The sequence below is a fragment of the Homo sapiens genome, chromosome 11 (assembly GCF_000001405.40).
Source record: "Homo sapiens chromosome 11, GRCh38.p14 Primary Assembly".
In the NCBI taxonomy this organism is placed as follows: domain Eukaryota; kingdom Metazoa; phylum Chordata; class Mammalia; order Primates; family Hominidae; genus Homo; species Homo sapiens.
In genome coordinates this window covers 103,615,653-103,687,741 of record NC_000011.10, presented here as the reverse complement: position 1 = coordinate 103,687,741, position 72,089 = coordinate 103,615,653, and the positions used below count along the sequence as shown (strand labels likewise).

At 38.7% G+C, this 72,089-nt stretch overlaps 1 long non-coding RNA gene and 1 pseudogene across 1 annotated transcript, besides 4 other annotated features; both read left to right on the top strand.

Moving 5' to 3' along the window:
* Positions 5,083-5,801: an enhancer, noted in NCBI's record as "OCT4-NANOG hESC enhancer chr11:103552669-103553387 (GRCh37/hg19 assembly coordinates)". NCBI's record gives its function as "activates a minimal SCP1, AML or CMV promoter by ChIP-STARR-seq in naive and primed H9 embryonic stem cells {active_cell/tissue: H9 hESC(naive and primed)}" and the evidence as "EXISTENCE:reporter gene assay evidence [ECO:0000049][PMID:30033119]".
* LOC105369463 (uncharacterized) lies at positions 36,462-61,780 on the top strand. Its single transcript, XR_001748343.2, has 4 exons — positions 36,462-36,791; positions 37,516-37,696; positions 48,657-48,788; positions 61,585-61,780. It is a non-coding gene; the product is annotated as an uncharacterized LOC105369463 (long non-coding RNA).
* On the top strand, positions 58,511-60,498 carry LOC100190922 (eukaryotic translation initiation factor 4E binding protein 2 pseudogene; annotated as a pseudogene).
* Positions 61,055-62,254: an enhancer, noted in NCBI's record as "P300/CBP strongly-dependent group 1 enhancer chr11:103496216-103497415 (GRCh37/hg19 assembly coordinates)". NCBI's record gives its function as "activates an origin of replication core promoter dependent on BRD2, BRD4, P300/CBP, MED14 and CDK7 cofactors, with strong dependence on P300/CBP, by STARR-seq in HCT116 cells {active_cell/tissue: HCT116}" and the evidence as "EXISTENCE:reporter gene assay evidence [ECO:0000049][PMID:35650434]".
* Positions 61,055-62,568: a biological region, named in NCBI's record as "P300/CBP strongly-dependent group 1 enhancer GRCh37_chr11:103496216-103497415".
* Positions 61,825-62,568: an enhancer, noted in NCBI's record as "OCT4-NANOG-H3K27ac hESC enhancer chr11:103495902-103496645 (GRCh37/hg19 assembly coordinates)". NCBI's record gives its function as "activates a minimal SCP1, AML or CMV promoter by ChIP-STARR-seq in naive H9 embryonic stem cells {active_cell/tissue: H9 hESC(naive)}" and the evidence as "EXISTENCE:reporter gene assay evidence [ECO:0000049][PMID:30033119]".

Sequence of the window (72,089 nt, the reverse complement as noted above, 5' to 3'; positions counted from 1 at the left end):
GTTGCTGCATATGCCATTATTTTGTTCCTTTTTATGACTGGGTAGTATTCCATATATATATATTTACACACATACACACACACATATTTTCTATTTCCACTCACTAATTAATGGGCATTTGAGATGGTTCCATATTTTTGCAATCGTGAATTGTGCTGCTATGAACACATGTGTGCAAGTGTCTTTTTCATATAATGACTTCTTTTCTTCTTGGTAGATACTCAGTAGTAGGATTGCTGGATTGAATGGTAGTTTTACTTTTAGTTCTGTAAGTATCTCCATACTGTTTTCCATAGTGATTGTATTCATTTAAATTTCCACCAGCAGTGTAAAAGTGTTCCCTTTTCACTGCATCCATGCCAACATCTATTATCTTTTGACTTTTTTATTATGGCCAATCTTGCAGGAGTAAGGTGGTATCGCATTGTGGTTTTGATTTGCATTTCCCTGATAATTAGTGACATTGTGCATTTTTTTGTATGTTTGTTGGCCATTTGTGTATCTTCTTTTGAGAATTGTCTATTCATGTCCTTAGCCCACTCTTTTGATGTGATTGTTTTTCTCTTGCTAATTTGTTTGAGCTCCTTGTAGATTCTAGATATTAGTCCTTTGTCAGATGTATAGATTTTCTCCCACTCCATGGGTTATCCATTCACTCTGCTAATTGTTTCTTTTGCTGTGCAGAAGCCTTTTAGTTTAATTGTCTCATTTTTTTATCTTCGTTTTTGTTGTGTTTGTTTTTGGGTTCTTCATCATGAATTCTTTGCCTAAGCCAATGTCTAGGAGGTTTTTTCTGATGTTATCTTCTATGTCTTTTATGGTTTCAGGTCTGGGATTTAAGTCCTTGAACCATCTTGAGTTGATTTTTGTATCAGGTGAGAGATGAAGATCCAGTTTCATTCTCCTACATGTTGCTTGCCAATTATCTCAGCACCATTTGTCCAATAGGGTGTCCTTTCCCGACTACATATTTTTTGTTTGCTTTGTTGAATATCAGTTGGCTGTAATTATTTGGCTTTATTTCTAGATTCTCTATGCCATTCCACTGGTCTATGTCCCTATTTTTTTGTCAGTACCATGCTGTTTTGGTGACTATGTCCTTATAGTATAGTTTGAAATCAGGTAATGTGATCCCTCCAGATTTGTTCTTTTTGCTTAGTCTTGCTTTTGCTATGCAGGTGTTTTTTTGGCTTCATATGAATTTTAGAATTGTTTTTTCTAGTTCTGTGACTAATTATGGTAGTATTTTGATGGGAATTGTATTGAATTTGTAGATTGACTTTGGCAGTGTGATCATTTTCACAATATTGATTCTACCCATCCATGAGCATGGGATGTGTTTCCATCTGTTTGTGTCATCTATAATTTCTACAGCAGTGTTCTGTAGTTTTCCTTCTAGGGGTCTTTCACCTCTTTGGTTAGGTATAATCCTAAGTATTTTATTATTTTTTTTGCAACTATTGTAAAATGGGTTGGCGTATGGCAGTGCTACTGATTTGTGTACATTGATTTTATATCCTGAAACTTATTGCTGTATTCATTTATCAGTTCTAGGAGCTTTTTGGATAAGTCTTTAGGGTTCTCTAGGTATAAGATAATGTGATCAGCAAAGAGTGACAGTTTGACTTCCTCTTTACCGATTTGGATGCCCTCTTTCTCTTGTGTGATTGCTCTGGCTAGGACTTCCAGTACTATGTTGAACAGAAGTGGTAAAAGTGGGCCTCCTTATATTGTTCCAGTTCTCAGGGGGAATGCTTTCAACTTTTCCCCATTCAGTATAATGTGAGTTTGTCATAGATGGCTTTTATTATCTTAAGGTGTGTCCCTTCTATGTTGATTTTACTGAGGGTTTTACTCATAAAGAGATTTGGATTTTGCCAATTCTTTTTCTGCATCTATTGAGATGATTGTGTGATTTTTGTTTTCAAATCTGTTTATGTGGTGTATCACATTTATTGACTTGCATATGTTAAACCATCCCTGCATGCCTGGCATGAAACCCACTTGATCATGGTGGATTATCTTTTTGAGATGCCGTTGGATTCAGTTAGCTAGTATTTTGTTGAGGATTTTTGCATCTATGCTCATCAGGGATTTTGGTCTGTAGTTTTCTCTTTTGGTTATGTCCTTTCCTAGTTTGGGTATTAGAATGATACTTGCTTCATAACTATCCTCTTTATTCTGCATTTCCTGGGTTTTTTCTCGTTATCATATATTTGTTTCATTATTTCTTAATGATCCAAATTCTCACCCCTGGAATATAAGCTCCTTGAAAGCAGGGACTTGATTTATGCACTGCTGTTTCTTACTACTTAAAACAGCACTTCCCCTATAATGGCATTCAGTAAGTATTTGTTGAACTAATTCCCTGAGAGCCCATGTAAGACAGTGAAAGACTTTCTCTGTCTCTGTGAAATTCCAGATTTTCCCAGAAGGGAAACAGGAATTTCAGAGCATGCAGAGCCCAGAGTACTATCAGAGAAAGTGGAGGAGCTGGCTCTCAGACGTTCTTTCATCCATGTAACCCTCTAATGCTTTAAGAATTGCACTGTTATAGGGTTAACTCCGTGGGGTCATCTCTTTTGGAAAATCTTAGTTAGGGAAGTCAGATGTGTATGATAGCTAAAATAGTTGTTAACTCCTAAATACCTATAACATTACAGGTACTGAATAGGATTTTATACAACAATCCTAAAACATAAGTAATATTATCCCTATCTTATAAATGAACAAATAGACAATGCCAGAAATGGAACTAAATTACTCAAGGTCACAAAGTGAGAAAGAGGCAAATTTAAGGGTTTGGGTTTAGATTCTCTCAAAAGCAGATCCTTAGTTTAGGTTCTCTCAAAAGCAGACCCTGCATCAAAGATTTGAGTACAAGCAGGTTTTTGAGGAGGAGAACCCAGGCAGTACTATGAAGAAGCAGAGAGGAGAGGCTGGGAAGGAAGGAAAGCCAAAGAAGGGGATTTAATGTGTAAGTAACTGGGGCTGCAACCCAGTAGGAACTGCTGAGAAAGTGTGTGGAGCACACCTCAGAACTGTCCCCCACATGGACGAGGAAGCGAGGCAGTTATCCACCAAAAACGACCCTCGTTGGTCAGGAATTCCTTCTGTAGTTTTAACTTTTCCACGCTTCTGACCTGTCCCACTTGTGGACTAAGACACTAGATGTCCATCAAATTCCCTGAAGCAGAAAGACACAGGAAACATTTCAGCCTGAAAGGGAACTGACCAGAGGTGACCTCCAGGATGGACTGAGGGAATGCAGACAGGGCAGCGAACGTGTCTGCCACACATGCAGGTGGTCCGAGAGGAAAATCCACTGCTGTCAGCATGTTATTACACCACTCGTCTAATTATCTCCACTTCAGACCTCAAATTTATGCAGGATTTGTAGACTCACCTATTTCCCACATCCTACAACCCAGCTAGTCTTCTTGATGGGTTATTTTTATGTACATAGTTTTATTCACTCATTGGTTCAGCAAATATTTGTGAAGCCTCTTATTTGTGTCCATTCAAGGGATAGGAACTCAATGATGAATAGAGCAGTTTTGTCCTCGAGAATTCTGCTCGCAGGTTATAGAAGAGACATAAGTAGGCCAACAATTTTGATAAAGTTTGGGGAGACTATGAGATGGAAATGGGTAGAAAGGGAAGCAATGGTAAACATTTGTCACAACCCATTGAATTTCACGTTAAAAATGGTCTTTTGTTGTATGTGAATCATACCTCAATACAGCTGATACGTATATTTTAAAGGTTAGGGATAAAGGAAATAAGCAATTAGGTCTTATCACCGCTATTCTAATGTAACATGTTACAACCCAGGAAACATAGAACACAGTTGCAATTTTGAGGCTAAACAGTGGACACTAAGAAAAAAGTTTCTAAAGCTCTAGTGTATATCTGAGTCACCAGAAAGCCTTGTGAAAACACCAATAGCTGAGCCCTGCCACCAGAATTTGTGATTCAGTAGGTTAGGGGTGAGATCCGAGAATTCACAGTTTTGATGGAGTCTCCAGTGATGCTGATACTCTTGTTCACAGTCCCACACCTCTAGAAATAACATATGACTGTACTAAGGAAATGTGTTCAAATCATAGTATGATATAGACTGAAGAATGCAACATTTTCCCATAAATAATAAGTGAATTGTAAATTTACACTGCAGCCCAAGACTGCTGGGGTGCTGGTCTGTTTCTTAATGTAGGTGGTGGTTATATGGGTGTGTTCACTTTATGAAATTTCAGAGATGTACACTCATGATTTGTACACATTTCAATATGTATCAAAATTGAACAAAAAGTTTAAATAAAAAAGAAAAAAAAAGGAATGTATGGTTCATTTCCATCCCAGTAGCCCCCTTAATGAAGTGCTTTTCGAGACATATGTATGCTTTATTTAGGGCTTCTTTAACCTAATATAAAAAGAAATCAACTTTCATGAACTTTCACTGAAAATATTGAGCCATATATCTTTGCCTCTAACACTATCATAGGATCCTAGAACATGTGACGTTCTCAATGGTTTGCAGATGAAGGAGAAACAGAAAACGAGCTAAAACACATTTGTTTTAGACTCTCAGAGGAGTAGGAGGAGGGAGATTAGTGTTTTCTAATGGAAAAATACAGCCCCAAAGGAGCAGCCACTTGCATCTTGAACATTAAAAAGCAATCACAAACAGTGCTTCATGCAGCCACTGAGCAGTTTCTGGAGAATTGAACTGAATTTCCTCCTCTCACATTTCTTTTAAGAGGTGCTTTGCCATGAGAGTATTTCCAAGAATTGGAGAGTCACAATAGTTACAAATACCACTGGCCTGAAGAATTCTTGGCACTTGAGGAGCTGTAGGGATTTATACATTAGTTGAGCACAGAGTTGGTGTGTGAGGCTGCATGCTACCAAGACAGGAACATCCATCGGGTTTCAATGGCACCTTTAAATCACCCAGCACTGTGGGGCAACAGGCAGGACAACTGTCTGCATTCTGCTTCCTATGCAATTGTTTAGTCATGAGATGGCATGTTCTCTCCTTTTGCATTAAACAGCAGCTCCACTGAGGTTATAATAATCGTAGTGAACGTTTGTACCATGTGGTGCCACTAAAAAGCCTCTTTGCATGTTGTGCCTTCTACTGACCAGAGTTTCTGTGAGCCCAGCTCCTTCCGTGCTTCTTGCTCTGGGTGCACTGCCTGAGATTAGCACTCAGCTTTGTCTGGCAGTGGTAATTAGTGTGATGTGCTGTGATCACCCCCTGGTGTTGAGTCTGTGCAATAACAATAACATCTGACCTTGGTGTCAACTTCAAAGCAAATCGGCAAAAGCTAAAAGGTGGCTTGATCGACCTGGACTGCTGCGCATTAGAGTTTCAAAAGATAACATTACCACATAAATAGCCTGCCAGGGATGGAGGAGGGGTGAAAAGAGGCTCCGAGGTAAGAGGGTTTTTCTATAGGAATGTTCTACAATCATTTCAGCATTACACAGCAACTCTGTTGGTGGAGATTATAATAATCACACTGAACATTTGTATGGTGCAATGCCATTAGAAAGGCTCTTTCCGTGTTACAGTCATTTCCCACGATTTGGTGGTCTAAATATAAAGAACCACCAAATGCTTAGTGCTCAGTACTGTGCTACTCGTGCTGAAAAGGACACATGTGAGCGCATGACGGGTGGTATCTTCCAGGCTGCCTGCTGGAGCATCTGGTGGGGTGGTCACAGTCCTAATGACTGTGTGTGCCTCTCAGGCCTCACTCACGCTGCTGAAAAGATTGATTGAGAGGAATTAATCCCATCTAAAAAATAAACTTGAGGCCATTTACTAAACGTCACTAGGTCATACATCTGTCTATATGTCAAGTTAAAGGTTTGGGTAGAAAATTAGCACCAGGGTCTAGGCCTAGTTTTAACCACCAGTTTCCCCTCACTTGAGTACTGGGAGTTGCCTTAGCTAGGAATGTCTTGGTAATGTCTTCATCCTGGTATTATTCCAGAATCTCTTTGCCATACTGGTTTTAGGTCTTGATTCAAGTTTTTTTTGTCTATTTCTTACATTAATGTGGCTGTTTGCTGAGATTCTTAATACTCAAATTGTAAAGAGTCTCTGGTTGCTTCTAGCCTGAAATAAACAGAGCTGAAAAGGTAATTTCTGTTTTCCACTGTTACTCTTATCATCTCTGTTTCTAATTCCAATTGCGCAAAGACTCACAGCACAGAAAGTACAAAATGTGGAACTCCTAACTAGAACTACCAGATTTTCCCTGAGGGATGGGACCCACCCAGCTGAGAGCATGGACATAGTTGATTGGCTACACCTTCAGAGTCGAGGACCAGACCTGGGGGTTTGGAGAGGTCATCTATCTATTCATTTATACACACACACATGTAAACGTATATACATACACATACCCATGCACACATGATGTACATATGTGTATCACCTCAAGATGCTGTGTGAGGATTACATGGCAATACCTATAAACCACTTAGAATGATATTGGACACATAGTAAACCTGAATAAATGTCAGCTATTATTATTTATTCTTTATATATCAGTTCACATGTCATTTCCTCCTGGAAGCCTCCTCTGATCCTTGGCTAAGTTTAGCTTCCTTTATTGTGTGTTCTTTGAAGACGTCTGCCTTTCTTTTAAAGCATTGATATAATCTGAAACTTAGATCTGTAGTTTCACAGATGTCTCCTCACTCTACATTGCCAGCTCTGTTTTTTCCTATGACTGTATCTCTGGAGCCCAAACTCTGTTAGGTGGCCAGTAAATACTTGTCAGTTATTTTAGCTGAATGAATCTCTGAATCCCACTGAAAGTCTCCTGCTTAGCAGGGAATGAGGAAAGGGAAGGAAAGACATCTCTAACTAGAGGCTGAGAAGAAAACACAGTCTAGACTCAAACACTCTTCCTCTCTGGTTATTTTCAGCTTTCTAATCTGCAGCAGCTAAGCTTAAGAGCTGCTACCTCAGGACTAAAAACTTATAGCAGGGCATGGTGGCATGCACTTGTAGTCCCAGCTGCTTGGGAGGCTGAGCAAAGAGTACTACTTGAGCCCAGGAGTTTGATCAGTGAGCTATGATCGCACCATTGCACTCCAGCCTGGACAGCAGAACAAAACCTTTTCTCTAAAAATAAGTAAATAATAATTTTTAAGTGCCTTGCTTGGGGGTTGTGAGATCATTATTATTCAATTGCTTGGGGTTCAGTACACATGAGCCACAAATGTCCTCCAAAAACCCAGGCTCTGGGGCAGCCTGACCTTGAAGATGTAGGATAAGACTAAAATTGTCCATCCAATGTGTGGGTGTGGTTTTTGGGGTCCCTTTTCACACTCATATCATCTCTTTTAACCATAAGCAATAATTGTCTTCTCTCCAAAGATCAGATCAAGTGCTCAGTTGGTTCTTCCTCCCTGTGTCCCCCAAACCATCCAGGAGCAGGGGCTTGAAAGATTTACAACACTTTACACTACTTCAACAGCTATTTTAGGTGAGTTTTGGCTCTGGACTTTTAATTGCATTCCTTCATTCATACAGAATGGCCCAGCTTAGGTGTGAAAATTGCCTCTAAATGTGATTGGTATTGATGAAATTCCTATTTGGAATAAATAATACATAGACTACACAGGGAAAGGGATGATAGATAAAACAAATTCAGGCTAAAGCATGAAGACTCTCAGTTTCCTCTGAGCTATCTATACACTGCCCAAAAAGTTCCCCATGGGAAACCACTTATGGTCTTATAGGGAACGAGGACAAATTCTGAGGCCTTTGTAGCACCAGAGCATAGCCCTGAGATGAAAGAATCTGAGTGCTTTTAGTCATCCATGACTAGAAAGGAACTGGGACATAGTAGGTACCAATAAATATTTGATTAATTAATGAAAGTCCTTTAGACTAAAATCTCGTATATATTTGCTGTATGCTGATATACATTTTACAGTGAGATAATCATCTTCATCTTCATAACATGTATGAAATGATTGCTCTGCGTCCTGAGCTAGGCCTGCACACATCAACCAATTTAATTTTTGCAACAGTTCTATGACATAGGTGCTGTTAGTATCCTCATCTTACAGGTGAACAGATCAAGGCTCACAAAAATTAAGTCACTGGCCCAGGCTTGCACTAGCACTAGTAAGACTCAGATCTATGCGATTCCAAAGCCCAGGTTTTTGACTACTCTAACATAAGTAGCCTATGAATTAAGGAAACTCCCATAAAACATTAGGGTTCATAACTTAATAAATATGATCTTATTGCTGAATTTGTATTTCCCTTCATAATGCTCAAATTGACATTTTTTTAAAGATAAGGCTGGGCACGGTAGCTCATGCCTGTAATCCCAGCACTTTGGGAGGCCAAGGTGGGTGGATCACGAGATCAGGAGTTCTAGACAAGCCTGGCCAATATGGTGAAACCCCTTCTCTACTAAAAAAGATACAAAAATTAGCCGGGCATGGTGGCACACGCCTGTAGTCCCAGCTACTCGGGAGGCTGAGGCAGAAGAATCGCTTGAACTCAGGAGGCAGAGGTTGCAGTGAGCCGAGATTGCGCCACTGCACTCCAGTGGCACTCCAGCCTGGGCGACAGAGCAAGACTCTGTCTCAAAAAAAATAAAAAAAAAAATAAGGCTTTTCCAGTTAGTGGTTATTATTCCCTCTTAAAATTAGCAGGGTGATTTTAGAAATTATAATCAACCATCATTCTTTGCTTCTAACATAAAGAAGCATCTTTACATCTAGAGAGTAAAACATGAGAGGATGTACTAAGGTCTCTGTCAATTCTATCTTCACATGCTCAGCATCATCCCGTTTTCTATTAAATGTCCTTTGAGAGAAGTCACCTGCATAATTACCATAGGACCCCTGTCAACACTGAAAAGGATAAAACTCATTGTCTGGAACTTCTATGGCAGAGAGAGACAAATTATTATGACATTATGAATAACAGTGTCATTATTTGATCTGTGGCAAATTAAAAAACACAGGACAAAGTAACATAATTTAGAAAATCAAAGGTGCTGGAACCAGCATACAATACAAACTTTCCAAATCTAAGAATATGAGGGAGGTGCTAAAAAGGAGATCCCTGCTATAAATGGGCATGGGAAACTTTGGGGATAACGGATGTGTAGTGATGGTGCAATGATTTAATGGATGTGTCTATGTCTCAAAAGTTAGCAAATTGTATACTTTACAGCAAATATGTATGGTTTACTGTATGTTAACTACACCTCAATAAAATTATATGTTTAAAAAATCATATGAAATCAATCTCAGTTGGCTGAAGTTTTTGAAGCCATATATTAGAGAGATATATTTAAACCAATTAAGATAGCCCATGTATAACTCCATACTGGCATAGAACTTCACAGAATATGTTCAAATACTTTTTAAATTTTATTTCGCACCAATCCTGTACACTGGAAAATGAAACTTGGAAAAAATAAGTTACTAATTGAAGGTCCCGAACAAAGATGTTAGGTCATCTGACTGCAAATCTAATGTTCTCTTCTTTATATAAAAGCAGACTCCTCTGCTACTATGGCCTTCTTTTCAACAGCAATGCTTTTAAAAGCATAATTTTTTGTCAACATAACCCTGGTCAGAGTAAGACCCATAGCTTAACTTCACTATATTTGTACCATTGTAATTTCCAAATGGAGTTATTTACCTTGAAGTAAACAATAAAATGAAGCATTGAAGTTCATTTCTCAATATTCCCTTTTCACGGAGAGAGCCCAATTGCCAATAAACGTCTGTAAAAGAAATTGTGGCTATTTTCAAATAATTTGGAGAGTTTGTTATTTCATACAAGTCTAAAAGTGGGAGGCCAATGTCAGGGAGCCATTTGATAAAGGTAGTATCTGCAACCACAATGCCCAGGACCAAATCTTTGGCTCTAAGTAGACTTCAATGTTCTGTTCCTTTTCGGGGGAAAATAAAAGGAAAAATGAAATGAAACAAAAGTATGTAATATGAGACCCTGTGGCCATTCAAACAATGTTAAAATGTTCTATTAAAGAAATTTATAAACTAAACATATGTTATGAATAGCAATTTTTGTTAAAAGGTCTACAATATGCTAAAGATTAGTCAGTAGAACAGAAAGGGCTGAGGACACAATCCCTTGGGTTGTCCTTGGGTTATGTTATGTGGCACCAGAACTGCTGCAGCAGATGCAGCTTTGCACAGTGAGTGGGCCATCCACAAAACCAGACCCTGAGAGAGTGGTACGGCGGGGAAGGCCTTAGAGTCTACTCCAGACCTATGCCATCGGTTCACAAATCTTACTTCATGAAATCAGTTCAAGAATTCCCCCAAAGAACTTACTATCTACATCATTGTGGTCACTCCAAACTTTGATAGCAAGAATTACCTTACTCATCCTCCTCCCCTTCCCCTAAAAGCTCTATTTCAGGTGTCTTCCACTCAATAGGAGTTCAAAAGATTATTTTTAATGGAATCATGCCTGTCTTATCAAAAGCATACAGCATTTGTCTCCTCATCTCGGACTCATTTAACAAAAAGCAGATGGATAAACCTGTGGTTGTCCCATTTTGAGAAGTGGAGAATTACTGAACTGTAGAGAACAAGCACTCTGCTTTAAGTCACAAAATCTACCCAGAATTGCAAATTGCCCCATTGAGTGACATGTATAAATAAATATCTGGATGGCTGAAAGCATTAACGGAATTCATAATTGCAAGTTTTAGAAATGGAATCCATTTCTTTTTCTGCAAAGAGCTTCCCAATTAATAAGACTAGCTATGATAGATAATAAACCCCACATCACTGGTAACAAAGACTTTTGGTCACAAATTTAACACTCTGCTATTTTATAGTCCCTCTAATGAATACATAGTTATGACTTTCTTTCAAACATTGTGTGCAGAGACCGATTCAGGGATTCAGGTCACTCATGCCACAAAGCTGTTTTCTATTCATGCTTCCTTAATGTTGCACAAGAGAATAATTGGTGTGTTCCTTTCCTCTTGTGGTTAAACATAACTCTGCTATAAGTTAATAAAAGTGCAGACACTTTATTCATATTCAGAAGGCAGGCAACAGCAGAAAAGCTCCTGCCACTATGACTACAAGTCAGAACAACTTAATCCAACATCAAATATGTATTACTGGGGCTGCTTAAAATGCACATCTGGCCAAAAGCATTACATTGTAATCCAGTAGCAGTCACGGAAAGACAAAAGGAACCAAGATCAGCAGCATCTCCAGACCAGCAAATGAATATGCCAAAGGAAGAGTGATAAAAGATTCCAAGGGACTTTTGGTGAAGAAACTCTTCTGGTCTTTTGAGTCAAAGACAGAAAGTAATTTCTTGGGAGAGCTGCACATTCATTAACTCAACCATATTTCTCAAATGCCTAGAGTGTGCTGAGCACAGTCCTTAGGGGGTGGAGTAACTTGAGAAGAACAAGTAAACCAAGGTCCCTGCATGACTGGAACTTATATTTAATTTGGAGAAATAAGAAAACAAAGCACATGAGAAACCTGGCTCTTTAAATTTTCTTCTTTATTTCCATAAGTCCTTAGATTTTATTGCCCCAACCATGGTCTCCTTGGGAACAGACTGAATCTGGATCCAGAAGTGGCTGCTGAGGGAGAAGGTAGACAAGGTAGACCAAGAGCAACTAAGTTACGAAAGCATTTCAAGGATGGAGTGATCAACTGGACCAAATGACACTGAGAGATTAAGAAAAGATGTAATTCACATTGGATTGGTGGTATGATGGTTATTCAGGGAAAGGTCAAGATGATTATTGTGAAAAGTTTGGGAATTTTTTTTTACTTTAAGTTCTGGGATACATATGCAGAATGTGCAGGTTTGTTACATAGGTATACAGGTGCCATGATGGTTTCTGCACCTATCAACCCGTCATCTAGGTTTTAAGCCCCACATTATTAGCTATTTATCCTGATGCTATCCCTCCCCTTGTCCCTCACCCTGCAACAGGCCCCGGTGTGTGATATTCCCCTCCCTGTGTCCATGTGTTCTCACTGTTCAACTCCCACTTATGAGTGAGAACATGCAGTGTTTGGTTTTCTGTTCCTGTGTTAGTTTGCTGAGAATGATGGTTTCCAGCTTCATCCATGTCCCTGCAAAGGACATGAACTCATTCCTATTTACGGCTGCATAGTATTCCATGGTGTATCTGTGCCACATTTTCTTTATCCGGTCTATCATTGATGGGCATTTGGGTTGGTTCCATAACTAAAGGAAAAAGTGGACTCATAAGAGAAGTTAATTTTAAAATAGAAAACTGGAATGTTTGCCTGCTGATGGGAGTGATCCAATAGAGAAAATTAGTGCAAAAAATGTGGATAAACAAAAGCACTTATACATCAGGTATATAAGATTGTTCTGTTCAATGATGTTTTGCTATAACCTCGATGAGAAAAAAAAATCAATTCCCCAGCCATGGCCATTTTCTGTGTGAAGTTTGCGTGTTCTCTTCATGTCTGCATTGGTTTCCTCCCACATCCCAAAGCCGTGCCACTGGCATCCCATTGGCATGTCTGAATTGTCCCAGTATGAGTGGTGTGGGTGTGTGTGAGGGTTCTCTGCGATGAGATGGCATCCTGTTCGGGACTGGTTCTTACCTGAACCTCCAGGACAGGCTCCACAGTAGGTCACCACCTACAATCTTGAACTGGAACAGTTGGGCAAGTAATTATCTGACTTGTTTGTATTAATCTTTCTTAAAAGTGTAGCTCACATTTATTTCATTGTTTAATATTGGAAGTGTTTTGGTCTTTATTTTGAAGGTTGGGTGATGATTTTGTGACCAGAAATATGCTGTAGGAAATTAACTCTAGTTTATTTCAATTAGCCTATGTTAAGTTGATTTCCTTTTACATCGTTTCACTTACAATCGTAGCTTCCAAGAACCTATCAATGACATTAAGTGAAGACTATTTGTATATGCCGAGTTGTCAGTCTCTGCCGATAGAATAGGGGAAGGAAGTTAAGGAATGAAGCCCACAAATTCCTTCTTCATCTCTCAAACTTGAGAAAGGGCTGCCCATTAGTCCTCCTTGATCAACTAAGTTTGAACTGTCTGCAATATCCTTGCCCTATTCGACCCCCAGTATGAACTAAGTGGATATGTAAGATCTTACCTATTTTTTCTGTGCCTGTTCATTTTGTCTCAAAACAAAAACAAAGTGAAGGCTCATTAATGAGAAATCAATGAAACAATAATTGATCACACACCTTTAACAGCTGCCTCCTCTTAACAAATCATCATATATCTAACCCCAAGCCCAAACCACCACCACCGCATATGGCTCTGTTATCCCTGTGTAGGTTCCTAGGCTATAGGTCTCGGGTCTCCTAAGTCCAGCCCATTCTATGACCTTTTCATTTCCACCTATGTGACAATATAGAGTAGATGCCTCTATTCCCAACTTGGAAGTAAAGAAAATCCTGAAATGCCAGAATTGATAAGAGAGATATGATAAAAGCAATTTAAAGCAAAATTTCAGAAGAAGAGAAAAGAACTTGGCTAAAACCTAATTAGTAATTTCAACATTATTTCAAAAAAAGAATGTGATACAATTCCCAGACAGTGTGTGCCATGGAACCCTGGGAAGGCACAGCAAACTCATATGGGTGCAGAGGGGTATTTTAAATTTTAGAGGAAACCAGCAATTTGTCAGAAACAATGTCAACTGCTAGTTCCTGGAGATCCACACTTTCAACAATAAACATTGCTACATTCTTTTTGATGATGTCATATCTTTGCAAACTTGGTTTTTATGCAGTAGCTCTGATAAAAAACAATTGCTTTGTGAAAATCACTGTGGGACAGAAAATGAGAGTGGCAGTGTCCAATCTGATTCTGAGGTTTGAGAAAGTGCACGGTATCCAACAGATACACACATTCTATTAGCGTGTAATTGAGGTCATTTAAAAATGAAATACATTTTTTTTTTCAAAAAAAAAAAGAAAAGTATGTGATCATCAAAAAGAGGGTTACTGTCTCTGGGGCATGGAACCATGGAAGTCAATGGGTAAATGTTAGTGTTTGTTCCATAATGGGACCAAGGAATCCAGCCATTCAGTCCTGACAGCTGGTATATCCCTAAGGTAGAGCTGAGCATTTAGCCATCTTAGCCTGACATCATTAAAGACTTGAGCCACACTCTGTACCCAATAAATACATCATAAATCCCGTCATAAATCAACTTCTCATGTTAATTTATCTGCAGAAGACAATACTGTTCTCAGAGTAAGATAGGATTTTCTACCACTGGCATTATGAATTAACTAATTGTCGTTCTTATTTATATGTCCATGCCCTATGAGCTGGATTAGAGTGAGATTTGCCCTGTGGGATGGTACACTGCACCCCAGAGCATTGACATAATCAGTTGGCTACATTTACGGAGTTCAGGGTCAAGGAACAGAACTTCTGGGCTTGGGAAAGTAATATACTGCATGTATATGTGTGTGTATATATATATGTGTGTATGCATGTATATATTTATGTTGTTACGTGTGTGTATATATATATATGTTGTTACGCATATATATGTATGTATGTGTGTGTGTATATATATATATGTTGTTACGTATAAGAGACCACCTGAGAAGGCTTAGTGTGAGCAACAAGGCTGTTTATTCACTTGGGTGCAAGTGGGCTGAGTCCGAGAAAGGAGTCATCGAAGGGTCGTGGGATTATCATTGGTTCTTACAGGTTTGGGATAGGCGGTGGAGTTAGAAGCAATTTTTTTTGTGGGCAGGGGATGGATGTTACAAAGTACATTCTCAAGGGCACGGAGGATGTTACAAACTACATTCACAAGGGCAGGGAGGGTGTATTGTCACAAGGGTGGGGAGGAATGTTACACAGTACATTCACAAGGGCGCAGGAACGTCACGATGGCTTGATTGTGGTGCGGCCAGCTCAGAGGACCTTACATATATGTGTGAGTGTATGTATATATATGTGTGTGTGTATGTGTGTTTTGTGTGTGTTTATATATGTGTGTGTGTATATACACACATAAAACACACACACTAAACACACACATACCTGTAACACATACAAAAATACATATATACACATACATACATATAAATATATACACACATATTAAAGTGCCTAATACTTCTGCACAGTCTGAGAGAGAGTTTTTTCCCAAGTATACCAGTGTCGGACTATTTTGATAATCTGTACTTTGCAGAGTGGTCCATTTAATCCTCATGTAATTCTGTAAAGTAGGCACCAGACACATTTTACAGATGTGATGAGAAGTAATGCAATTTGCACAAAATTATAAGATGTATATATGATATACCCAGTTTTCCTGGCTACCATTTCCTTTGTAAATGAAATAAATCATTTAGCCCAACAGGATTCAGTTTCAAGCCTGTGTTTCCTTAAAACACATGCATACACACTCTAGCAAATAAAGAAATTAAATAAAATTCCAGCCTCTGTTCACTTAAATAATATTAAAGGAAATCTAATTTATGACTCATGGAGACACTACTAAAATATAAAGCTCTTTCCCCTTCTAACCAATTCTCTCACACTCCAGTTTTCTCCCTAACTTTCCTCTTCCTCATTTCTCACACTCTGCACAGCAGGTATCGTTTTTCCACCTTCCCTAGTCTATAGCCACTTTCCTACTGGAAGTGGCCCCTTGCAATTCTGCTCTTACTCACCAGCCATGCTGGGTCCCTCTGGAAGCTCCAAGCCCGGTCCCCACTGACTCCTCACAGACAGAAGACCTCTGAACAGCCTCAGCAGTCTAGTTCTCTCAAGCTGACCACTTTTCTACCAGAAATCCTCGTGGAGAATTTTCAATAAGTAATAATATCTACCTTGTTACACATTTGATCATTCACGTATGCTTTCATTCATTCATCCGTAGCATGGAGAAAAATAAAAGTTGCTTTAAAAACCAAAAACAGATTTCCTTTTAAAGGAAAAGCAAATGAACTTTATTTAGAAAAATACAGTATGTTGGGCCATTTTGGTTGAAGGAAAATAGTCCTGATGTGGGCCTCGTGTTAGCCACAAGAACCACAATGCTTTGCACAATGAAGAAGGACAAATTTTGAGCTTCCATATGACATTTCCACGTGGAAGAAAGAAACACTATTTACTGGGTGGTTGCTGGAGTTGAGAAATACCATAGAGTATTGCCTGAGCTGTGTGCAAAGGGAGCATAAGATCAGGAATGGCCAAGACACTTTTAAGGACAGTTGTAGCTAATATTCGTTTCTGGCTATGCTGCAATACCTTTTGCCACCTCTACAAGTGCACAAATTCCTTTATGGTCCCAAACCATCTATATAAATATTTCTTTACACACAGACTGGAGTTGGTGATACTCAGGGGATTGTGGGGAGAGGGGGTTCATACAATGGGGCAAAGGCCAGACACTGGGAGGTGCATCAGCCTTCCCAGAGCAGGTGTTGACTGTGCCAGGTCTTCAAAAAGAAGTGTTTCAGAGAAAGAGAACATCAGTTTACATAAGTTAGAGAAACACAAAGCAGCTGCACCATTTTGGGAACAACACTTTCATAGCAATATAATATAGAGGACACAGCCTGGTGGTTATCCACTCCCACCCTGTTAATCTGAAGACCTAGGTTCGAATCCTGGCTATATCAGTTGTGCTAGCTGAATAAATGTAGGTAAGTTACCTAAGCGCACTCTGACTTTATTACCTTCTCTGGAAAATAGAACAATGCTAGGGTCTACCTTGTAGTATTGTTATGAAGAATAAATGTGGCAATATATGTTAAAAGTGCCTGGACCATGAAAACTCGTAGTGGTTAAGACAATCATAGGTCACTCATAGTGGTCATTCATAGTGATTAAGGTCACTCACAGTGGTTAAGACAATCACAGTCTGATTGTGACACCTCTAGGGGAGCTTTCATAACAGAGCACAGAAATATGGCTTTGGGTATTCTCTTTCCACTTTTATTAGAAAAAGCTGGACCTAGCAGCTCTGAAGTGTGGTGTGAGGTTACTTAGGGACACAGTGTGCCTCATATACTTTGTACCTCGTTATGGATGTTCCTTTCCATCTTGCTTTTCCCTAATGTCGTTGCAGCCAGATTATATTGAAGCCAAATGGAATGAATGAACAGAAAAATCAGAATGTCCTCTCTCTCCCCATAGCCACTGCAGGTTCCCACAAAACAGCCTAGGTTGTTACCCATCTCCACCCTTTTATGTGATCTAAGATCACAGTATACCGAAGCTCTGCCAAAAGCTTGTGAAGAAAATGAGGGCATGTTTGGAATGGCTCATAGTATAGAGGAGAAAACTCCAAGTGCCACCTTTACTGGGAGCAGAACATTATATTAGGTCTTAGCTCAGGTCCTCTAGAAGACAGAGCCTGAGGCATGGTTAAGGCAATAACTCTTTATGTGGGAGAACCAAGCCACAGGCAGTGAGGATGAGGGAAAACCAGAAGTGAGGGAAGCAAAGATGCAAAGCAATGCAATGTGCCACGTGACCACACTGGCTACTGCTTTACAACAAGCTGCTGACATAGCCAGCCACTCTGCAGGTATGTATTCTTGGCATGCAGGATATGCAGAGAAGAAATACACATTGTATTGGTCCATGAAAGAGAGGAGGGAAGGGAGTTTATCTGCCCGAGCTCCTCTCATCTCCTCTTTTCCTTTGATCAAGATTCCCCACAGGAGGGGTTAACTTGCCAGAGCTTCTGAGTTGCATCATCTGGCCCCCAGGATATCAGAGTCAGTGTACAGTGACCCCACTATGGCATTTTATTCAAGTCCAAAAGTTACTTGGCATTGATGAGAAGCAACCAAAAGTATGGAGGGGTCAAAGACTAACAGTGTATCACTTAAGATTATTTCCACTGGCTTGAAACCTATCAGAAGTACCCTTTCAAATTGCTTATATTGCTAATAGGATTATTATATACGAGAAACAATTATATAGGCTCATATAGACTAAACCTATCTATTAATATGACATCATACCTTCCATATGCCACATTTGTCACACACATACACACACTCTACCTCAAAATGCATTCCTTTGAATAAAGGACTAATGTACCTCTAGGCGGCTACCTATGATGTTACATTTATCATCCGGTAGGTACAGAATCAATCTCTCTCTCTCCCTCTCTCTCTCTCTCTCTCTCTCTCTCCTCCTTCTCTCTTTCTTCTTGTAGGCTATCTAGGCAGTCTCTGTGGACTAGATCTAGTATAAGGATCTTATTAAAGCAAGATCCAAGCAACCAAGCGAAAGATTCTACCTTCAAACATGAGGAGATCCAAGAAACAGCATGCACTACATCAGTGGAAGCCAATACCATTGAGCTATGAACATTCAGGTTCTTGTTCTCCGTAGGGGAAACTCCTTTTCTAGATTGGTATCCTTAGAGGTATTTGATGCACACACTTGCTAGGATAGTCTATATGCCAGTGAGTCTCCTCCCATAGGTTCAGCCCATATATGATTCACGCACATGAGAGCTTTGCTATTCCATCCATCTATCTGTAGGTTTTAGGAGAAATTCAGCAATCCTAAATTATTGGTGCTCACAGGATATGGTGGCTTTCTCTGAGACCTGGGCAGTCTACATAAGAAGGGTTGATAAGGGCTGTGGCTAGAATTGGGACTGAGAGTCATTTGCATACTCACACAATCTGCATACAGGGAAGAGACAGAAAGGAGAAAGTAGGTCAAGGACTCAGAAGTTGTACAGGTTTATGTCTCAATAGCAGAGCTAAGCAAGGAGCAGAGTCCGCCTGCTTTTCTGTTTTATATGCCTACTCTAAGACCATTCTGCCAATGATAGTGTTGAACCTGCAAGTCCTGCTGATAAATATACATCAGGGTAGCAAATGCTAAGGGCATGAGATTTGAGGAAAGAGATGGTATTTTTAAGGAGTCATCCTCTGGTTTTATTCATACATTTTGTGCAATAGTCACCTGGATCAGAACTTCTTCTGGGAGGCTCACTGGACTGTTCCTTTTGGTTAGCAAGATATACGCCTTCTTCTTTATCTTGACTAAGACTCCTTAACTAATAAGTAATAAAACCGAGACTTGAACCCAGCCCAGTCTGACTCTAGAACCTATACTTTTAACCATTAATATCAGCTGATATTAGTTCTGACAAATAAATGTCAAATGAACACTGAATGCAATTAAATGGTGCCTTCTCATTGTCTTCTTTGAGACAGCATAGCATAGTGGTTCAATATTGATTCAATAGCTATTTATTAACTGTTTATTTATTAGATAAGAGCAAGTGTTCTTTTTTTTGAGACAAGCTCTCACTCTGTTTCTCAGGCTAAGTGTAGTGGCACAATCCTAGGTCACTGCAGCCTCAATCTCCTTGGCTTAAGAGATCCTTCTCCCTCAGTTTCCTGAGTAAATAGGACAACAGGTGTGTTCCATCATGCCCAATTAATTTTTTCAATTGTTTGGAAGAGATGGAGTCTTGTTATGTTGCCCAGGCTGGAGAAGCAGGGGTTCTCGATGAAGACAACTTGTGTCTGTGCTGTCTAATATGGAAGCCACTACCAAATGGGACTGTTGAAGACTTAAATTATAGCTAGTGTAACTGGGGAGCTGAATTTTTAATTTTATTTAATTTAATTACACATAAATTTTTAAAGATACTCAATTCAATTATTAGAAACATTCAAGTATGTTTGAAAAAATTGGGGTATGTGAATCTACATCTTCAATAATAAATTTTACAAAATCAAAATATATCAAGTATTTCAAAGGATAATTGAGTGCCCACATTGAGATATCCAATAAGTGCAAAATATGTACCAGATTTCAAAGACTCATTACAAAAAAAGGAAAGTAAGGCTGGGCACAGTGGCTCATGCTTGTAATCCCAGCACTTTGGGAGGCCAAGGCAGGTGGATCACCTGAGGTCAAGAGTTTGAGACCAGCCTGGCCAATATGGTGAAATCCCATCTCTACTAAAAATACAAAAATTAGCCAGGCGTGGTGGCGTGCACTTGTAATCCCAGCTACTTGGGAGGCTGAAGCAGGAGAATCACTTGAACCCATGAGACGGAAGTTGCAGTGAGCCAAGATCACACCACTGCACTCCATCCTGGGTGACAGAGGGAGACTCTGTCTCAAAAAAAAAAAAGGAAAGTAAAATATCTTATTAATAATTTTTATTGTTTATATGTTAAATTAATAATATTTTGGTTATATTGACTTAAATAAAATATCACAATTAATATCACCTCCCATTTCTTTTTCATTTAATGTGGATACTGCAAAATTTAAAACAACATGATTGTCTAATACTGGCCTAGATTCAACTCCTAACTTTACCACATATAAGTCATGTGCCTTAGCAAGTTATGGCAAGCTTTACCTTTTTTTTTGCATCTATCTCTTAAGTCTATGAAATGGGGCATAACATCAGTACATATGTAATGAGTTGTAATGGTTAAGTCAGTTAGGGCCTGACACATGGTAATTTCTCAATAAGGGTTAATTATTATTACTACTAATGCTAATTGTATAAACATGCTATATATAATCTTAAAACTGATTTTATTATTTTAATGGAAATTCCATTGAGAATAGACCTACAGGATTCAGAACATATATAAATATGAAGAGTGCTTTGCTTAATGTTTTAAGCATTAAAACAATCCTTATTTGGGTAAGGATTTTCAAGGGAGATTGTAGTTGTCATTTAGATTAATAGCTTGAGAAACTGCTTTTTTTTTCCTGGCGGTGCCAGTGTCTCTCTGACATTGGGGGGATTTTTGTGCTGCTGCTGCTGCTGCTGCTTGTTTGCAATTTGTATTATATTTCAACAAAGAGCTTTGCTTGCTCGGAGCTATTGAAATTGTAAAGCAGCAAACATGATGGGGTGACTTATTTCATCCAATTCTCAATAACCATTGCAAGTTTTTTGTCTCTTTATGAAAAATGTCTGTTCAATTATAAGGTATTATTCACATTATCATTACCTGAATAGTTCCTTGAGGGAGAAAATCTGCAAGTTGAGAAAAAACAGCACAAGGACAGAGGATAGAGGGTAACGGATGTCTTCTTCTGGAGTCACCTGCCTCATAAAGGGTTACATGCAATTCTCTTCCTAGAAACTGCCTATGCCACTTTTCCAAGCAATTCTCTAAATTAAGATAGCATTATTTTAGGCTTTCCAAAGACTTCCTAAATAACCATAAAATAAACTTTCTTGGCTATAGAAATATGGGGATTCATGTGCTATGGCAAACACAGGTTTTCAGATGTGGTTTCTGTGAGCAGACAGTCTATAGTTAGGTGGGTAACACAAATACCTAAGTGTCACGTTAAGCCACAGAGGGATCCCAGGTCCAGCATTTGGCGTAAAAGGTGCTGCAGGAGCACAAAGGAGAGAAGCATAATTCTGCAAGAGAGGCAGAGTGTGCAGGGGATCTCCCCTGAGAAAAAGAACTTTGGGCAGGTCATTTTACTACAATGAGACTCGGATTTAGCACCTGTAAAAGGAAAGGTATAGACCAAGGTATCTCCAAGTTGTGACACTCCAGGAATCTTTTAAAGGGAGTCAGAACTGCCATAGATCATAGCCACTAGTTTCCCTTTTGTCCTTAAATTCCTTACTGATAAAAAAAAAAAAAGACATTACATAATGATAAAGGGTGCAATTCAACAAGAAGATCTAGCTATCCTAAATATATACGCACCTAGTGTTAGAGCATCCAAATTCATAAAACAAGTTCTCAGAGACTTACGAAGTAAATTGATAACCACAATAATAGTGGGAGACTTAACACCGCACTGATAGTATTAGACAGATCATCAAGGCAGAAAACTGACAAATATATTCTGTACCTAAACTTAACACTTGACCAAAAGGACCTAAGAGACATCTACAGGACACTCCACCCAACAAAAACAATATACATTCTTCTCATGTGCACATGACACATACTCTAACATTGACTGCACATTAGACCATAAAGAACTTCCCGGCAAATTCAAATTTAAAAAAATAAAAAATAAAAAAAATAAAAACTGAAGTCATACCAACCACGGTCTTGGACTACAGCACAATAAAAATGGAAACCAATGATAAGAAGATTGCTCAAAACCATACAATTACAAGGAAATTAAACAACCTACTCCTGGCCGGGCATAGTGGCTCACACCTGTAATCCCAGCACTTTGGGAGGCTGAGGAGGGTGGATCACCTGAGGTCAGGAGTTCAAGACCAGCCTGGCCAACATGGTGAAACCTCGCCTCTACTAAAAATACAAAAATTAACCTGGTGTGGTAGAGCCTGTAATCCCAGCTACTCAGGAGGCTGAGGCAGGAGAATCGCTTGAACCCAGGAGGTGGAGGTTGCAGTGAGCTGAGATCGTGCCACTGCATTCCAGGCTGGGTGACAGAGCGGAACTTTGTCTCAAAAAAAAAAAAAAAAAAAATCTACTTCTGAACGACTTTTTGGTAAACAATGAGATTAAGGCAGAAATCAAAAAATTACTTGAAACTAATGAAAACAAAGATACAACATATCAGAATCTCTGGAACAAGGCTGAAGCAGTGGTAAGAGAAAAGCTTACAATACTAAATGCTTGCATCAAAATGTCAGAAAGATTTCAACTTACTGAACTATTATAACATCACACTTACAGGAACTACAAAAAAAAAAAAAAAGGGCAAGCCAGCCCCAAAGCTAGCAGAAGAAATTTGCTTTTAAATTACCAGAACTCATAAGAACTCACTCACCATCCTGAGGACAGCATCAAGGAGATGTTGCTAACCCATTCATGAGAAACCACTCCCACAATCCAATCTCCTCCCACCAGGCTGCACCTCCAACATTGAGGATTACAATTGAACATGAGATCTGAGTGGAGACACAGATCCAAACCATATCAGACGGTAATGAAGAGACCTTCAGAGATAGGTCGTTTTTCAGATAGCAGGCCCAAATGGGGTGCCTGTAGGTGGGGAAAGGGAATCAAAGTATGACAAGCTCCTTAAAGCCCACTTTCAAATTGATCCAGCTTGAAATGGCAGGCAGATACATGAAGATGCACAAATTTTGACTCCCCACAATTTGGAAAAAGAATAATTAATGGGATCAGACTTTCCTGAGAATGAAGTTCTTGACTACATTTATCTTAGTTTCTATATACCTGGCACCTGATATAATACTTGGCTCATGATTGATGAGTGTGAAGGAGGTCTTGAATTATTCTTGGATAAAAACATAAACTTTCCTCTGGGCCAGAATTAATCAGATGTAATCGGCATTGTCCCTCCTAAATCTCCCAAAACCTGTTTAATGTAGTATGCAGTAATTGCTGCTTCCAGTGGTGCCCTTTATTTAAATGCATAGAACTTTATATTCAGTAACGAACTTAAAAGGGCAATCAGGTTCTCAGAACTAAAATCAAGACTTAATGTTGACCCATGATTTGACAACAGAATGAAATTTTTATAATATAATATTAATAGTTATTATTTTGAATATAAAGAAATAGAGTATATGGGTAGAAAGTGTGGTACGTTTTCTTGCCCATCATAAGGGTCACAGCTGGCACTCCTATCATAAAAGACAGGTTAACAAGAGAGAAACATAACAAATTTATTTAATCAAAGTTTTGTGCGATACAGGAGCCTTCAGAAATGAAGATCCAAAGACCTAGAGAAAACCGTCTGCTTTTATGCTTAGTTTCAACGAAGAATGGACAACCATGTAGCAATGTGATTGACAAAAGGGTCTGATCTAATGATAATAGACTGAGAAACCCAGCAAGGCTTGTATGTCCAGATTCTTCTCGGTCTCTCTGCATAGCATTCCTCCCTCCTAGGTATAGGGCAGAACCCCTGTGGAATGAGGGTCTTCAAGGGAGAAGGGAGAGAATGACCTTGCTAGGTTTTATGTCTTGCTTTAGGGGAGAGGGGTTCTAGTATCTGTGACCCAACTTGGAGGAGAGGAATTCTGGTTTCTATGACTCACTTTAGGGGAGATGGAGGGACGGGAAAATGGAGGGCCAGAGAAGGTCAGAGAGAGACTTTGTTTCTGAGGCTACTTCTGGACCTTCCAATCTCCTTTTGTTCAAAGTACTCAGCATGCCAAAGTGTCATACTTTGCAGTATCATTTTCTGAGCCCCAGAAAGAGAAAAGCTAAAATGGCTCATAATCCCACCAACCAGACATTAAAGGTTTATACATTCAAGTTGAGGAGATATGAACAGTGGAAATGGTTCAAACATAAAAGCAAAAGCCTCCCTTCATGTCTCTTTTACTTAGACCGAATATGATTTTGTGTAATTGTTAATAGGATAAAACGGTTAAAATTGAGACTGCTCAGGGTAATCTGTGAGCCGTCGTCAGTCAAAATTCACAAGTTCAGCCATGCACAGTCACTATTCAAGAGTGGTCAAAGCACAGTCCCTGCACCCAAGGAATTTACAGCTTCAGGATAATTCTCATTCTAAAAGTAAACTGAATAATGTAACATTCCTATAAACTGAATTGAGCTTTAACTATGTTATCATCTACTCTAAATATCATGAAGTCTCAGCTGGTAAGTCTTCAAACTGGTACCACTGTCTCCCTCCCTGCACCCAACCACACACACATACACTCACATCTCTGCAGTTGGCCGAGGGGGAAGCTCTACTTCCTCCTGTTCTTTATATAATGACTTTACTGTAGCCACTTTCACTTTCCCTGGTGATATTAGAGAAGCTGGGACAATAAAAGCATCTCCTCTTGATCATAGGGTCGTATAAGTATCCCAGATTTCATCTGGACACTTCATATTATAAATAAAACACTTGAGGCCCTGAGAGGTTGTGTAACTATCTCTTTACAGTCACCCAGCTAGTTAGAACCTTGCCTTGACCTAACCCTGACTACCAGCCCAGTGCTCTTTCTATCAGATCACACTAGAAAAAAATCCAGCTGTTTTTGTCAACGCAATGTACCCATGCTTGCTGGAAGTGGTGCAGACCAACAGCTACATTACTTTTCTAATAGCTAATGCAGTTTCTCGTGAAAGCATATTCCTCTCTCTAAAAGTAAATTAAATGGCATAATCTTTCCATAAACTGGATTTAGTAACATATTCTCTATGATAAATAACATTCAAATTGGAATCACCTCCTCTGTAATGTGAAATTGAAGTTTATTTTTGATGTGTTATCTGTTGGTGACGATTGACTATAAATGTAGGACCATTTAGTAAGCAAATAAACCACTCAGTTAGGAAGTAACATAATACACAGCAATTTTATGAATCTCTTTTCATCTTGCCTTTCCACTGGTTTGGGAGAATTAAAGAGGACATTGAAAATGCATTAGGTAAATTGTGATATTAACAATGCCATTTAAATTGTTGCCAAGATTTGTGAAAACACAAAGAATAAAAACATACCTTGGGATGGCAGATAAAAGTCTAAGAAGATGGTTTTCCAACAGGGCTTCCAGGAGCATAAATGTCTAAGCAGTTAGTTGGGGGAGTGTTGTTGTAGTCAAGGCAAACAAGTAGGTAGGCAGGAAGAAGAGAAAAAAGAAAGGAAAAGATCGAAAAGCTGTCTCTTTGTCTTTGCCTTTCAGGTTGAAAAGCATACTATTTGTCTAACTTCAGCCCAGTCCCCATCTTTATTTCATTGTAGTAGCATAAACATATTCAAATTGATTTGGACAAGCACTACTAGATATTAAACATCTATCAAATGACCATAATTAAATAATGTATTACTGATAAAGTTATAGATAGTCACATATTAATAGAAGAGAATATGAATCTGTGAATCAAGTCAAAACACATGTGAGTATTTAGTCAATATTGAAAGAGGATTTTAGGCTGGGTATGGTGGCTCACACCTGCAATCCCAGCACTTTGGGAGGCTAAGGCAGGCAGATCACCTGAGGTCAGGAGTTGGAGATTAACCATGGCCAACATGGTGAAACCCTATCTCTACTAAAATTACAAAAATTAGCTGGGAGTGGTGGCATGCACCTGTAATCCCAACCACTCAGGAGGCTGAAGCACGAGAATTGTTTGAACCTGCGAGGCAGAGGTTGCAGTGAGCCAAGATCGTGCTACTGCACTCTAGCCTGGGTGGCAGAGTGAGACACTGTCTCAAAAAAATAGATTTTCATAATGTTGAAACAATTGACTAAATCATGGGGTAGGGTGCACAATTAGATATCTATTAATTATTATACACACACACACAGCATGAGAGAGAGAGATGATAAGGAATTGGCTCACACAATTGTGGAGGCTAACAAGTCCCAAGATCTGCAGTTGGCAAGCTGAAGACCTATGAGAGCCAATGGTGCAGTTTCAGTCCCAAGGTCAGTGGACCCAGGAAAAGCTGATGTTTCAGCTGGAGTCCAAAGGCAGGATAAACCAATGTCCCAGCCATAAGGCAATCAAGTAAGAGGAAATTCCCTCTCATGTAAGGGAGGTTCAGACTTTTTGTTCTATTCAGGCCCTCCACTGATGGGATGAGACCTACTCACATTAGGAAGGACAGCCTGTTTTACTCAGTCTACAGATTCAAATGTTAATCTCATCCAAAACACCCTCACATACATACCTAAGATAATCTTTGACCAAGTATTTGGGCACTTTATGGTCAGTCAGGTTGACACATAAAATTAACCTTCATAATTTTCAACATGAATCCCAGGTTAATTAAAGATTTGAAAGTAAAAAGGAAAGTAGAACACAAAAGAATTAATATAGATGAATATTCCTCTATTTCTTGGTATTCTCAGGCCTTTTAAGTTTAGATATATACAAAATACTATAAAGAATAATATTAAGAAATTTAGTTACATAAACATTGAACTATAGGAATAATTTACACCTTTTAATTTGCTTTATTGGTATTCAAACTTTTTAGAGTCAAGGGGCTCTGGAGAAGAAAGTATTACATTTAGCTTCTAGCAATTATTTTTCTCAACTTTTCTGTCAAGCATGAGCCAACCAATTCCAATCCCTTATTCCTGATATTCTTAAATGACTGGATTGGAAAGGAGGTATGTAGGGTATCAAAAGAGTCATTCCTGCTTTTAAGGTGAAGGATCAACTCCTTAGCTATGTTGATGTGAACAAAAAGAACAGTATCAAATATTCTAGAACTTGTCCTAACCTAAGCTTATGTGTGATTTCTTTCATTTTCATGTTCCCTGCAACATATGGTATGTAATTATTTCCTAATCAGTATATAAATTTTAAGGTCATCCTGAAGTCTACAAATTCTTGCCAGGAAACTAATTTATAAACAAGGTGTTATGCAGCATGTAAACTGAGTTATAAAGTTATGGATGGGCTTAATGACACGGCTGCTATAACCACTTGCTCCTAATGCCTGAACATAATTTGTATGGTATCTTAAATGGAGTGACCATTTTTGCAAGCAAATGACTGAAATTTTGGACTTAATCCATAGAAATTTATTTTATGGAGCATTATATACAGTGATATAATTTGCAATGTGCTTTAATGGCCATTCTAGTGGCCATATAAACTGCCATCAAAACTTGCAAAAATGGCACCTAATTTGAGTGGCATTCCTCTTCATTTTAGATGTTATTACTTCATGAGGAAAGAAAACATTTTTTCTCTTTCTTTTTTCCTCTTTTTGCTCTTTTTGTATTTGATCAAGCAGCATTATTCCATAGTAGGTCTGCCACAGACTGCTATGCAGATTGGGACATGAGTCACACAGATATGATATAAACAGCACCTTAGTCTAAACTTATGCAAAGTACTGTCTTCAGAACTGATTATGGCAACCATCCCATACAACAACAATACATGTGTAATGTGAGAAGCTTTAATCCAAATTTCTCCTCAGTGTCTATTTGCAGAAGGGAGGGACTATTTGGTGGTGGATTGGAGCCAACTCAAAGTGGCTTGTGCTGAACATGCACCTCTTTTCCCAGTTTCATGTTCCCTGATATTTTGTGAATAGCTTCTGATAGACCATGGGAGATATATACGCACCATGGAAATTTGCAATTGCTACAAATCAAGGCTTTAAAAATTTTTCCTCCGTGACTGCTGATTATTAAACACTTACCAGCATACCCCTGGACTCTGCAATGGAGGCCTGGACAAACACTCCTGGTCTCTCCCATGTGTCTATTTTTGCCAGTGTAATAGTGGGCAGAACCACTAGGTGGGAGAAGCCTCACTCTTGATGATACATGGAGCAAACCTTCTGCCCCCAATGACCTGCACTGGCTGTGACCTGAATGAGATATAAATCATTATTATATTTAGCCATAAAAGCTTGGAGATTACATTATAGCAATTAGCATCCTTAGACTAATGCAGTCAGTTAGCAACAACACTGATAATGGAACTTTGGAAAAAACTGTCTGAAGTAATTCATGTCTAATAGAGTAATAAGGATTTTTCTATTATGAGAAGTGTCTAGACTCAATGCCTCAGAAGAGCAAGATAATTTTACATTGAATGTAACTAAATCAAATATATAAATCTTGGTTATCTCTATCAAGCCTTCTTGATGACTCTCAGGATGTCATTAAGCAGAGTCTTTAAGTATGTAAGACAGTGTTGATCTCCTATCCCAAAGCTAACTCTTCCTTTTCCCTCTCCTAGAAAAAAATGCAACAGGAATTCAGCACAAGTTTACAATAGAAGAGTAATATTCAAATGAAATTTAAAATATGATGAAAATTAGCACCTGATATTTTGAAACAAAAATCACAGGTACTTTTTTTGGAATAACACATCATCATTGCTTTTTGAATTTTCCTTTTATCTCCAAAAAGATTTTGAAAAATATCATCCATAAAATGATTTAATTTTAATAGAATAAGCAATTTTACTCAATAAAATGTTTCTGTGGCATAAAATCTGATATGCAATAGTCTTTAAATATACAATTCATAAGTGTTTAAAGGCAATTAAACCTCAAAGAATTGCTCCCCTAGGAGCACAAGGAGAACAAGAGAAATTCAAATATATTCAACCACTACTTTCTGACACTTTCAAATTACATTCTTTTATTTGCATTTAGTACATTTCCCTGTGACTCATGTAACTGTATTTATTTTATTTTAAGAACACTTTTTTATTTTAGAAGTGTTTTAAATTTACAGAAAAGTGGCAACGTTTGTACAAAGTATTTATATATAGCCCTACACAGTTTCCCCTACTGTTATTGTTCTATGCCACCAGGACCCCTTTGTCACAAGTAAGAAATCAACATTGGTACGTTACTATTAACTTAACAGTTTATTCAGATGTCATCATAATATCAACCTAACAGTTTATTCAGGTGTCATCAATTTTTTTCCTCAATGATATTTTTTTATGGTCCAGGTTACATTGAGTCAGTATCTCCCTAGCCTCCTCTGATCTGTGACAGTTTCTCAGAAACAACAAGTTTCCTTGTTATTGATGACCTAACAGTTTTAAGGAGCACTGATCAAAGTTTTTGCAGAATGTCACTCAATTTGGGTTTGATCAATATCTTTCTCATGGCTATCCTGGAGTCATGAGTTTTGGGAGAAAAAACACAGAAATGCAGTGTCATTCTAAGTACAGCAGGTCAAGAATGCACACTATCAATATGACTAATTGCTGATGATAACTTCCATCGCCTTGATGAGACAGTATTTGCCAGGTCTCCCTACTGTGATTTTACCCTATGCCCTAGCTCTTCCCATATTCTACTCTTTGAAAGCAAGTTAGTAGGTGCAGCCCACACTCAATGGGGGCTGAAGTGAGGGATAAGAAGAGGTGTAGAGGAACTAAGCTCTAGTTCCTGATAAATTATTATATATAAATTATTTAGAATTCATTTGTAAAGAAGATTAATCTCTTCTCTCTCATTTATGTATTTATCCAATCATTTTTATAGCATCATGGACTTGTGGCTATCTATTTTGTGCTTTAAATTATAGTCCAATATACTTACTTTGTTGCTAAAATCATTCCAGCTTTGGCCACTGGGAGTACACGCATCCCTCAATACCCACAAGGAATTGGTTCTAGGACCACCGCAGATACCAAAATCCATGAATGCTCAAATCCTTATATAAAATGGTGTGGTATTTCTATATAACTTACACACATTATCCCGTATAATCTAAACCACCTTTAGATTACTTATAATACCTACTACAATGTAAATGGTATGTAAGTAGTTGTTATATTGCATTGTTTAGGAAATAATGACCAAAAAAAGTTCTATATACATGTTCAGTACAGATGAAACTGTCCCTTTTTTTTTCTGAAAATTTTTGATCCATGGTTTATTGAATCCATGGATGTGGAACCCATACATACAGAAAGCTAACTGTACTCACTTTACTTTTCAAATGTACATTTCTGTTAACAAATACTACATTTGTTAACAACATTGGGCTAGAAAAGTCCCAATGTTTCATTTTTAGGAGTAACAAAAAAATGGAACATTTTTGCTTTATTGGAAATGCAACTTATGGAGTCATCATGACCAACAGATAAAACCAGGGTAATTTATTTTTTAGCTTTATGTTTCCATAATTAATAAGCAGGGTCAAATGAGCCCTTGGATATTTTATCTGTGGTAATTATTCAAATTTGGACAAAGTTATAATAAAACTTCTGAGGATAAGTTGCACATTTTTCTAGAATAATTTATTCAAAAGTAGTAGATTAAAACTGTTTTTTATGGCACTAAGAATAAAATGCAACAAAATTGGGGTGGGAAGTAGGTGCAATATTTAAATGGAAAGGCATCATTTTTCAAAGTGTTTTGCCACACTGCAAGTCACTACCTATTAGTGGATCATAAAACCCAAATTTAGTGGATCTCAATCAACAATTATTTTTCAAGAAAAGATTTAATGTAATAAATTAGAATAGAAAATATAAAAGTACATGTATAAGTCACACACACATAGATATGGATATATGGAAATACGTATCTATCTCTGGATAAATGGATAGATAGAGATTCATTTTAAGGAACTGGCTCATGTGACTATAGAGGCTGGCAAGTCCAAGATTTGCAGGATAGGCCACAGACTTGGGGAAGAGTTGATGTTGCAGTCTTCCGGCAAAATTTCTTCTTGCCCAAGGACAGTCAGTCTTCTGTCTATTAAGACCTTCAACTGATTAGATAAGGCCCACCCACATTATGGTGAATAATCTGCTTTACACACAGCCTACTGATTTAAATGTTAATTTCATCTAAAAATACCCTCACAGAAACATGTAGAAGAATGTTTGACCAAATATCTTAGTACCGTGGCATAGCCAAGTTGACACATAATATTAACCACCATGGCACATATCATAAGGTAGGAGGAGATGTGCCTTATGAAACTTTTCCTTTCCTAGGCCATGGATGGTGATTATGTTCTATTCGAATGTTACTAGCTTCAGTGCCTGCCCCAGTGCCTTGTACAGAGTAGGCACACAATGAATATTTGTTAGACAAAATCACTTTCATAGATAGAAATAAGAACGGCTGTCATTTTTTTGAGTGACTCCAATCATTGACATTTTATGTACACTGTTTCATATTCTTAAAATAACTCTGCAGATCAGGAATTATTGTTTCCTAAATCAGAAACCGATACTCAAAGAAGTTGGGCACCTTGCCTGGAGTAAACAGCCAGTAAACTGTAGGAATTTGAACCTAAGACTCTGTCTTGGTTCAAAGCACATTTTCTTTACTGTATATCATGAATAGAAAATAAGGCCTGACGCCTGTGCCAACTCCAGTCCATTTTGTTGATAAGCAATGTTTCCATTTCTCTCTCTGAGAAGAGAGCCATGCGATGGAGGAGAATGAGGTGTGCACCTTTGAAATCTTGGCTTCACATTATATTGTGTTTCAAAAATGAACCGTGAGATGCAGTGAGCAATTTATCCAAGGTCATTGTTCAATATGATAAGGAGAGAATTTAAAATTCACCAATTTTTGGCACTGAATATGAAATTGCACTGTTTATTTCTTTCAGGATCTCATTAGCATTTCATGTAAGTTGTCTAGTTGGATGTGGACAGACAAGATTGAGAAATAGAACCTTGTCTGGTGAAAGACAAGGGAGATAACATGATATTTTGTGTATTTTCAAAGTCATCACAATGTCTTTGGCACAACTCCTTCTTTATACACAGGGGTTAAATCTAATGCTTTCTTTGGACTCTGTGCTTCAAGACCAACTTATAAAAAATTATTTTAGTAGTTCAGAAAAAATAATAATAATACCTGTGCATGGGATCTGAGACATACTCACCTTATCTGAAATCCAATTCCACAGTAAGTTACTAGGATATTTCTTTCAAGCCCTATGAGACATTTTTCCTCTCTTTGTTAGACCATAAGAATTAATAACTATTTCATCCTGCATATCTCCTCCTAAGAGATGGCTTATAAATATGAGAGAACCACAGTAGTTTCCCAGGAAAACGGGGTTACCTGCAGCCACACTTTTGTATCATTTTCTTCATTTTTATTCTGTGCTGTGAAAGAGTTTGTCGTTTTCTCTTTTACAAAATGTGGGATTCACACTGCATGTTCTCTGTGATAAACACAGAACGTTTTAGGCAAATTCATTCACCTCCTGAAATCTATGAAGGCAAAGGTTTTAAACACAAACTTATAATCCATGCAATGCATTATTTTTATTGATATAGTAATAGCCAAGCAGAGAATGTTGGTTGAATTGTTCAAAGATCCCCAAATTTTCAAATATAGGTCATTGTAGTGGCTATTTGCACACTTTGAGAGTTTAACAATTTTGGCATCTCAGGTGATGATTATAGAAAGCACTTTCATATAAAAGACTGACTATTTTATTTCTTCATCTGCACTGATTTATGATATGAAAATATTATTAAAGTTAAAGTCATTTTCACTTGGGAATCTTACCTTATTATTTTCCATTTCATTTTCTTTAGAAAATCTTACAGAAAAAAAATGGTTCAATGAACAACGAAGAAAAAACTTGGATGCCAGTTAAGTCAGTAACAATGCTATTAACTGGCAGAGAAAAGGCAGTGTTTCCTCAAGTGTATCTGTTTACACAGGTTCCTGATGCAGCAGTGTTCACAGAGGGCTAAGAGGTGATTATTCATTTTGGAACCTCACTCTGTGCCTCCAAAATTGTCACATCTCCTGTGCACTGTCCTTCACAAATATGTAAAAGGAAAAGGGGATGATTTTGTCAACTTCACTGGATTTGTTCACAAAACAAAAATATAAAAGTGATGTCCTCCTCCATGCAGTTAATATACCTCTGAGATGACCCTCACACACAAGTGATGGGGGAATTATTATCTGAGATATTTGAAACAAGATTGCACAGAGCACTTCTGAAATAATTTATAATAAAGGAAGACATGATAGGTAGAGTGGAATGTGCAGAGTATTCTATTTGTTCTTTTGTTCATCTGCAGCTGCCTACTTTATAATTTAGATTCATCCCTTCAAAGTCAAGATCTGAAAATAATAGTCATGATAATTGGGAATGGCTCCCAATTATCTTAAAATTTTCTTAAAGTTATACTAACAAGCCATGTATATATTACCTCGTTTGAAAAATTACAGCTGTATTTTAAAATAGCTAAAGAAAAGGTTACCATTTTTGTTCCCATTTTATAATGTCCAAAGAAGTTAAACGAAATTAGTTGAAGGTTACAAAGTTGGTTCTAGTGGTAAAACTGGGCTTAGTGTTTAACCCTCACTTCTTCCAATAGGGCACTCTATCATACCTCAAGGCCACTCAAAGCCTATGTACAAGATGGTCTAACCCTGAAAGGTCTTGGTACTTGTGTCACCCTGGGTGAACGCCCAGCACTTTTACTTTGTAGGGTTTCCAAAACCATTATAAGAATGCAGAAAGGAGCAACCAATCCAGATTGAAGAGTGCCTCCCTGAAAGACATAACCTCCGAGCTGAGTCTCAAAGCACATGTAGGGGTTACTAAAGGAAAAAAGCAGGGGGAAGGGAGAAGAGGACTAGTGGAAGACACAGTCTAAGTAGAGGCAATGACATATTTAAAGGTACATGCACATGAAAGATGATGTTTTATTTGGAGACTTAAAACTTATAGAAAAAGAATAACAAAGAATAAGCTTTCTTTCCATGGCATCCATCTGTCACATAGGGCGTATACTTTGTGTGCCTCACTTCCTGTCATTAGATTACAAGCTCTAAGGGGACAAAAAGTGCCTCACTTCTTGCCATTAGATTACAAGCTCCAAGGGGACCTCTCCTATCTTCATATTCCACAGAGCCCTTCACAGATTAGGTGCTCAATAAATTTGATGAATAGGACAATCAGCAGTATGATTTAAACAAGTCATTAACTCCACTAAGTCAGTTTCTTATCCATTAAATAGGGATAATAATAGTATTTTCCTGGTGTCTCTATATGAGGATTAAATAAGGAAATCCCTGTAGAGACATTGGAATAGTGCACAGAACACAATAAGAACTCAATTTATCTAAGCTAGTGTTTATTGTTAATATTGGTGCACGTGCTTGTGTTTAAGGCAGGATTCAATATGAACTGAAAAAAATCACTACTCAAAATTGAAACCAATATGGAAGCCCCTGTATGAATCAGTGAGAGTCTCCTTTAATCTCTCTTCCCATCTCTACAACTTTGGAAGATGCTGCTTTTTGTACATCTTTTCAGCATGAGTAGACAATCAAATAAGGGGCCAGACACACACTGTCATCTGACCTCTTGACACACTATACCTAGGTCAATAACAAAGAGAAGCTTTTAGTTCTTCTAGAAGGATATTCAATAGTGAAGGTGGTTGAGAAGTATATATTCTCTCTTCTGTAGAACAAAATGGATCATTCAGTATTCTTTTAGGCAGAAGTGGAAAATATTTCATTTGTGGTGAAAAAGTAAATTTTATTTAGGGGTGGTGTATTATACATATGTGTGTATATATGTGTGTGTGTGTGTGTGTGTGTGTGTGTGTGTTTATGTTTACTTTTAAGCTTCAAAGCCCTAATCTTGTCAGAATCCCAAACAAGTAAGAAATAAACCTTGATAGAAATAAAACATATTTATTTTATTTTTGAAATTCTATATTATTCACTGAGCTTTTTTCTCTGCATTAGATAAAGGTATTATTTTATTAATATGAATTGATTACACTTATTGAGTTTTTACTATATCATTATCTGATTTGATCCTCATAATGGATCTAGGAGATAAGTAATCACCCAATGGGTTCTCCCTGCCTGTTGCATAGAAAAAAAAAAATTCACTGAAACTATGATACTGCAGTAAAGAAAGAATTTAATTAACACAAGGCAGCCAAGCAGAAGGATGGAAGTTATCACTCAAATCAGTCTCCCTAAGAATTCAGAGGCTAGGGTTTTTATGGATAATTGGTGAGTAGGGGCTAGGGAATGAGTACTGCTGATTGGTTGAGGATAAAATCATAGGGGTGTGAAAAATGATCCTCATACACTACGTCTACCTCTGAGTATGGGCCACAGGACTGGGTAAGTTATGAGTCATGAGTCACAGGTCCAGGCCTGTTGCCAGAATGCAAAAATCTAAAAAACATCTCAAAAGACCAACCTTAGGTTCTACAATAGTGATGTTATCTATAGAAGCAACTGGGGAAGTCATAAATCTTGTAAACTCTGACCACATGACTCCTGAGCAGTAAGGGATTATAGAAACTATGCCTACATTTTAGCAGAGTTCAGGCTCCTCCCCTAATCCTAATCTCATGGCTTTTCATTAGTTTTTGGTCCCTGAGCAAGGAGGGGGTGAGTTTTAGAAAGGGACTATTATCACCCTTCTTCCAAGTTAAACTATAAACTAAATTCCTCCCATGGATAGCTTGGTCTATGCCCAGGAATGAGTGAAGACAGCTAGCCTGTGACGCTAGAGGTAAGATGGAGTCAGCCACGTTAGATTTCTCCTGCCGTTATGTCTTTGCAAAGGGGGGTTCGGATAGGTACTACTATTAATCCCATTTACAATTAAGAAAATCTGAACTCAAGAGATTAAATCATTTTCCCAAGAACACACAGCTAGAAAGTTGAAGGCTGGGATTTAAGTCCAGCTGTTAAATTCCAAACTTAATACCTTTAATCACTGCACTCTACTGGTAGAACTATCAACAAAAGAATAAATAAACACATGAGCTCAGACTCTCCTTAGATGGGGCTTGCTGCAGCTACTGTGGGGTATGGGTGTGGTTCTCACACCAATGGAGTTATGTTCTCAGGAAGATTATGGCTGCCTCTGCTGCATCATCCAGGTCACCAGGGAAGAGGGGAAAGCCAGCAGTTACAGGATTCACGCAGCTCCCTTGCAGCCCAAAAGGCTGATCTCACTCCCATTGTGCCCCCACCCCAACAGCACCAAGTTTATTTCCAGGCAGAAGGTGAACAGGGCTGAGAACTTGCCCCGGGCTACCAGTCTCACGGCTGAGAAAGCACGCAGGGTTTTCAAGTTTAGCATCTCCCCACCTGCTACAGGTTCTGTGCTATGTCTGCATTCCAAATTCACACCCCTCCACACACCCTCAGATTCTCTCCAGGAAACTTTGTGTTCGGTGAAAACTGTTACAAATTCAGCTAGAAGTTTCCTTCTCCCTGTGGTCTTTTCTCAGTTCCTCTGGCAGCCCTCCCCAAGGACCTCTGTGAGACAAACTCAGAAACGGCTTCCCTTGGGACATAAAGACCCCACAGGGCTCATCCCTCTGCTTCTTCTACCCCTGTACTTTGCTCAGCTCACTAAATTTGTCTCAGCTCCAGGTAAGATCAAATCCTCCCATGATCTGGACCTTCAAGTTCCCCAGTGAGGGGGTGTGTTTGAGGGCAGACAATTCCCCTTTCACACTTTCACACTTTGGACAGTTTTTTAGCTGTCTCCGGAGGCCTGCAACAGCAACCTGCTTCTTTCAAAGGGTTTGTGGATTCTCTCGGCTTTCCTAGTATGTTCCTGCAGTAGTTCTTGGAGCAAAAATTCACTATGTGAGTCTCCACACACTGCTCTGTCCATCCAAGTGGGAGCTACAAGTTAGTCCTGCCTCCTATCCACCATTTTGTAAAAGAACGAATGAAAAATTCTGACATGATTGATTCTCTTTTTTTAATGACATGATTCTTATGAAAGTCTAATTTTGTAAATTACATTTATTTTTTCCTGTTACAAAGTTAACTGCATAAGGCTGTTCCTTCAACAGGATCATGATGTAACAGGCATGATAATATAATCAAATCAACATAACCACAAGAATATTGACTCCAATTAAACCAGCATAGCTTGTCAAAGCCCATTGGTTTCTCAAGGGCCTCAAAGATTCTAGTAATAGGTCCCTCCTGTTTTTGAGCAGAAGCAAGAAATAAATACTCTTCTTGACAAGAGAACAATCATCTCAGAACTCCAGGATCCCATTATTAATCACCTCTCCTTAAACTGAAATCCCCTTTATATACTAATTTAGAATTTCTATGTCCATTTCTATCATCTACTCAGACAGCAAACTGCCTAAACTACAAAGGGAAAGGTCTATGGTCCTATAAGAGTTTACCTTGCAAGCAAGATCAACATTTTCTTGGGGAAAGAAGCCAAATAAAGCCAAGAGTTTGTATACATCTTCCAAATATCCTGAGCTACAGAAAAGAAGAAAGGGTCAGAAAGAAGATTCTCTCTGCTAGTAGGTCTGAAACAATCAGATTCATATGTGTCTTTGTGTATTAATATGAATATCTTTTCTTGAATAAATGAGCTTTAAATTTAGAAAACTTTCTGGTTTATATTAAGCATATTAAAATTTTATCTTTTTGAAGGCTGATTTCCACCTCCCACCTCCTACATCTACCTCACATAAATTTAGAGTAGGTTGAGTCTCACCCCAGCAGTGAGAAGAAAGGACGGAAGCGATTTTGAGAGGGTGAAGTAGATGCTGCCCCTCTTATTGTACTTTACCTGGCCCAGGGCTGCATGTTGGACAACTCCAGAGTGTGCCATTCACACTGCACTCTTTGGAGTCCAAAGTAACTCCATCTTGGATGCTGATCTACCACACTGACTTCAATTAAGCCTGTTCTGGGAAGGCCTCTAAGACTTCCAGTTTATCTATTGTTCCTTGTGTAAGAGCAGGTACTTACCATAAATTCTGCCCTCAGGTCAAACAGTCTTAATGCTTTTATACTTCAGTCATCCTAGACATCCATTCTGAGTCACCTTTCTCTATGGTATATAAGCCCTGGGTCTGGAGAGTAACGGCATGGGATCCACCATCTTGTCTCACCTACACCTGAGACACAAACATGGCTTCTGTTTGTAAGTCCCTATTAAATGTTTCTTTTTGAGAAATATGCCACACTAAATATGCCAGCCTCTTTCTTCAGCCTCTCAGCTTCCTGGGACTTTGGGGGTAGGTTTGCACATACCTGCCCACTGAAGAACACACTCTGTGTGGATGTGGCTAATGCCCTTGGAGATGTGCAATGTGGCTGGCTTGTCATGGCCTGTCTTAAACCAAATTGGGAAACAGATGAAGTGTGTCATAGCCCCAACCTATCTTTTACTCCATTTCCTTCTTTCACTTGGTGGTGGTCTCTCTCATGTCCCCCCTTCCTCCCTCCCCAAGCACCTTCTCAGATGGCAAGGTAGTGTGTATGTGGTTGCTATGTGCAGTCAGCCTGTGTGATTGGTTCACCCCTGACTCCATGCTTTATGAGCACATGACCTTGGGCAAGTTACTTTACTTCCTTTTGTTTCAGGTTCCTGACTGTAAGATGAGGCCAAGAGTATTTTTTACCTCATAGGGTTATTGTGAGTACTAAATGAAGTCAGGCATGTGAAATGTGTAGCCCTCAGAATGTGGTTAGCTATTTTTAGTGCTATTATCATTATCACCACTGCCATTCGATTGCCCAAAACCCAATACCCAAAGCACAGGAGGTCTTGTTCACCCTCTAGTGAAGATAAGTAGAGATGTTAGTCAGCTCAACAGTGTCTCATAGATTATGAAACCCCACCCCTTCATTTCAAATTAGTAGACTGGCAATACAGAGATAACAGGAAATTCTCCAAATCGCATAGCTGGTTGTAGATGAACTAGAAACAAGAACTGGAGTCCCCTGCCTCCCAGTCCAGTACATTTTTCACTGCATCAAACATTTGATTAAACTTCCATGAGACCAGCCCGCTTCAACTATCCAATCTTCAATCATGAACAATTTCAATCAGGCATATGTATCTGGATGATTATAATCAGCTACTAGGAAACAAAGTCCTGATTGATCAACTCATTTTCATCCTCTTCTCCCTAACATGAGGTTAATGAGACAAACATCTTTGGCTCATGAATTCTGAGCAGTTAAGAGGCAGAAAAGACCTTGTTCCTGAGAAAGAGAGGTTAGTGCTGGTCAGCTTTTCCATGTCCCTGCCAGGCAAGGTTCTCTCTGAGCTCTGTGTCAGACTTTATTGAATCCAGAAAAGAGGAACCAAACTTCTCAGCAGAAAGATTGTCTTCTTCAGAGTTGTACAGTAAGGGTTCTTTGCTAGATGAATCCTGCTTGCCCTTGAGAGTTCAGTTTAAATCCTTTTTCTTCAGAGAGCTCTTTTCCCCAGCCTCTAGCCTAGCTTAGTCCTGCCCACCCTTACATTCCCACAGCCTTCTGAAAGAATAAGCAGTATTATTGAAACCACCATAGCTCACTGGGGGACTTTTTTTGGAGTGGGTCATATTATCACATCATATTTTCAGGGTCTTTCGTCTTGTGACATTTCAACAAAGAATTACAGTGATTCTCTAATCACTGACACTAAGGGAAAGAAAGATGCCTAAGTTTATTCTACTCTTCTTTTTCTAGCCCCTTGAAATGGATGTTAGCATGGTAACATTCATCCTTTGCTTCTAATATAAAAGTTTCTAACTATACATTTCTCTCAAAGCTGGCTATAAATATTCTATACTGACCTTCTTTTCAAGCTTACGCAGGACATGAAAATTGACTTTGAAAATCACCAAGTTTGAAATTCACCATAGTTTAGTAGAAAGACTTCATTTTTAACCATTATACAATTAAGGTAGAAATCAATAATAGGTCATTAGAACAACCTCTAATATTTCAAAATTTCTAAAATACTCATGTGTATTCTCCAGTTGCTAAACATAACGTCCTATATAGAGCAGATCATTAGATCAAGGTTGCTATTGAATTGACCAAATAATCAATATTTGTTCTGACTGTTGTCTGCTTTATCCATCAAGTACTGAGAGGGAAATATTAAAATTTCCAACTGTGAGGATGGGTATGTTCTTTTTTCCCCTAATAGTTTTGTCAATCTTTTATTGATATATTTTGAGGCTATGTTACTACAGATGATATGGTTTGGCTCTGTGTTCCCACCCAAATCTCATGTCAAATTGTAATTCCCAATGTTGGGGGAGGGACCTGGCAGGAAGTGACTGGATCATGAAGGTGGATTTCCCCTTGCTGTTCTTGTGATAGTGAGTGAGTTATCACGAGATCTGGTTATTTAAAAGTGTATAGCACTTCCCGCTTCACTCTCTCTCTATTGCTCCACCATGGTAAGATGTGCTTGCTTCTCCTTCACCTTTCCACCATGATTGTAAGTTTCCTGAGGTTCCCTTGCCATGCTTCCTGTACAGCCTGCAGAACTGTGAATCAATTAAACCTATTTTCTTTATAAATTGCCCAGTCTCAGGTAGTTCTTTACAGCAATGTAAGAACAGACTAATACGACATACCTATATTTTTAATTGTTTTATCAACATTGAGAGTTGATTGTCTTATAAATATGAAGTAACCCTCTTTATTTCTAGTAATGCTCCCTGAGTTTATTTTCTAAACTCAATTGATTATAAACCTTTTTCATTTTGATAAACGTGTCTAAGACCAAATGTTTTCCAAATATATACTCTGAAAAAAATGTTGTCTTATGCCAAGTAAACTTTGGTTTAGGAGTTCCCTGTCTCTTTATTCAGTACCTTCATAGCCCCCTCAGGTAGCCAGCGATGTTATACAGAAATTGCTCTCTCTTCACCTATCAAATATTGCTTTTAATAAAGAAAACTCATTCGTCTAAGATGAGCAAGTACTTTTTTTCTACATCAAACATGGTATTTTAAGTTGATGGGAGTATATAATGTGATCCTTTGGATTGTGAGGTAGGGATGGGGTAAGAAGCCTTCCCAGAAGCTAAACATTAGGTCACACAAGCCATGACATGCTTACCACTACTCTTCCCCCCCCCCCCCCCACAGAAAGCTGCTGAAGTATCATTTTTTTAAATTTTAGACTCAAGGGGTACCTGTGCTTATTTATTACATGGATATATCACTTACTGGTGGGGATTGAGTTTTTAGTGTACTCATCACCCAAACAGTGAACATTGTACCTGATAGGCAATTTTTCAACTCCTGTTCCCTTCCCACCTTCCCCTCTTTTGCAGTCCCCATTGTCTATCATTTTCTTTTCTTTTCTTTTTTTTTTTTTTTTTGAGATGGAGACTTGCTTTGTCACCCAGGCTGGAGTGCAGTGGCATGATTTCGACTCACTGCAACCTCCACCTCCCCAGTTCCAGCAATTCCCTTGCCTCAGCCTCCCGAATAGCTGAGATTACAGATGTGTGCCACCACACCTGGCTAATTTTTGTATTTTTGATAGAGACAGGGTTTTGCCATGTTGTCCAGGGTGGTCTCAAACTCCTGGCCTCAATTGATCCACCTGTCTCAGCCTCCCAAAGTGTGGGATTACAGGCATGAGCCACTAGACCCAGACTTTTTTCCATCTCTATGTTTATGTGTATCCACCTTTCCTCTTTAAACATATTTTGTCTGATGTGTTATAACAGCAATACCATATGTATGTTTTGTTCCATTTTCCTGAGACAGGGTCTTGCTCTGTCATCCAGGCTGGAGTGCAGTGGCATGATTATAGCTCACTGCAGCCTCGAACTCCTGGGCTCAAGCAATCCTCCCGTCTCAGCCTCCCAAGTAGCTTGGACTATAGGTGTTCGCCACCATCACAACTGGCTAATTTTTTTCATTATTTTTGGTAGAGGCAGGGTCTCACTGTGTTGCCTAGACTAGTCTTGCTCTCCTGGCCTCAAGTGGTCTTCACACCTTGGCCTTCCAAAGTGCTGGGATTACAGATGTGAGCCACCATGCCCAGCACCCATATTTCTGTTTATTGGGATTTGATGACATATAATTTTTATTCTCTCACTTTCAACTAGTCTGATTCTTCATTTTAATTATATCTCTCATAAATGAGTTATATTTTTTAAAAAGTCCATTAGAACTACCTTTGACTTTTTAAATAAACTTTTTTGAAATAATTTTATATTTACAGAAAAGTTGCAAGTATAATAGTTTCTATATGCCCTTTACCTAGCTTCCTCTCATATTAACATATTATATAACCTTGATACTGAGAGACAGGACTAGCTGGACTTCCTAGGCCGACTAAGAATTCCTAAGGCTAGCTGGGGAAGGTGACCTCACTCACCTTTAAATACAGGGCTTGTAACTCAGCTCACACCCGACCGATCAGGTAATAAGAGGGCTCACTAAAATACAAATTAGGCTAAAAGCAGGAGGTAAAGAAATAATCAAATGATCTATTGCCTGAGAGCACAGGAGGAGGGACAATTATAGGGATATAAACCCAGGGCATTTGAGCCAGCAGTGGCAACCCCCTTTGGGTCCCCTCCCATCGTATGGAAGCTCTGTTTTCACTCTATTAAATCTTGCAACTGCACACTCTTCTGGGCCGCGTTTGTTCCGGCTCAGGCTGAGCTTTTGTTCACCGTCCACCACTGCTGAACGCCGCCGTCGCAGACCCGCCATTGACTTCCACCCCTCCAGATCCGGCAGGGTGTCTGTTTAGCTTCTGATCCAGCGAGGCACCCATTGCCGCTCCGATAGGGTTAGAGGCTCACCATTGTTCCTAGCGCGACTAAGTGCTCAGGTTGGTCCTAATCGAGCTGAATGCTAGTCGCTGGGTTCCACGGTTCTCTTCCATGACCCACGGCTTCTAATAGTGCTATAACACTCACCTCAGGGCCCAAGGCTCCATTCCTTGGAATCCGTGAGGCCAAGAACCCCAGGTCAGAGAACAAAGGCTTGCTGCCATCTTGGGAGCAGCCTGCCACTACCTTGGGAGTTCTAAGAACAAAGACCCTCCGGTAACAATACATTTGTCAAAACTGAAAAATCAACATTAATAGAGTGCAACTAAGTAAACTACAGACTTTTTGTATTTCATTAGCCTTTTCACTAATGTTCCTTTTCTGTTCCGGCATCTAATTCAGGATACCACATTGCATTCACTATCTTTGTCTCAAAGAGTTTAGCCCTTTGCATTTATTGTGATTTGTAATATATTTAAAGCTGTTGTCACCACTGTATCTTATGCTATGTGTGCTGTTTTTTGCTAACTTCTTTTCTTTACTTTGACTTCTATTAATTGAATTTTTTTATTTGAATCATTCTCTTTTGCCCTCAAATAACATGCAGCTTATATAAGTGATTTTCTAGTCTTTTAGTGGTTATGCCAGCAATTTTAATAGACATAATTAAAAAAATTAATCAAAGTTGACTCTAGTCACCGCCTCCCAAAATATACATTCATATTTCTATGTATTTTAATTCTATCTTCTTTTAAGCCTACAAGACACTGTGATTTTTTTATATAGTGTTTGTCCAGATGTAGCATCATATTAAACTCTTCCTCTGCTCATCAACACATCTTTCACTTAAGACCTTTCATCTGGGATTTTTTTTCTTTCTACTTGAAATAGTTCCGTTGGTAAAGATCTGTTTTTGGCAAAGTGCTTCTGCTTTTACCTGAAAAATAGTTTTACATTTATCCTTGAAATATAGGTTTATTTGGATTTAAAATTCTAGGTTAGCAGCTATTTTCTCTCAGTTACTTTAAAACATATTTCACTGGCTTCTCCCTTCTTTCTCTGCTGTTGAGAAGTTTGCTGTTAGTCTACTTGTTATTCTTTTTCAGATAATCTGTCTTTTCTCTCTGACTGCATTTATGATCATCTCTTTTTCTTTGGTTTTCTGCAATTCCACTAACAAATGTCTAGAGGTATATTTATTTTTATTTAAGCTGCTTGGAAACGTTTTTGGGTTTCTGAAATTAAGAATTCATTAAGTCTTTAAGATTTTTTATATTTTTAAATTATTTATCTCAAATTATTATTTTTTTAACACTCAGGCATAATTACTTCTAATTTTGCCTCTCACACATTCCATTATTTTATTTTGGAATTCTAAATAATTCCTAATAATTCCAATTAGATGCATGTTAGACCTTCTCATTCTAACATGTTAAAACTCTCCTCTTTGAAATTGTCTACCTCTGTATCTGCTTGTGTAGCTTTTGGGTAATTTTTTCATATCTATTTTTCAGTTCATTAACTTTTTTCATCTGTATACTATTTGCTCTTTAGCCATTTATTATGGTTTTAAATTCAATTTACTTATTTATATCTCAAAGATCTGTTTGATTTATTTTCAGGCATTTTTATCATATTTTATTGTCATCTAAACTTATGTTAATCTTATATTTTATTTATTGTAACAAGTTAAACATACAAAGTTTATATTCTTCACTTGGTCATTCCAGTATCTGCAGATACTTCACATCTGCTCCTACTCTCTGGCATCATGTGTATTTGTCCAGCTTTGTTATGCTGATGAACTTTATCAGTCCAAATTTTTCAAAGCCTGCTTGAAGGTGATTTAGAGGGGACTTGCCTTTGTCTCAACCTGGAGTCACTTTAAAACTAAACCTTGACTTGAAGTTTTTTGAACCTGCACAAGTAATATAAACTTAGGCTACAAAGTGGCCAGAAAATAGGCTCATAGCTAAGACATTTCACTAGAGATATTTTTTTCCCACTTCTACTCAAAACCAAGATGGTAACAGAGAAGTTTTCTTAATATTTCCTTCTGGGAGTAATTTATTTTTCACCCTTGCACTGTAATTGTGCCCTTCAGTCCCAGTGTCAAGAAGGGGTCATATTTAGACTCATTACCTTGGTTGGGCTCTATATGTTTTCTCCTGCTCACCTGTTCCCCGGATAGCCTTCAAACTAGGAAGTGAAGGTCATGAAGGCCCAGTAGATGGGCAAAAGCTGACATCAGAACTGGCTCATCTTTCTGGAGCTCCATGTTCACATCATTGGACTCTCAGGATGCCTTACCATGTTGTTAGCTCACTAATGCATAGTTTTAATATGTTACCCATTTTTAGTTGTTATCAGTGACTATGTTGTTTAGCATATCAGACTGTGATACACTAGAAACAGACAGCAAGGAAACCTAAATATGACTGGTTCAAACTTTAAATATTTTTCTAAGCCCTTTTGTTTCCCAAAACCATTATCTGGAATTTGAATTATAATCTAGATTTCATGACAAAATCTCAGGCAGAATTCATGAAATGCCAAATCTGCTGGAGTCCCTGATGACTAATTATTAACTTCTCAACTTAGCAAAATATTTTGCTATCTTATTAGTTTCCTAGGGTTTTAATAATACGTCATCATGAACTTAGCTTAAAACAACAGAAATTTATACCCTGATAGTTCAGGAGGCTAGAAGTTCAAAATCAAGCCATGAGCAGGGTTGGTTCCTTCTAGAAACGCCAAGGGAAAAATTAGTCCCATCTCTCCTCTAGCTTATGGTGACCCCTGACAATCTTTCGTGTTGCTTGGTGTTACTTCACTCCAATCTTTGCCTTTGTCTTTATATAGTTCTGTCTGTCTCTGTGTGTCCTTTCCTCTTCTTATAAAGAAACCAATTATTAGATTTAAAGTCTACCCTAATCCAGTGTGATCTCATCTTGTTTTCTCTATTTATCTAGCAAAAAATGACTTCATTTTAACTTAACTAAATATATCAGCAAAAACTATTTCCAGATGTCACATTCTGAGCTTCCAGGTGGACATGAATTTTGGGGGAACACCGTTCAATCCTTTACAACCACCTTGAGCTTTCTCCTGAAGATAAAGCTCCCATGTAACCCAGAGAAACAAATATACATTGTGTCATACCAAAACATACTTACTGGCCTAACATCACTTCCCTATATTTCATAATGTCAAGCACGGTTCCCACTGTCAATTTTTTTGACTTCAAATAAGTTCATTATGTGTGAAGGTCTCCTTCAAGAGCTCTGTAGCCCAGAGCTCATCACTCCTTTATTTCCACCATCGGAATTGTTTTCTAGACAACCTGATAGCTCCACATTCTTAAAATGACCCATCAAAACACAGCCAGCCATATAAATTGTATTGAGACTTTCTCAGTGCAGCAAAGCAAGTTAGTTTGTTAAAGTTTAGCAACAAACTTTGTCTAGCAAGGAAATTCAGTGATCTAGCTCCTACCTAACTTTCCAGCCATATCTCTTGTCAAAATTACTCCCCTACCCACTCTCCTGCCCTTGCATCCTTCTCTTCGGCAATATAGAATTTCTTGTAATTCTCCGAATATAAGATACTACATCATGCCACTGTGGCTTTACAAAGCCTGCTCTTCCTGCCTGGCTGGCCCTGACACTACTCATTCACCTAGTGATCTCCTACTGTTTCTTTAAGAAACTAATCCACCATTTTCTTTTCTGTGAAGGCTTCTCTGATCCACCTGTTCAGATCATTCTTTTACTAATATTCTTCTAGTTGCACCAGTCATAGTACCTCGATATTGCACTTTTTCACTGCATCTAATGTATTAGTTCATCTTAAATGTCTTCCTTTACCAGAATATAAACTCTCTTGTATCCTCAGCCCAGCACAGAGTCTAGAACATGGTTGGCACTCAATATGGTTTTAGCAAAATGGCTATTGCCTACTTATACAGGCCCAGCTTAGTGAAAATAAAAGGATAGTTAAGGTCTGATTCTGACTTTCTGGGTATTTGTATTCTGTATCTATGTATTGACATCTACTTGGTTGCATGGAACTTTCAAACTCAAGATTTGCTATTTGATTGCTCAATATAATTCTGATTTGGGGAGATGTGATTTATTAAACTGCTATCACTTCAAATTAGCAAGCGAAGCCTTTTAAGCCATCATTCACAACTACTTCTGGACAAAAAAGAAAAAAAATGCTTCTTCCTCTCCACTAAAATCAGATACTTCATTAGTATATGAACCCTCTGGCTTCTCTACTGTCAGACTCACACATTCATCTTTCACCTAATTCTCGTCAGGCCAGTCACTTCCATTCCATTTGTAAAACTTCTGAAAAGAGCATTCTTTTCTAGATCTATGTATATCATTCAAATGATTTAATACAGAAACTTTTGGGCCATCTTAAGAAACTCTAACTCTTGTCTTCTTGCTGCATAAATGAAGAAAAACTTTTGCTTCTTCTTCAACCTGCTAATCATGTTTTTAAAACATGATTAAACCATTTCTCTAGCCCCATTTTTCTTCCTGCATTTGTCTGGTCAATGCTCCATCACATTTTTTAAGCAAAATGCCAGTTATTCAAGTCAATGGCAATCTATATCAAGAGCATCTCACACTACCGTCAATACATATCTTCACAATCTGGCAATGCAATTATTTCTCCTTTTTCAAAGCTGGAAAGAGCTTTCCTATAAATGCAGTGTAACCTTAACCCATGCACTTCCAAATGCTACAGTTTTAATTAAAATTTTTACTGCATTCTCTTTCTCTCCCTTTTAAATTAACAGCAAAATAAAATTCCAGAAGGGTTTGTTTTCTCTTTTAGAGATTTAATGATGGGAAATTCCCTGAAAAATAGAGAGATAAACAGTACATTTCCTGAAAAACTGAAGATATAAACCAGGATCTTCTTCAACATAAAGGCAATCTTGAGGTTGTCCCCAAAACAGTAATCTGTGGACTTTTGTAAGCAACCTAGGCTATTATTCTAAATCCAATTGCATTGTGTCATACACTGGTCTTGTAATATTTGAAATGGTTCAATTGTACTAATTTCCTCTTTCCCTGGAAAACATTGGAGAAAACTTTAGCTAAATGTGGTGCTTTATTTTTTCTAATTCAAATTTTTACTTGTTTGAGTAGAGGAGTATGACTCTCTGTGTGGGCGTGTCTCTCTGTGTGTGTGTGTGTGTGTGTGTGTGTGTGTGTGTGTGTGTGATATGGAAAAGGCTTTATGTAAAAGATGATAGGATAGAACTGGATGATTTTTCTATTTGACCTTGGAATATTCCATTAGCTTTTATATTTTTTTCACTAAATGAATTAGATAATCTCTAAGTCATTCCTGGTTCTGACACTCTAAAACATCCTTGATTAAAGTTGAAACCTGAATTTTTATGTCTGTGCACAAAGATTATTGACACAAGTTTCCCAGGACAATTTCAGAAGTATCTAAGAGAGTACGGAAACTCCATTCCTCACCTAGAAAGGCTTCATTTTGTTCTTCCATTTATCCAGTAAGCCATTGTTAAGTATGTGTTTCATGCAAAGACTAAACACCCTGCTAAAATGGTGTTTATGCATCCTTCCAGTAGAGCCCTTACCACATTGAATTAACATAGCTGATTAAAGCCTGTCTGCTCCATTAGAATATGAACACCTGCAGGGCACCTAATATGTTACTTTTATCTCTATATTTTCTAGGTCTCGCATGGTTCTGAACACATAGTAAATGCTGAATTACTATTTCCTAAATTATCATAAAGCTGAGAAGAATCATGATTCTCAAACTTCACCTTGGAATTAAAATGGATTTCCTTGAGAAGCACATATGAGGTATACTCTTACTGGCATTTTCAACTTAAGCCTTGATATCTCTTGACATGTGATTCTTCAGCATAAGAGTACTGATGCTCTAAATAAAATGCCATTTTTATGGGAAGATCAGGATAAATCAGCATGCCTTGGTTACCTCACACTTTCAGAGTCACTGCTGTTTTAACCCCCCAAATAGCATGTTGATTATATTAGGAAACCTTTCTGACAAGTATACTTAGAGCAGAAGGGAAAAATAAATATTTTATCTTAACAATTTGCATCCTAATTCCTTTTAGGGAGAAAACCATGTTTAGGGAATTAACTCACAAATCTTTCAAGTGGGCATTTCTTATTTTTGATTCCCCCAGAAGCAGACCCTGAAACAAAGATCTGAGAACAGTTGGCTTATATGGGAGGCGAACTCGTAAAACACTGGTAGGGGAGTGAGAGACTGAGAAGAGAAATAAACCAGTCAAACATGTATTAGCAACGAGAGCTTAAACATGCTGAAGGATTCTAAGACTCCCTTTAGAACACAGGCTCAGAGTCACCTAAACCAAGGGTAAGGGACCTGGGTTATCTACGCATGGGTATCCATCAATTATCGGTTAAGAATTATCTGAGGAGGGGATATTGTCCAGTAATTTTGGCCTAAGACATGCATAATCATATGCATGGGGCTGACTGAGATGACCAGACAAAACACTCAGGCAAAGAGACACAGGTGCTATGGTTGAGTTCAGGACTGCATGCACTAATATGGTATGTATATGAGAAAAGAATAGGGATTTCAGGATCAGAGGAGAGAAGGATAAAAAACTGGAATGGAGAAATGGAGAAACCACCCAAGCAGGAACTATGCATTTTAAAACAGTGAATTCACATCCCCTGCAGCAAAGTGGCTGATGAAATTTTATGAACACAAATATCTAATGTTTAACTTTTGGTTGCTTATGTTGCTGAGATGTAAATCCTTCCTCTGTCATCAGCACCAGTCCAAATTTTTAGCATAATCAGCTTTACATAAAGCCCTTGAGAGAAGATCTTTTTTAAAGTTGAATGTGAAGAAAGGTCTGAAGTTGATGTTTTTGGCTAATAAGGTATAAAACAAAGCCAGGAGAAGCATGATATTAAGATAAACCCATGAACACCCCTAAGTCCCTGGACGCTGAGGTTCAGAGCTATGAGTGACCATAAGGCTGTGAGTACCTCAAGACTTTTCAGATTTTTATAGTAGTAAGCATGGAATTATATTCTCAAATGGTGGTTTATGGAAAAATTATCCAAATCTTACAGATCAGGAGACACAGCTAACAGTCTGTTTCCCGCCACTCCTATTCACATGCAGAAGGAGCCCCTAATTTACACATGAAAGGCTGGATCACACAGAAAAAAATAATAGTGAGAAATGAATCACCTTTTACTTTCCCAGAACAATGATAGGTCTAAAAGACCATATGGCCAAATGATGGACCAGATTTCTGCCTTGTTTCTGCAAATGACTCACCATGAGACCTTGAGGTTCTTTGGCTGGTCTACAAATAAAGTTGACAAAAGACAGATTAACAGGAGAAAAACAATTTTAATTGCAAACGTACACACAGGAGTTTCACAAAAATATGAGGTTCAAAGAAGCACCCAGATGATTGAGTTTTATATATCATTTTGAGCTGCAAAAACGAATAGGATTTTGTGGCCTCTAGGGGCTGATAGAGACAAATTCCGGGAGGGTAAAGGAGGGAAATATACAATGAATAAAAGTTGCCTTGTTATTCAGATAAAAATCTCTCAGGTGACAAAAGTTGTCTCAGAGTAGCTCTCTTCCTGATACAGATAACTTTACTAATGAAAATTTCCTCTATGAATGTACATTTCTTTACAAAAGGATAGCCTTTCAGAGCTTATCTGTCTGTAGTTTCTCAAACCAGCTCAAAACAATCAATACGCCAAAGAGGCATATTTTTACAGTGGCATATTCTTGTCTCCTATAGTCATGTATTGGGGTGGTATGTTCTGAACCTCATTACCCATGTGTTGTTCATTATGTGAAATGATGTTATATTTTATATTGGATTAAATAACTGGTAAAATTCTAGTCAGTAAATTTATCTCCAGAATTGTTCTGTGGTGAAGTCAACTTACACAGACAAGCCAACAACTATTTACGACGTTCTCTCTTTTTTTTTTTTTTTGAGATGGAGTCTCGCTCTGTCGCCCAGGGTGGAGTGCACTTGCACCATCTCGGCTCACTGCAAGCTCCACCTTCCAGGTTCAGGCCATTCTCCTGCCTCAGCCTCCCGAGTAGCTGGGACTACAGGAGCCCACCACTTCTCTAGGCTAACTCTTTATATTTTCAGTATAGATTGGGTTTCACTGTGTTAGCCAGGATAGTCTTGATCTCCTGACCTCGTGATCCGCCCACCTCAGCCTCCCAAAGTGCTGGGAATTACAGGCGTGAGCCACTGTGCCCTGCCACCAGGTTCTCTTAAGGACACCATGTGCCTATAATTCATACCTAGAACAGCTCTCTTTTCCCTTTGAGTCAGCACTGATCATTATGGCATCCACTGTTCTATAGAGACGAGGAAAAGAAAGTGTGAAATATGAATAGAAACAAGAACTCTGACTTTAAGCACAGAGAGGCTTGGATTTGAATTATAACTCTGATGCTTCCTAGCTATGTAGTGTGTCCCTAAGCAAGTTACTTAAAAGGACTTCAGGCTGGGCGCGGTGGCTCACACTTGTAATCCCAGCACTTTAGGAGGCTGAGGCGGGCGGATCACGAGGTCAGGAGATCGAGACCATCCTGGCTAACACGGTGAAACCCCATCTCTACTAAAAAAATACAAAAAAAAATTAGCCGGGCGTGGTGGCGGGCGCCTGTAGTCCCAGCTACTGGGGAGACTGAGGCAGGAGAATGGCGTGAACCCGGGAGGCGGAGCTTGTGGTGAGCCGAGATCGCGCCACTGCACTCCAGACTGGGTGATGGAGCCAGACTCCATCTAAAAAAACGAAAAAAACAAAAAGGGACTTCAAAATCTCCATTTCTTGCACTGTTAAGTGGGGGGTAATTGTAATGGTTATTTTATAGAATTTCTGTGAAAATCCAGTGTGAAACTGTGTACAGCGTTTAACAGACTCTTCGGCACATAGCTGTGCTTAACAGTGTTTGTGACTTGTTATTGTTATAACCTAGACGACTATACACCTTGCAGTGGAATAGAAATATGGTTGAGAAAAGAAAATACATGGTTAAGCAAAACAGTATTTCTGATGCTTGTTTCAGCTCTGGCTCTGTTTTAATTTTCTCCTCTGTTTTATTATTAAGAATTAAGAATTTGGTAGGGTTAGAAAATCTATACAAAAATCCCCACTATTTTCCTAATAGAATTCCAACTGTAAGACATATAAATTAAGCATCTTTCAGACTAAAAGCTTTGGAATTCTCATGGCACTACCTTGAGTCTGCCATTTATTTATTTATTTATTATTATTTTTTGAGACCAAGTCTCACTCTGTTACCCAAGCTAAAGTGCAATGGCGCGATCTTGGCTCACTGCAACCTCTGCCTCCTGGGTTCAAGCAATTCTCCTGCCTCAGCTTCCTGAGTAGCTGGGATTACAGATGTGCGCCGCAACGCCGGGCTAATTTTTTGTATTTTTAGTAGAGATAGGGTTTCATCATGTTGGCCAGGCTGGTCTCAAACTCCTCACTTCAAATGATCCACCCACCTCAGCTTCTTAAAGTGCTGGGATTACAGACATGGCATCTGCCACTTTTTAGGTTTTATTGACAAGCTCAGTTCTTTCTGACTTGGTATCTTTATTAATGTTTCACCATTACACCATTTTTTATTTATTTATGTGACATTTGGTTTTTTTAAGAGATAAATACAATTCAGTAGGATTATTCTTTTCCCAATAGAACTCATCTTTAATTTTATAAAAGAATATTGGTGCTAGAATGAACTTAGACATCATCTAATCTCACTCACTCATTTTGTGAAGAAAGAGTCGAGGCATATTGGAAGTTCCATCACTTGCCCAGTGTTACATAGATTTGCAAACATGTTGCTTAGATGAATGAAGAAATGCTAAAATTAGAATTCAGTTTATCTGCCTTCAACTCTAATCCGTTTTCTACTATTTTAACAATAATGAATAAGTTTAAAAATGAGTTAAATAAAAATTTTGCAGACAATATTTTTAGAAGGCTTGTAGGCCTTCAAGTGTAAATACCTCTTTAACTTTGATCACAGGTAACAAATCCAGTTTCATAGAGAGAAAGAAATGAAAATCCATACTAAAGCCCTTTCCTTTGACCTTGGATGTGTAAGAGTACTCAGAAAGAGTCTGAATTTTGGAGGTTGCCGCTAGTTGCTTTATTCAAGACTCTGAGTTGAATAAGTCGTCTGGACTTAACCTCAGTTTTTCAGAAGTCTTTAATTTAAGATCTTCTTTTACTTGATTCTAAGGTTCATAAAAGTGTTAGGAGCTTCCTGGCTTATATCTTAGAGTAAACATTGAAGAAGAATGAAGAAATTTTTTCCCTTGGCTAGAATATTGGTTATGTTAGAGGCAAAGGAAACTTTTTCCTTTATCTGAAGTTTCAAGTCTGCTGCAATAGACTGGCAATAGATTAACAGGAGAAAGGACACATAAATGTATTAATGTGCAAGTGTGCACAAGAGCCAAGCAAGGTACGATACTCAAAGAAGGGCCAAATGGTTGATGCTTAAATACTCTCTTTACAGGAGATAGGGAAATGGGGGAATATAAGCAATTTTGAATGGCAGTAAATTATTTTCAGGAGAGTTGTTTGAGCCCAAAGAATAAATGATAGTTTGTAAGTAACTCTCTTTGGAAATTGAATGGGACTGGAAAACAATAGCCTGTGTCAAAGTGTCTAGGTGTGGTGACATTCCTCAGTCTTCCTTTCCGAGATATGAATCTAATATTCTCTGGTTAATACAATTTCAGGGAGGGGACTGAAGGCAATTGTATTCCAAACTTCAGATACTGGAACTTCAGAGAGAGAGATTTCCACCCTGTACTTAGGGGGAAACACAGGAGAATGTTGAAAAGTCCTTGGTTCTGGGGCTGCTTCTAAGTTCTTATAATTCACTGTAGTTCAAAGTGTTCAGCATGCCATAGCGTCATCCTTCGGGGTATTACTTTCTGAACTCCAACAGTTACTACATCATGGTGAAACTGGCCTAGCCACTGTAGCCTCTAACTTTTCAGCATGCCCCTTGCATCCTTTCCTATTCATTATTAGCTCTGTGTCCTCAGTACTGGGTGAAAGACTTATCCTTACTATACAGCTCCATCACTCCTAACACTTGATGGAATTTGTGGAATTCTAAGGATGTAGTTATGAACACTGAAATACAAGGGAGGAAATGACCATTTTAATCAGCAATTGAAATTAGTTCCCAGACCTTGAGCATGAGGAAGAGAGAGGATTGCAGACAATTAGCCCTCCTGTGGTTGCTCAGTTAAGGACTGGCATAGGATTTCTGCATTCTTCTATAATTCATAGTGCAAAATTTATGGCCATTGTGTTCTGCCTAGAATCAGAAAATTTCCTGCTGTGGTTTACAAGGAGGGTTATTAACCATGGTGATGCCTGATTAGTTTCATTGAATTAATAAAATGAACAAGTCTCAATGCTTTAGCAACTTTAATACACACACAATACATTACAATCCCGCAAGGGCAGGGCAAGGACAGATGCTACCATCCACTGAGCCATAGCATTGATCTTTATTCTGCTTTGACCACCAGGCTTTACTACTATCCTGAGCTCCAGACATGTGTTCCCAACTGCCTCCTCAATTAAATGTGTCCCAGCAAAGACTACACTTAATTTTTTATTAATGTAAAAAATATAGGCTGAGCACAGTGGCTCAGGCCTATAATCCCAGTACTTTGGGAGGCCGAGGCGGGTGGATCACCTGAGGTCAGGAGTTTGAGACCAGCCCGACCAACATGGAGAAACCCCATCTCTACTAAAAATACAAAATTAGCCAGGTGTGGCACATGCCTGTATTCCCAGCTGCTCGGGAGGCTGAGGCAGGAGAATAGCTTGAATCAGGGAGGTGGAGCTTGCGGTGAGCCAAGATTGCACACCATTGCACTCCACCCAGGGCAACAAGAGCGAAACTCCATCTCAAAAAAAAAAAAAAAAAGTATATATATATATATATGTAGAGAGAGAGAGAGAGGGAGAGAGAGAGAGAGAAAGTGAGAGAGAGTGCCTTTTCATTTCTGTCCCTTCAAATAACAGCAGTGTATCCAAAATTAAGTTCATTCCTCAAAATCTGCTTCATCTTCTCCATTCTGTATCTTAGTAAGCAGCTTTATCATTCATCCAAATGGCTGTGGTGGTCACACTTTCCCTCTCCTCACCCTCCCCATTCAATCTATAATGTCCTCTAAGTTTCATATTCTGAACAATACTTGACTATATCTTTCCTATCCATTCCCATTGCCATGAACCTTGTTCTTGAATGTACTAAATTTTACCTGGACTGAAGCAATTGTTTCTTAATTTTTACCTTTACCTATTTTAAACTTACATAGGTTTACATTGCTAAGTGTTAGAATTTTTACTTTTTGCTAATGCTTTAAATATATTTTCTTAGTTAAAAAAAAAAATCCGGCGGTAGGAGGGACCCTTCCTATATTAACCTGTATCAACCACACAGCTTAATAGGATTAAGAATTAGAAATGTCTATAGTAACAGCACTTTACTATTTTGGGAAATTCTCACCCAGTGAGGTTAAGTTACAAATAATGTTATTGGTTGACAAAGAAACTTCCTAAAAATACATTTATCTGAACAACAGACTGCACAACCAGCTCCCTCTTCAGACAATAGATTACTCATCAGGATTTATAGCCCTCGTGGTACAATATAAAGTATATTTAGCCTTTGCCCCATGTTGATGAAAAAAGCCAAACTCTGTAAAATATTTGAAAAGGTTTATCCTGAGCCAAATGTAAGGGCCATGACCTGTGACACAGCCTCAGGGGGCCCTGAGAACATGGGCCCAAAGTGTATGTGTTATGGCTTGATTTTATACATTTTAGGCAAACACAAGTTACAGGCAAAGACATACATCAATAAATGTAAGTAATACATTGGTTTGGCCCAGAAAGCTGGAACATCTCAAAGCAGGAGCTTCCAGGTCTTAGGTGGATTTAAAGATTTCCTGATTTGCAATTGCTTGAATGAGTTAAGCTTTGCCTAGAGAGTTAAAATCAGCAAAAAGAAATGCTTAGGGTTAAAATAGAGGGCTTATGGAAGCCAAAGTTCTTGTTATATAGATGAAGTCTCCAGGTAAGCAGGCTTCAGAAAGAGTAGATAGTAAATGTCTTTTTTTTTTTTTTTGAGGCAGCATTAACATTAAAGTAGAGATCCTTAGACTCACAGAATAAACTCTTTGTAGCAATAAGATACCAAGTCCAGCCTAACTCTGGTATAACATCACATGACAGATAACAGGCCCTATCTCTCCTAAAAACCCCATCTCTCCTAAAAATACAAGAAATTAGCCAGGTGTGGTGGCACACACCTGTAATCCTAGCTATTTGGGAGGCTGAGGCATGAGAACTGCTTGAACCCAGGAGGCGGAGGTTGTGGTGAGCTGGGATCATGCCACTGCTCTCCAGCCTGGGCAACAGAGTGAGACTCTGTCTCAAAAATAAATACATAAATAAGTAAAGTATTCAGCATGTCAAAGCACCAAACTTTTGGGGTATTATTTTCTGAGTCCCAACATTAGGAAGACTTGTTTGTTCAGCTTCTCTGTGTCCTTGTGTCTTCAGAGATAAGAATGTTTCTTTATTCTGAGTTTAAGGAGGGCACCTCAATAATGGACTTCTGACCTACTTCAGAAAAGAAGGGTGAGGGTAAAGTGGGGATGACCTTCCTAATTCTGCTGTTTTCTTAAATGCCAATGTGCCATATTTTGGGGTATGTGTCCACTGTCATGTCTCCAATGTCTCCTTCTGTGTAGACATCCAAACAGCCCTCTGGCATTCCTTAAACTGAATCAGGCTCTTCTACCTCCCTGGTCTTTGCACACATTGTTCCTGTAGCCCACAGTGTTTGCACACCCCTTTCCACCTGGAAAATCCATTTATCCTTCAGGATAGGACTGGATGTCCCTGATAGTTGGCCATTCCCTCCTCTCTGCTTTCTGAGCATTTTTCATTAATCCATATTTTTAATACTTACCTATGTTATATCTATTTTTCTGCCTCTCCCTTGAACTGAATAATGAGTCATTCCAGAATAAGGATGAGATGATTTTTGTCCAACTGAGGAGCTAGACAACCTGGATTTCATTTCTCTCTCTTCCACTTTCTGTTTGGCTTTGGTCAAGCTACCTAACTGCTCTTTGACTCAGTTTCCTTATATGTAAAGTCGGGGTAATAATAGTGTCTAATTCATAGGATTATTGAATGGATCAAATGAGCTTCTATGTATCCAACTTTGCTGGCAAACCTCCAAGTTTTTCTGTCTTATTCTTTGAACCAGGGCTTCTTTGAATCTATTTTTTTTTTTTTCTGTTTTGTGGGAGCTGGGAAGGTGGTAGTGACCAACAGCACTCAGGATACCAGTGAGATAGCAGAGAGGGAGAGAGACTTACAGAAAATTTAAGAGTGAAGACTTTGGTATGTAGCCTTGCCATGGATGAATAAATGAATGAAAAAATAAAATTTAAAAATATCTAATAGGTGAATGTATGGAGAAAAGACCAAGATGAAAATGGTATGAATTTTAAAAAGCATGAAGGCATAAATGATTCAAGCTTTAGGATACATAACAAATTAATATACAAACATCACTTAAAAATAATGACACCTTGAGTCTATGGTGGAATTCATTGTTTTACTTTAGAATAATAGAATTAAAAGTTCAGGTTTATTGAGCACTTATTACACATAGCATCATTCCCAATGCTCTATTTTTATTATCTCATTAAATCTTCACAACAGCTCTGTTACAGATGAAGAAACAGCATTAAGAAGTTAAGTAAATTGCTCAAATTCATACAACTGATGAGAGTTAGGGCTGCAGTTTGAACCAAAGCAGATGAGGCTCTTTTATACTATTTACAATTCAGATATATATAAATCATGTATTAATTCAGAAATTTGAAGTGCTTGAGAAAAGGCACAGCTATTAATGATTAGATGCCAGCCCAAAAATATGCATTCTCAGGTTTTCACATTCAATGTGACTCCAAAATGAAGCAACTTATTCCAAAATTCTATGGTCAAATCTCTTGAATATCAGTAGTCAGATGTGCTTAGAATTTTCCGATATACATTGCGTGTAATAGAGGAGGAAGGGGAGGTGGAAGACAAGAGAAAGAGAGGAATGGGAAGGATTTATATAAAACAATTCTGAGTCAATGGCTACTTCTGATCAGATGCAATAATTCCAGTAAGCCTCAAGCAAGGCTTCCACCATTAAAGCTAAAGTTATTTCATTTCACCAATTATCTTCAACACATAAATGTGGAGCATTTACTAAGTGTGGCTGCACTACATGCTGCTAATTCAGTAGCATAAACAGCTAGGAGAAAAAGAAACACACAAACCACCAACCATGTAACACTGTCAAGTGCCACAATGGAGGAACAGGAAGGAGAAGAGCACCTGAAGCAATCTGTGTGTAGGGGAAATGATCCTGAAGGAGGTGATTCTAGAGCTAAGCCTTTAAATGTCTCCTGTTCCCCTTCCCACTTAAACAGGTTAGATTGAAGGCTCTTGGTGTATTTCTGTAGAGCTCAGTTTAGAGGAAAACAGTTAAACTCTGGCTTTCCTAGTTGTTTTTTTGAGAGCCAGCCTCATACCTTGCAATTTTGTCCCAAATCAAATATCAACGACCAACAACTGCCTGGCTGGGAAGTCTGGGAAAGGGATACAGAAGCTTTGTGGGCCTAACACCATTCATGTTCCTTACCCTCTGTCTCTCCTCCCTGCATCCCACCTATGGTTCAGTGTTGCAAGAGTCTGGGCTTGGGGTCTTTAAAGCCAGCAAGGGGAAATGATAAAAAGAGAGCTGCTTTCCCTTTCACCTTGAGGTATTTGTCCCTTGGAACAGAGCACAGTTTGGCCAACTCTGGTAGCATTACCCTGTGACACTGTTTTGAGGTCCCCTTCCCTTCTTTCCTCGAGGAGGAATGTCTTCTGTCTTTGGTATTATAGTTCATCTTCCCGTTCTTTTACTTAGAGCATTTGTGCAGGTATGTTTAACACTGTGCATCAGAAAAGAGCCTTTGGTAACCAGTTTTGTTCTTCTTCTGCCACTCCTTCTTGCTTGCATCTTGTTGCTGGCAGAGTCCTCTTGTACTTCAAGAAAGCGAGGTGATTTTGTCTGCTTCTAGAGCAGGTCCGTACCAAGTAATAGAGTCACTTTAGCCTTTACTTGGTGGGTAAGGCCTGATCATAGTATTGTGTCAGATAACGCCTAAGAATGACCTCTGAAGAGCGTTGACCCATTTGAGTGCCCAGTCTCAGTCGTCATGTTTAAGTCCAGTGAGCCTTGTGATAGTTGTTCTCAGATTGCAGTTTCTTATGTTTTGAGTTTGAAGCTGATTTTCAGAATGTTCTTAGAAAAAAAACTGCATTTTTTTCCTTTCTGGATCTGCTTTGTTTGGCTGCTGGGATAGATAAGCACGGGCTTAAAAAATGTGTTCCTACCAGTTTTCTTGCCTTTCCTATTGTACTCTGAATTTCCCTCCCTACCTCCCTCACTGTCTTCCTCTTTCCTTTCTTTCCTTTCTCTCTACCAGGCCATTTTTCAAATTTACATCAAATATACCTCAAGTGTTGGTATATGAGAACATCTGTCACTCCTCTTATCTGAGAAGTGACCGTTTATTTTTAAGATGATGACAGACCTATTTTTAGATATGTTTTCAGTACAATTTTGAACAGCAACCTTTTAGTTAAACATCTTCCAGTGTTAGCAAGGTGAGAAATGTTCATAGGCGAGCCTGCTGTTCTATGTCACCATGTTTTGTATCCCCTTGTCCCCCAGGAACTCTTTCGTTTCCCCTCTAGTTTTTGGGTGTGCATGCTTGGAGTCTGCAGTGGGTGGTTTGTAAAACTGGACCATTCTGCCTTGCTATGAGTTGTTCATAAAAGCCTCATTCTTTTCTCTGACCCTTTAGCTTTTGCATTCACCCTCCTTCCCACCTACCTCTCCAGGGACTATCGACTGACATAATAATCCCGGGAGAATGACTCCCCTCATAGAAAGACTAAAGCATCCATCCCCTCATAGTTAAGTAGCCAATGGTGTCCTGGGAATTTCTGGCTGGATTTGGTGCCCTGAACTTTCTTATTAAGAAATCAGATCCCAGGGTGAGAGTAGAAGGCCATTTGGCCAAGAAAGAAACCTGTTTTTCTTTTGAACTATGAAAAGACCCTGTCTGTGAATACATTTTAGAAAGAAGAGAGAAAGGATGTCTGCAGAACTTTGTTCTGTTTTCTGCTACAAAAATGTGAATAGTTCAGAGTGAAAACATTTTGTGATGGTTGATGTCTCTCGGGAATAAGCTGGATATCCAATGTTTTGGGGGATGCTTTGAGTCTCAAGAATTGATAATCAGAAAAGTATTTTTTGTTTGTTTGTTTAATGTATCCCTGTTCTGATTTTAATTAAACTCCAAGTCTCATTTTACATATTCTTGGAAAAACCTAAAAAAAAAAAGAGAGAGTGAGAGAATGTGGTGATGGAGAGAAGAGGTGAGTGAATGAGTTGGGGAATTACTTTTTTTTTTTTTTTTTTTTTTTTGACACTGAGTCTCCCTCTGTTGCCCAGGCTGGAGTGCAGTAGTGTGATCTCAGCTCACTGCAAGCTTCACCTCCTGGGCTCAAGTGATTCTCCTGCCTCATCCTCCCCAGTAGCTGAGATTATAGGTGCCTGCCATCATGCCTGGCTAATTTTTTGTATTATCAGTAGAGATGGGGTTTCACCATGTTGGCCTGGCTGGTCTTGACATACTTACCTCAGGTGATCCACCTGCCTCAGCCTCCCAAAGTGCTGGGATTACAGGCGTGAGCCACCGCACCCATCCAGAGTTGGGGAGTTACTTTCAAGGTGAGGGAAATAGTTTGAGCAAGCTTCTGAACACTTGCTCAGATATTTCCCTCACCTTAAAAGTAATTCCCCAACTCTAGCCTAACTCCCAAAAGCCCAAACTAAGAAACTCAACGCATGACATTCCCTCAGGCAGAAGGATTGGTTCCAAATGGGACTATGACCCAATTTGTTGCGATAAAACATAAGGGAGAGTTTCAGGGGGCTAATTAGGGAGAGACTCTGTTGCTCTTTGAGAGCTAGTGGAGAAGACACTCTTCCTCTGGTCTGCATAGGATGTAGATGTGAATGCTGGAACTGCAGCGGTTACTTTGCCATTATGAAAGAGCTGGCTTGATAATGAAGCCAATATACTGAGAAGAGCAGAACTGGGAGAGTCATCACAGAGAAAGAGATCTGACTGAAGTCCTTTCTCCGGGAGAGTAGGGCTTCGTTATAAGAACACTCTGGGCTTGTTTCACAAGGGTTACTCTTCCCCTCCCCTTGCCGGGTCTGCAGGGGAATTTTCTCAAATCATTATTAGGAGAACCTGGTGGGTTTCCTGAAGGGCAAGCCTATAAATGTGAGACTGAAGCGTCCAAGTGTTTCTTACTCTCAAGGTAATCCACGCTCAGCCTTTAGCAATTTACCAAAATTACCATTTAAAGTGCATCTACCTGTTTTCACCTCTAGCCGCTTCTACCCCAGGTAAGCAGACCTCTCCTGTGATGTTCTGGATATGCCTGTCTCAACAGATTTCAGGGTGGCCGTCTTCTCTGCAAATTCAGTTCTCTGATGTGTCCAAGGTAAGTCATTTGTTTTTAATTTGTCCAGCTTTTTCTTGTAGTAAGGATAAGTTGACAACTAGCAATGACTCTTTAATCCTAGATGGCCAAATTTACTTGGCCATCTGAACCTTTGCCCATCTGTGCACTTCCTGGTAAAATCCAGTTTTAGCCATCCTTGCTAAGTCAATTTAACAAGAATCCCCTATCTCCAATATCTGATCATCCTGGATATCTTCAGCAAGAATCCTATTAGGTCATATAATAGGTTCATTTGCCTGATGCACAGCAAGTGAATATACTGAGACACTGGGGACTGCAGCAGAGAGAGTTTAATAATCATAGGGCAGCCAAATGAAGAAACAGTAGGAAACCTCAAAACTGCCGCCCTAAAAAAAATTTGGGACAGGAATTTTAGGTGGGCCAAAGTGTGGCAGAGTGGTACAGTTTGCAGAGTGCAGGGTGAAGTCATGGGTTGAGAGATGAAAAAACTACATTGTCATGCTGATTCAGTTTCTCTGTGGAGGTCCTCAAACTGGTTGACATCAGTCATTCCATTGGAATTCCAGATCTAAAGAACATCTTAAGCAATTCTTAAACAAAAGCCTATGACTCTAACATCAGAATTCCTATCTGTAGGAACAATGGGGATGTAAGTGGTCAGTATCTAGTGCTACATGATTCAGTTACAAGGAAGTGAGCCAAAGTGCAGCCTGATTAATGCTTAATTATAACTATATTTCTGTCCAGACCCTGGTGTGTAATTCTTGTTAACCCTGTAAGGATACTTTCAGTTGATTTGGCCAGAGTCCCCCTTATCACAGATGTTTCCTATTAGTAATTTCCATCCACTAGCCCCTACCCTGCTCCCCGCCTATAAATTTCCGCTTTGCCCATGCTGTGTTCACAGTTGAGTCCAATCTCTTTCCTCCACTGCAAGACCCTGTTGCAGTGGCCCCGTGCCTATCTCAATGGTCTTAAATAAGGTCTTCTTTAATATGCTTTAGCAAATATCACTGAATAATTTTTTCTTTAATACAACTTCCAAGTTTTTTACATATTACAGCTAAAACTGTAATTCCTTTCTATTAATAGTTCAGTATTGTATTTTCTGTGTGAAAAGTCTTTAGAAGTTATTCCGCATGTGTAGGGGGTTTCCAGCACTAAGATTGATCATAGATTGGGTAAGATTGACATAATAGAGAAACTGTATTTCCTATGCAGGAAATGTTTTTGACCAGAAAAAATAGTATTTAATCAGGTGGAAATTCCGTTCTGATTTCCCCTTCTTTTAATAATCATCTTCTTTTTTTTTTTTTTTTTGAGGTGGAGTCTCACTCTGTTTTGCACAGGTTGGAGTGCAGTAGCATGATTTTGGCTAACTGCAAACTCCGCCTCCCAGGGTCAAGTGATTCTCCTGCCTCAACTTTCTGAGTAGCAGGACTATAGGCACAGGCCTGGCTAATTTTTGTATTTGTAGTAGAGGTGGGGTTTCGCCATGCTGGCCAGGCTGGTCACGAACCCCTGACCTTAAGTGATCCACCTGCCTGAGCCTCCCAAAGTGCTGGGATTACAGGCGTGAGCCACTGTGCCTGGCCCCTTCTTTTAGTCTTCTATTTTATAATGACAACAACAAATTTAGAGATGGAGAACATGGATATGAAAGTGATGTGTCACTGAGTCTTTTTACTTACTGCATGAACAAGAGTAATATTTTTTCAGTTTTATTGAGGTATAATTGACAAATAGAAATTGTATTTAAGGTATACAACTCGATGTTTTGTATATGTATACATTGTGAAATTAAAACCACAGTCAAGCTAATTACAGTATCAATCAACTCACATAGTTATCATCTTTTCTTTCTCTCTGTGTGGGGAGGTGGAGGATCAGAACTCTTAAGCTCTACCCTCTTAGCATATTTCAGTTATAAAATACAGTGTTAACCATAGTCACCATGCTGTGCATTAGCTCTCTAGAACTTACTCATCTTGTGTAACTGAAACTTTGTAAAAAGTAACAGGAGTTTTAAATTATTTTAAAAATTTTCATTCTTAGTTGTAAATTGACAAATTATAGTTGTATATATTTATGGGATACAAAGTGAGGTTACAATTTATGAATAGAATGTAAAATAATTAAATCAAGCTAATTAACATATCTATCACCTCAAGTATTTCCTGTGGTGAGAACACTTGCAATTTTTTCTTAGCAATTTTGAAATGTATATTATTTACTACATTCACCATACTGTGTAATATGTCACAAAGAAAAAAACTTATTTCTCCTTTCTGAGGCTTTTTACCTTCTGACCATCACCTCCCCATTGCCCTCATCCCCTCAGCTTCTATAACCACCATTCTACTCTCTGCTTCTTTGAGTTTGATTGTTTTACATTCCATATATGAGAAAGTGTATTTGTCTTTCTATGCCTTGGCTTATTTTAGTCAGCATAATGTTCTCCAATTCCATTTATGTTGTCACGAATGACAGATTTTCCTTCACTTTTAAAGCTGAATAGTATTTCCTTGTGTGTATATACCACATTTTCTCTATCTGTTGACAGACACTTAGGTTGGTTCCATATATTGTTCCAATGTTCCAAGTTTCAATATTCCAACTTGGATATTATGAATAGTGCTGCAATGAACATGGGAGCACAGATATTTTTTGACATATCAATTTAAAGTATTTTGTATAAACACCCAGAAGCAGGGTTGCTAGATCATATAGTAGTTCTGTTTTTAATTTTTGAGTCACTGCCATAGTGTTTTCCATGGTGGCTGTATGAATTTACATTCCCACCAACCATGTACAATGTTTCCCTTATCTCCACAATTCTTATACATCGACCTGAAGCATTCCCTCAGAGATTAGGTGAGGAATGGAAGAATTTCAAGCTCGCCTCCTTGCCCATTTCCCTAGTCCAGGAGCAGAGCAGCCCACCACATTAGCCATCCAGTGGCCTGTTGTCCAGCTTGTGCGGCTTTCTCTGGGGCTGTCATCCCAGGTAAAGGTTATTTAGGAGATGATACCAAAGTAAGGGGGACAATGATGAAGATTCTGCTTCCGCCTGTGCCCACCTCAACCTTCTCCATTCAGGAGAACCTAGTCATAAGTGCTGAAGCATTAGTAGCTGCTGAGAAGTTCTCTGATGAAGACTGGAGAATAAACTTGTTACATGAACCCTTAATGAAAGCCTTCTACCTTCCAAGACACCACGAAAAAAAGAAAATGCAGTCCTACTGCTTAGATAGATCTTTCAAGGGATCTCTACCTGATGCTAAAAGCATGTGTATACACTACTTAGCTTGTGCTCATTTAAGCATTTGCTGAGAAAGTGATGGATTTATTTATTTAACAATTGCTCGTGAATGGACCTTGGCTATTTTAGCTGTTCACTAGCTTTGACTACAAAAACTTAAAATGTAGATTACAGCGTGGCTGAACTATATGTCAATTAGGTTAAAAAAATCCATAAACTGTCTTTGTAAATGATAGGCGTAATCCTTACCACATAAAATTCCTGCACAGAGGGCATATGGTTTATGGTAAATTAGAGCTGTGTGATCTCCAGTAATTTAATTCAAAATATTGCCTGAGGTGATTGTGTCTCTTGGGTTATGTTTTTACAAGGCATGAGGCCCTGCTCTGGCTACAAAATGACTGGAGTAGAGTGAGCTTAAAACAAGAGTTCTGTAATGAAGCTTGATAATTGTTAATGCCAGTGTGCTCTCAATTTGCATGCTGCTTAGATGTCTGGAATTTCTGGTGTGTCCCCCTTCCTGGAGCTCTAGAATGCACCACAGCCACCCTTTAGCAGATCCGGTAGAGGAAGATGGTCACATGTGTGACCACCATTTCAGGACAGATAGAGGACATTTGGGGTCTAGACCTCTTGGGATACAAAATAAATATTTTTATTAATTTTCATGGCTTGAAGATGTCTCAGTTTTCTAAGTCTCCACTTATCAAATAGAGAGACTCTATCTACTTAATTCTGTGATGTTGGGTTTGCCTAACTCGGGATGGCAGTGGCCCCAGGTATCACCCTTGGGTTACCTGTTGCCCTCAGAGGCATAATCACACACACAATAAAAGACTCTTGAAACTCTGTGTTTCACCTTTCATTCTGAAAGCATGAATTTGCAAGATGACTGACTGGACAGAGTGATTGTCTTTGGCTAGGGAACCTAGAGTATATTGTAAACACCTGTATTCCCCCTACACTGGGGAATAGGGACAGTGTTGTGTTGACAGTTGTAAACCTAGACTCTAGACAGTGCCTAACACATATACAGTTTTGTATACATTTTTTAATAAAAGTTTTGTATAAATTTATAAATACTCATAAATATTTGTCAAACCAAAGCACAAAACCAGTGTCCCAGTTAACACCTATATTAGGGTTCTCTTAGAGGGACAGAACTAATAGGATAGATATATATGAGTTTATTAAGTATTAACTTACACGACCACAAGGTCCCACAATAGGCTGTCTGCAAGCTGAGCAGCAAGGAGAGCCAATCTGTGTCCCCAAACTGAAGAACTTGGAGTCCAATGTTCGAGGGCAGGAAGCATCCAGCATGGGAGAAAGATGCAGGTTGGGAGGCTAGGCCCATCTCTCCTTTTCACATTTTTCTGCCTGCTTCATATTAGCTGGAAGCTGATTGGATTGTGCCCATCAGATTAAGCGTGGATCTGCCTTCCCCAGCTCACTGACTCAAATGTTAATCTCTTTTGGCAACACCCACAGAGACACACCCAGGATTAATACTTTGTATCCCTCAATCCAATCCAGTTGATACTCAGTATTAACCATCACAACCATCACAATCCCAATCCTAAGAAAAAAAAAAAATCCTTAGCAGGGCTGTGTGATTACCAAAGGAATTGTGTACCAAACCCCTACACTGGGTTCTGGGTAAGGCTGAGATCCAGTGACTGAAGGACAGCCAGAGGAAGCCTATATAGAGTATGCTTGAGAAAGGCAAAGAGAGAAAGGGTTTTCATTCTCCCTGTTCTAAAAAGAAACAAAAAAGTGATGGCAGTTGTGTTTGGGAATAGGAAAGAATGAAATGCTGAGAATCTACCTCACTGTTGGCTTCTTGGTGACCTCCAGTTAACTCTCAAACCCTCCCTTCCCACCTATTTCCCCACCCACTACCTTCTCCACTCTGCCAGGACTGAGAGTCTTCCCTCTCAACTGGCTGAATGCTGCTTCTTACAGTTTTGCCATTTATTGCTACCCTTGTTTACAGTCCTTCATCTCTGTTCCAAGACCATTTAAATTAATTTTGCAAATAAGATTTCACAAGACACTGCATAATATGCTTCAATAGGATCCAGACATATTATGTTTACTGTATAGCAAATTAGCAAATTAGCTTTTGCACAGATTATAATTTATTGTTTTACTTATGCATTTCATTACTTCTCTTCCTATTTTTCACTATACAAAGCTGCCTGAGTTACAACAACTGGCTGCTGAATAATACAACATCTTCTCATGCTACAGCTCAGCAGAAATTTTTCAAACACATGCCGCATGGGTAATACTGAACCGTGCAATTGTACAGGAGTTCATTAAAAGCAAACTTTCAAAAGCAAATCAGAAAGGAAAATCATGTTTTATGAAATATATATCTAGAGTTCTGGGCTCAGACTCTAGGAGACAAAAATTAAGCTTATAAAAAAATTTCTAAGAATCTTTATCGAATTTTGACATTTATGACAGCCTTGTGCCTAACTGTTTGGTGTCTTATTCTGGTTCAAATAAAAATGACTTCAGTATCTGGAGGTAGAATGTGTGTTACAAAGGCATAGAACAGTACACAAAGGAGCTGGTGCTTGCTGTTAGGCTTGCCAAATTATCCTTGCCACAGGAGATTCAAAAAATAAGCTTCAAAGAGTTGGCAGCCTCTGTTCCTGTGATGTCTATAGTGGTTGCTCTATGTGAGCATTTGTGAAGCTTGTGAGCATCATAAATGAGGTCACTGTGTTCACCTCTGTTTCTTGTATCTCTGTGATTTTGTGCCACCCTAGTTAGCCGTTTCTCTAACTCAGCCACAGATGTGATGCTTGCCCTCCGAGGAAGAGCAGAAAGCCTCTGAGCATTGACCTTGGACACTCATTTGTAATTTAGAGAAGAAAAGGTGATGAATATGCTAATTAGCCTGATTTTATCTTTTCGTGTATTGAAACATCACGTTGCACCCCATAAACATATACAATTATTCTTTGTCAATTAAACATTTAAAAAATCATAAAATAATGAATACAACAAAGGTAGGTTAGGAAAGGCAGATGGAATGAGAAGTAATGTTTCTCCAAGTTGGTTTTTTTTTACACAGGTGTCTGTGAACAAGCCAAACAACACTGACACAGCTGCTTCAGTTTGGCACCCTCTGCCGTTTAGAGCCAAGTGTTGACAGGGGATAGGATGGTGCAGAAAAACATTTTTATGTGTATTATCTCTTCAGCTTTCGAAAGGTGCTTATCCTCACTCTATTGACACAGGATGCTCCAAAATAGCGTAACTGATGGCAGAACGAGGAGGTCTGAATCCTTAAGGAAAAATTCCCCAGGATCAGGATCTGCCCCTTCTCTCCCTCTGGGAGATAGTGTGATATGGAGGGAAAAAAAAAGCCTCCCCTACTCCTCCCTTTTTTCCTTTTTTTTTTTGGTGTGTGTGTGTGTGTGTGTGTGTGTGTGTGTGTGTGTGTGTGTGTGTGTGTGTGTGTCTGAATCTAGCTCTGTCATCCAGGCTGGAGTGCAGTGGTGCAATTATAGCTCACTGCAGCCTTGACCTCCTGGGTTCAAGCAATCCTCCTGCCTCAGTTTGTGTCTGGGAATACAGGCATGCATCATTATGCCTGGCTAGTTTTTAAATTTTTTGTAGACAGGGGGGTCTCACTATGTTGCCCGGGCTAGTCTTAAACCCTTGGCCTCAAAGAATCCTCCTGCCTCAGCCTCTCAAAGCACTGGGATTACAGGCATGAGGCACTGCAACATACCCCTGCCTCTTTTTTTTTTTTCCCAAATTTTGCAATCACTTTCTACTTATGAGAGCCTGGCCGTGTTACTGAAAATCTGTGAGCCTCAGTTTCCCACCTGTAAAATAGGAAAAAGATTACTTACTTTTCTTATTGTGTCTTAAATGTTGTTGTGACATTTGAGGTGTTCATTAGATAACTGTTGCCTTCCTCTCACAAACTGCATCATCAGTACCAAATAACCAGCTCCTGAGAACCATCTGTGGTGGACATGGCAAAAGAAGCGACTGCCAGTTCTGTTATCCGCAGATAAGGTTAACTGTTTCCACATTGCCTGAAGATGCAGCAGTGGTTATTGTCTCTAACAAGCACATTCCTGCTGAGTGTTTAACTCCTGCAAAATGAAGGTTACCCAAGTAGATGCTACACATAAATGAGTCATGAATCCTGCAAAATCTTTGTAACTCACTCTCAATACCCCTTTTTAAAGTTATATAAACTTCAGATAAGATGACTCTGGGTGGATCTCTTGGAATCCGTCCTACTCTAAGGGTCTTACATATTCAAAAGGCATTTGGGATGAGCTTCTCATCTCACCCCACCAAACTAATGATAATGGAGAACAATAACACCTCATGGCAGAATTTATCTCTTTTAAATGTGGCAATAGAGAAAATAATTACTGCCTCTGTTTCCTATCTTCTTTGGTTTAGCATTTATGCGCCCTTGTTAGAAGAAGTTTAGATATAATTAATCCCAAACTGAGCCCTAATAGAGTTCCTAACTGTAGGTACAGTCTCACTATCCAATAGATTTTTCTGCAATGTTGGAATGTTCTAATACCTGTGCTGCCCAATATGGTAGCCACCACATGTGACTGTTGACATGTGAAATGTGGCAAGTGCAATTAAGAACTAAATTTTTTTTTAATTTACATAGCCATGTGTGGCTGACGTCTACTGTGTTGGACAGTTTAGGTTAGGGCTGTAGATTGGGTTTATTTTCATATATATGATTGAAAACCTGAAGGAAATACAGATGACACTGAGAGAGAATCCATATATTGCTTCTACTTTTACTTATTAAATGGTCTCCCAAGTAGCTGGCCCTCAAGGGTTTATAAAATATAGTTATTTAGTACAATTGCCATATTTCTAATAATCGATATCCCAATAGGATCATATCATTGTGCCATTTTTGTTATATTTGTCATGAATATTTCAAAGCCAAACTTATTAGAATCATTTCAGTATAGTCACTTCCAAATGGAAATGTTAGCTGATAGGAGCAACTAATATTTAGACCACTGAGCCTAAGGAACTGAATTGGAAAGAGGGTTATATATTCTTACTCTTCTTCCATTTCCTGACACACTGCAACTACCATTGTCTTTTCTTAAACCATAACTCACTATCTCAATATTTTATTAAGCTAACACATATATAGTACTTATAAGATAAGACACTATTCTAAAACAAATGCCTTGTCTACCCATATTCATGTTGGAAGAGAGAGCACACAAGAATACACTGAAATTTTTACTGATATGTAAAAGTGTATTTTTGCTATGACTGAGGAAACAACTCATATATATCTATATATCTATATATATATATATATATACACACACACACACTTTAAGTTATAGGGTACATGTGCACAACAAGCAGGTTTGTTACATAGGTATACATGTGACATGTTGGTTTGCTGTACCCATCAACTCATTTACATTAGATATTTCTCCTAATGCTATCCCTCCCCCAGCCCCCCACCCCCTGATAGGCCCCAGTGTGTGATGTTCCCCACCCTGTGTCCATGTGTTCTCATTGTTCAACTCCCACCTATGAGTGAGAACATGTGGTGTTTGGTTTTCTGTCCTTATGATAATTTGCTCAGAATGATGGTTTCCAGCGTCATCCATGTCCCTGCAAAGGACATGGACTCATCCTTTTTTATGGTGGCATAGTATTCCACGGTGTATATGTGCCACATTTTCTTAATCCAGTCTATCATTGATGTACATTTGGGTTGGTTCCAAGTCTTTGCTATTGTGAATAGTGCTGCAATAAACATATGTGTGCATGTGTCTTTATAGTAGTATGATTTATTATCCTTTAGATGTATACCCAGTAATGGGATGGCTGGGTCAAATGGTATTTCTAGTTCTAGATTCTGGAGGAATCACCACACTGTCTTCCACAATGGTTGAACTAATTTACACTCCCACCAACATTGTAAAAGCATTCCTATTTCTCCACATCCTCTCCAGCATCTGTTGTTTCCTTTTTTAATGATCGCCATTCTAACTGGCATGAGATGGTATCTCATTGTGGTTTTGATTTGCATTTCTCTGATCACCAGTGATGATGACCATTTTTTCATGTGTCTTTTGACTGCATAAATGTCTTCTTTTGAGAAGTGTCTGTTCATATCCTTTGCCCACTTTTTGATGGGGTTTTTTTTTTCTCGTAAATTGAAGTTCTTTGTGGATTCTGGATATTAGCCATTTGTCAGATGGATAGATTGCAAAAATTTTCTCCCATTCTGTAGGTTGCCTGTTCACTATGATGGTAGTTTCTTTTGCTGTGCAGAAGCTCTTTAGTTTCATTGATCCTATTTGTCTATTTTGGCTTTTGTTGCCATTGCTTTTGGTGTTTTAGTCATGAAGTCCTTGCCAATGTCTATGTCCTGAATGGTATTGCCAGGGTTTTTATGGTTTTAGGTCTTATAATTTAAGTCTTTAATCCATCTTGAGTTAATTTTTGTATAAGGTGTAAAGAAAGGATCCAGTTTCAGCTTTCTACATATGACTAGCCAGTTTTCCCAACACCATTTATTAAATAGGGAATCCTTTCCCCATTGCTTGTTTTTCTCAGGTTTGTCAAAGATCAGATAGTTGTAGATATGCGGCGTTATTTCTGAGGGCTCTGTTCTGTTCCATTGATCTATATCTCTGTTTTGGTACCAGTACCATGCTGTTTTTGGTTACTGTAGCCTTGTAGTATAGTTTGAAGTCAGGTAGCGTGATGCCTCCAGCTTTGTTCTTTTGGCTTAGGATTGACTTGGCGATGCGGGCTCTTTTTTGGTTCCATATGAACTTTAAAGTAGTTTTTTCCAGTTCTGTGAAGAAAGGCATTGGTAGCTTGATGGGGATGGCATTAAATCTATAAATTACCTTGGGCAGTATGGCCATTTTCATGATATTGATTCTTCCTATCCATGAGCATGGAATGTTCTTCCATTTGTTTGTGTTCTCTTTTATTTCATTGAGCAGTGGTTTGTAGTTCCCCTTGAAGAGGTCCTTCACATCCCTTGTAAGCTGGATTCCTAGGTATTTTATTCTCTTTGTAACAATTGTGAATGGGAGTTCACTCATGATTTGGTTCTCTGTCTGTTTTTTGTGTACAGGAATTCTTCTGATTTCTGCACATTG